The 56,278-nt window shown below is 33.9% G+C and overlaps 3 protein-coding genes and 3 long non-coding RNA genes across 12 annotated transcripts; 5 read left to right on the forward strand and 1 right to left on the reverse strand.

Annotated features, from left to right (window-relative positions):
- The first annotated feature begins 14,940 nt into the window (after positions 1-14,940).
- Positions 14,941-15,518, forward strand: LOC140013274 (uncharacterized). The gene is made up of 2 exons (XR_011820353.1): positions 14,941-15,241; positions 15,473-15,518. It is a non-coding gene; the product is annotated as an uncharacterized lncRNA (long non-coding RNA).
- A 3,146-nt stretch (positions 15,519-18,664) lies between these two features.
- On the forward strand, positions 18,665-20,116 carry LOC113705751 (uncharacterized). The gene has a single exon (XM_027227662.2). The coding sequence runs from the start codon at positions 18,665-18,667 to the stop codon at positions 20,114-20,116; it is 1,452 nt and encodes a 483-aa protein (XP_027083463.2).
- A 3,697-nt stretch (positions 20,117-23,813) lies between these two features.
- On the reverse strand, positions 23,814-26,141 carry LOC113705752 (replication protein A 70 kDa DNA-binding subunit B-like). Its single transcript, XM_027227663.1, has 6 exons — positions 25,995-26,141; positions 25,653-25,929; positions 25,470-25,566; positions 25,257-25,381; positions 25,070-25,174; positions 23,814-23,875 (listed from the first exon to the last, which is right to left on the reverse strand). The coding sequence occupies exons 1-6, from the start codon at positions 26,139-26,141 to the stop codon at positions 23,814-23,816; spliced, it is 813 nt and encodes a 270-aa protein (XP_027083464.1).
- Positions 26,142-26,965: 824 nt separating this feature from the next.
- LOC140013840 (uncharacterized) lies at positions 26,966-28,910 on the forward strand. Of its 3 annotated transcripts, none has more exons than XR_011820654.1 (5): positions 26,966-27,150; positions 27,756-27,829; positions 28,244-28,328; positions 28,444-28,506; positions 28,614-28,910. It is a non-coding gene; the product is annotated as an uncharacterized lncRNA (long non-coding RNA). The 3 variants fall into 3 exon arrangements; XR_011820655.1 differs by having other exon boundaries at positions 27,756-27,823; XR_011820656.1 differs by lacking the exons at positions 26,966-27,150; positions 27,756-27,829 and adding an exon at positions 27,904-28,052.
- A 3,075-nt stretch (positions 28,911-31,985) lies between these two features.
- LOC140013908 (uncharacterized) lies at positions 31,986-33,024 on the forward strand. 5 transcript variants are annotated; one of them, XR_011820755.1, is made up of 3 exons: positions 31,986-32,250; positions 32,415-32,457; positions 32,612-33,024. It is a non-coding gene; the product is annotated as an uncharacterized lncRNA (long non-coding RNA). The 5 variants fall into 5 exon arrangements; XR_011820757.1 differs by having other exon boundaries at positions 32,415-32,430; XR_011820756.1 differs by lacking the exon at positions 32,415-32,457.
- A 916-nt stretch (positions 33,025-33,940) lies between these two features.
- On the forward strand, positions 33,941-36,231 carry LOC113706569 (upstream activation factor subunit UAF30-like). Its single transcript, XM_027228494.2, has 2 exons — positions 33,941-34,331; positions 35,827-36,231. Exons 1-2 carry the CDS (start codon positions 34,092-34,094, stop codon positions 35,950-35,952), a joined length of 366 nt encoding a protein of 121 aa, XP_027084295.1. The 5' UTR covers positions 33,941-34,091; the 3' UTR covers positions 35,953-36,231.
- The last annotated feature ends 20,047 nt before the right edge of the window (positions 36,232-56,278 follow it).

Genomic DNA, 56,278 nt, shown 5'->3' on the forward strand with positions numbered 1-56,278 from the left:
GATTCATTTCTCCACAAAGTCCATGCATCATGTGTTGTGCCACTAGGAAATGTAAGTGCTGTTGAGTTGTTGGATCTGGCAGCTCTACACTAACAATTGGATCATATGCATCGGGATTATATAGCTTCGAACATTGCTTCAAAATGATCAAAAAGTATGCATGTGGAAGGCGGCGTCACATATCTCTTGGTCCACCAATGAAACTGGGGCAAAATTATTCGTTTGCCTATATTTGAGGTTGAAGCTTCTCCTCGTGACAAGTTATCCAATAATCCTTCATAGATTTTAGTTCGAAGTCGATTTTGATTCTCATCATTTCGGAAGAAATCTAATCTAGATGTTTCGATTTTGATGTACATGTCGACTACATACTGCTGAAGCAATCTGCCAATATGTAGTACATTGATTTGTCCTCTGGCCTTATCTGTAATTTGTAACAATAATATTCGCAGCAAGAGACATTCTTCCTCTTCTTTTTGTTCTGGCTAGCTACTGTTTAAAGGAATCAAGTTTGACAAAAAGTTAAAAGGAATTATATATATGTCTTATTTCGTAAACATATACTCTGGAAGAAATGGAAATTAAATAAATGAATAGTAGGATACCTGCATTTTCTGCTTCAATGATCTCTTCTACAGTCATAAACATGTGAGCAGATGTAATTCTTTCTCCATGGCAAGTTTGGCCGGCTGAACTTAAAAAATATGGTCGTTCTAATCTTTCGATACCAGGGTGCCATCCTGGCTCACCATTTGGAAATATTAATGGATATTGCATGGGATCATAACATCCATAATAATGCTTCACAATCTGAGATGCTCCATTAATTGAGTATACCTGCATATGTCTTGAGGTAGTCTCTTGAGGCATTGTCGATTCAGTCCAAATGCCACCTACTTGTGATATAGTAGGCTTATTATAAAGTTTTTGATCAACAACAGGATTTGACTCAGGGAAAATGTTATATTCATCTAGATTAGGGATGTCTTGCAAGCCACGGAAAAAGGAAGAATATGGATTGATTCTCAACATGTCAGATAGTTTTGAGATCAAAGTTTCTTGAAACTTACTTGATTGACAATTCTCAATCTCATGTTCCATATCATAAAAATATAGTTTGACATTTGTTGGCTTTTGTCCTTCTCGGGGAGTTAGAGGATCAATGAAGTGATACATTTGATCTTGCACTCTGAAAGTATAGATGCTATTATAGTTCTTGCCTAACTGTTTATCAGTATGCATTCCAATTGATATGAAGGCAAACATGTTATTGTAACTGCGGACACAATTTTTGAATTCAGTAGTTTCTTCTGGATCATCAAGATATAAAAGCATCAATTCTCATGGCATTTCAGTCTCTAGAAGCCGTATTTCACCTGATGCGTAACAGAAATTAAGAGGTTCTTGGTGAAACCTTTTTGCTCCACAGTAGGCATAGGAAGGTGATGCTGGCAATACTACTAGCTCTTTAGCAATATCTTGTAGTACATCAGGCACAATTTTAATTCGCAATGCCCGGGAACCACTTCTTATCCGAGATGTACCAGCAACGGAAACATTAGTACTCAAAATTGGTAGTTGAATATGACAACCATAAACATTCTCATAAGTTGGTGTTGTATTCTGCAAAGAAGCAGTACAACTTGTACACTATAGTAGGATAGCAGAAGAAGTGGAAGCTTCATCTGTACTTCCAATTTGAGCATTATGAATGCCAATAGAGACATTATTAGCTGAATATGGTGCTTGAATATTACCATCAGAAACATTAATCTCTTCTTCAGATTGAATGATATTAGATGATAAAATAGTATTTTTCGATTCATCACAACTTAAATCAGTAGCTGATGTTGTACTTTGATGCTCCAGTAGTACACTTTCATATTTCGATTCTACAACTTCAGGTGGGATTTGAATTGCATTAACTGCAATAATGCATAGGCCATTGTTGGAATTACCAAGCTGCTCAGCTTTAGCAGCAGCATAACTTTCACGTCGCCGTCTATTTCTTTCACGATATCGTTCTTCTAAGGTATTATATTTTTTTCTTGGTGGTATTATTAATGAGTTACTCAATTATTATAATAGTATATATATAAATATATATGAGGACACAAATGAAGCAAAAAGAAACAATCAAATGATATACAGATGGCTAAAGTAAATGATATGCATTATGAGCATCAGACCATCATAATCAACAGAAGAAATTAAGAACACAAATTAATAGTGCACATAAGTAAATTAAACTAACCTTTGAACGACTGCCATTTCTGAATAGTTGTAGCCACAGAACTGTTACAATGACAGTAAATACTGATTATATTAGCACAATGTTGAATACTTGCAATATTAGAAAAGTTGACGATATATTACATACACATTTAAAGAATAAATAAATGAGAGCATAAAAAAATTAGAAATAAAAATATAGCCAAAAAACCTATCAATATTTGGTAACAGATGCTAACTATCTGATGCATGATAAGAATATGCTAGACATAAGTACCATCATCTTTTACTCATATTTAAGACAAGTTGCAGTGCAAACAATAAGGAAACTAAACATAAACAAAATCGTTAAAAAGACCCAAAGTAAGAAAGAAGACAACACTTTCATTAGCAAAAGAAAACAAAACAGAGGAATTTGTCAATAAAAACCAGGAGTTCGAATACTAACCAAAACAAACCAGCTTTTGTCGCAAAGCAGAGGTGAATGCAGTTTCAATCACTGAAAGTACAGCAACAACAGTAAAGCCAAGCAACAAATGTCCAACACCGATCTATTTTATACTAGCATTATCGGTGCTACCCATCGACAACATAGCACTACCGCTTGGTGCAAAGTGCAATGCAAGAATCCAACTTAAGATTAGAATAGACAGAACTAGTCTAATAACAGAGCACCACCGCACCGCATCATTAATAGATGCATACTTTTGAATCATCTTGTCCTGGACCAGCCTAGAATGACCAAATGATTCTATGCAATTCCACAGATGACCATACACGGAAGCTGCCAATTGTCCAGATACAATGATCATTTAGCAAAACAAAAATAATTTAACCTTATAGATACCTCTATGGAAAAGATTCATATATCTTGGAAGCAGAAATTGTGCAGAAATAATCTATCCATCGTAGTAGGAACACAAAGAGATGTGCTAAGTGGTTTAAACTCACTCATTTGAAGACAGGCTCCACTGCACGTCTAAATTGGATATCGAACCATGTCATAAATGATAATACAGCAGGGGTGTCTAAAAGAGTTGGACCGACCATAAAGCCAACTCTATTTCTTTTGGCTAATTACTCCATCGAGGGTAAAAGCGAAATTCAATGGTAGCATGGTCAGGAAAAAAGCATCAACGAATTGCAGCAAAAAATACGTGCAACCCATTAGCATAAAATTCACGTGAAATGACCAAACAATCCACACACTAACGGAGTTGATAGGGGACGAAAGTCACTATTCCTAACTCCATTCCCGCTTTTATTCTTTTAGGATATAAATATTCAACCTTATTAAAAAAAAGGTAATTTTGTACCTCTTTTTCTTATTTATGCCTCGATATTGGTAGATGTCTCACAATCGAGCCCTAAAATAGTGAACGAGACAAAAGTCATTTGACTAAAAATCGATAGCAAATAAATAATAGAATAAGAATATTTATAAATACTTACTCATTTTTTTCTTTGATTCAATCCAATTATCAATAGTCACTAATGTTTCAACCACATCTGGAAGTAATTTGGCATGAGTCTCATCAATCACTCTACCACCAGCACTACATGTAGATTCTAATGTAACTGTAGTGGCCAGAACAACCAATATATCACGTGCCATTTTTGCCAAAATAGGGAATTTCAGACAATTAGCTTTCCACCATTCTAAAATATCAAAATTGTCCTTTCTTGGAAACTTTTGCTCTTCCAAGTATTGATCCAATTTTGATTTTTGATTTGCATGAAGGCTAGAAGAGCGAGACTCGAACTACCATTTATCAAAGTCACCCAATGCATCATTACTTGAACTACTTTTCTCAACACTTTCACTGTTCCAAAGATCTAATGATGGTAAAAGTTCACCTCCATAATCCATATACAAATCAACAAAAGTACTACGAAGCCGTTGGATATATTTTTCAGTAATATGTCAATGAATTTGTCTATAATAATAATCCACCAAATCCATCTTAAACCTTGGATCAAGCACTACAGCTATTGCCAACACCAAACTACACTCTTCCTAATATTTTCGAACTTCTCTTTCATTGGGCCAGCCATATGTCTAAGAAAGTCATGTTCACTTTGTTCCCATTTCATCAATTGAAGTTGAATGCTACAAATATCAGGAAAAAACACATTTGCTGTTGGAAATTTGGTACTACTAAAATGATGAGTTGCATTATAAAGGTGTTTTAGACAACCATGAACAACCGCATCAACTTCCCACTTCTTTTGAGATGGATTATACTTATAGTTCTTATCCATTTGGTCTAAACGATCAAAAGCTTCCCTTAGTAGTAATGCTGTATCAAGCATTGTGAAGGTAGAATTCCACCTATTTTGAACATCCAAAGGTTTCCTTTTACCTTTCAACTTATATTGGTTAATTGCATTTTCAAATTTTTGATTTGCATAAGCAAACTTTTTCAAATATTTTACTGTTCCTCGAATCTTGCTAAGTAGTCCTCCAATTTCAGCCAATCCATCCTAGACAATCAAATTTAATATACATGCACTACATCGAACATGCAGTAGTTCCTCTCCCAAAGGTAGCAGAGACTTGTCAACAAGCCAAGATTTCAAGTATTTGACCATAGAGTCATTTGAAGTTGCATTGTCAACTACTACTGAAAAAATTTTCTTGTCCAAATTCCACTCCATTATCAAATCAGAGATGAATTTAAACAATGTTTTCACCATCATTGGGATATGCAATGGATTTATATGCAATAATTTTCTTCTTCAATTCCCAATCCTCAATTATATAACTACAGTCAAGCAACAATACCCAATATTTGAGTGGTCTGATGTCCAAATATCAGTAGTACAAGTAACTTTAGAAGAGATGTCATCCAAGTGGTTGTACAACCTTTTCTTTTCTTCTTTATGAAAATTAATCATATCTGCCCTTAAATTATTTCGACTGACAACCTAGAAATTTGGGTTTAAACCATTGCAAAATATCTCAAAAAATTGATGGTCACACATATTAAATGGATAATTATGCTTAATTATCATCATGGCCATGTCTCTTCTAGTAGTTTCTTGATCAAATCTGTAAGGCTCAAGTTTTACAGTCTCATCATTAACATTCTTTGTTGCAAAAAGTAACGATTGGTTTTTTCTCTTCCTAGCAAAACAGTTTCAATATGCATTTTTAAGTGGCTAGTACCAGAAGTAGATTTTGCTGCAAATTTTTTCTTACAATGCCTGGATGTTGCAACTTGATTACTTCTATCGAAATCATCCCATACCTTTGAAATTAATTTTTTCTTCCATTCAACAGGCGTGTGTTTTTCTCCATCTCCCAAGATGACCACTCTGTTTTCATCTCCAATATTAAGAGTGGGATCCATTGCCATTTTCTAGAAAACAAAAATAGATTGGTTATTAACATGATTCAATGCCTATAAAAGTAATATACTTTAATTTGCAAGTACTATGAATAAAGTAAATAGTAGATGACTATTATTTCATAAAGCAAAATGAACCAATGCTTTATAATATCATGAATTTATTATTACTTTAACATATCATGCACAAACTATTTAATGTGTACATAGACAAATTGAGAACATTACAATAGATTTGTTACTACCAAATTACATCATATATTCATATGAAATATTTTTTGAACTTACCAATCTTTGAACTTAGTAGAGTAAAACAATAAAGACAAACTGAGGTATGGTAGGGCAAAAGAAATAGTTTGCAAGATTTCTAAAGAAACGAAATAGAGAGGTAGAGAAAGACAATAGAGGCACAGGTGGAACTAATTAGTGTTTTATTAGGTTAAGAGCGAATCATTTAATCTAACGGTCATGAAGTCTTACATCCAATAGCCATAGAATATTAGATTATTTTATAAATTTACTAATATATATTTTTTAATTAAGTATACATGGATCTGGATAGGGTCTGATATGGGTCTGTGTTTGAATATGGATTCTAAAAAACAAGATCCTATCCAAACTTATGACTTTCTCACAGGGTCTGGGTCTGGATTTGAAAATTAAATCCAAACCCTACCCAAATGTATTGGATCTGGGTAAGACCTAACTCATTGACATGCCTATAGTTAACTTTGAGGAAAGCAGATAAATCTATACCTTCTACCAAAGTTTCTTCACAATGCATACAACCATAAATTAAATTTGATCTTGTCATGCAGGGTGCACATTTTGCAAAGATAATACAAAACACCTTCAATCAAATCAAGAATTTGCATATTTGAGAAAAGAGAATGCAAAACACCTTCAATCAAGTCAAGAATTTGTATATTTGAGCAAAAATATAAGTTCGACAACTCTTTTATTTCCAATCATGATTCTTATCTTTTTTTTGAAGGTTTTTTTTCCCTCTCATTTTTGTACATTTGGGATCAAATTTTTTGCCAAATTATTCCCTTCATTGAGGACACATATGCATCCATGTAAAATATGCATATTAAGATGCTAAAGTTGGATTCTATTTGAGAGTTTGCTGGGTTCACCATATAACTGTGGCAAAACTTAAAAGGTCTAACGTGCAAAATTATCCAATTGGACACTGCATGGAGGTAAAGTAAAATTTATGTCATTGTTAAGGGTGTGTTTTGTAATTAACCCTATTCTTTTCTTGAAGGCAAGTAAATTGCCAAGGTTTGAGCAGAAAGATTGACAATAGATTACTTGGTTCATTCCACTAAACTCTATTAAAAAAAATGTTGTTTTTTGCATATTGCCCCGATGGATATTTGATTGAACCAATTTATTCTTATGCTATAACAACCGTTTCAATTTGATATATTTGGTGGAGCCCAAATTTTGACTAAATTAATCATGTGCAAGGCATAAGATACATTTGAACTGCTAAAAGTATAAAGCATAATGCATCGTGCCACACCTCATTTTTTGAAATAAAAGGAAAGGTATTAAAAAAATGAGTTTTAGATTTTAGAAAATAAAAAAGGGTCTAAAATAAGATTTAGAAAATCCAAACATTTGGCCCCAAAATAATAGTCTAAAAAAAATTTTTAGAAAAGGAGAGTCGCCACTTGGTATCAAATTTAGGTGTATCAAGTCACCCAAAAAAATAGTAAACAAATGAAAATAAATAAAAAAATTTTTAGACGACTTCAGATTTTTGAAAATGAGAGAAAAGGGTTTGGGAGTCATGGTTGATGGTTAAAAAAAGGAAAGACAAAGATTTAATCGACTCAAATTTAAGGTACCCTTTCAATCTAAACAAAGTTAGTTACGAGATTTAGTCAAAAATTTTTCTAATCTAATATCTAAACTTATCACATTTGAATACTTCTATATGGATGCAAACCTATACCTATAGATATCAGGAGGAATGAGATGTCTTTCCAAAGTTTAATTGGTATCAATCACATTAATTGTGAAGCTCGAGAATGGTCCCTTGAAAAGGTCACAAAAATGCAAAACATAAAATTTGAAGAAAAGAAAATTATGATATATAGATAAATATACATTATCTAAAAGAGAAGAATGCAATATAATGGGTACGGGAGACTAAAATTTATGACACAATTTTCCTTCTTATAAAGAAGGTAATAGCATGTTAAAACTAAGAAGCTATACTCGCCCATTTTTCATATTTGAAGGGTGACTTTTCTAATCTAGACAAACAAATGAATTAACTTATTTTCTAATTAGCTAAATGAAATGCAAGTTTAAATGATATGGTTTGCGCATATAGGGATAAGGGAATATAAGAGGACATATCGCGCAAATGAAAATAACGTAAAAATGAAAAAAAAATGCATGAAATGCAATAAATGTCACACCAAAGTATGAATTTAATGCGTATATGGCTTAAGGATCTAGCATTGTATTAGCCTATTTCTACAAGTTCGCACTAGTGTTGGACTAGTGAAAAATCGAGAAGAAAAACCACAACTAGCATTGAACTAGTGTGGTAACATCATGCACTCATTATAAATAAATAAAGCATATGGACTATAATTAAAACAAATAAATATATAGAGCATGTAGAACATATAACACATAGACATAATATCTAAATGCAAAATCATAGGAAAAGCAAATAAAACACTTAAGCACATAAACATATAAGCACACAAACACATAAGATCTAACTATTACATTGGGAGTGCTAACTACAATCTAAAAGGGGAAATATAAGATAATAAACCTATCTAACCTACCTATTAGATTGCCTATCTTGTTACATTTGCACAAGAGGATACAACCTATCAATTACAATTTGGGCATTTAAATACCCTCCAAATAATCATAAGACTTAAATTTAACAAACATAAAAATGAATAAAAGCTTAAAATAAATAAATAAAAGAAAAACACATAAAATATATAAAAGAAATTTAAAGGATATTAGTGGTACCTTCCTTTTAAAGTAGTAGCTAAGTGAGGGAAAGGTAGAGTTGCTTATTTTTTTCAAAATCAACAAACAAGTCAATAGACCAATTTAATTGACAATTAATTATTAAAAATAAAAAACCTAATCTAATAAATTAACACTCCAAGCAATGCATGAAGAATGAAAGAGCCAAGGGAATCTTAATAATAAAAGCAACAAATATTCTTACGGACTAAAATGAAAAAATTAAAAGTTTTTGGGGTAAGTATGAATTTATTAAAAATTAGGGGCTATAATGCAAATTTTGCAAAATTTTTTTTTAACTATGCTATTATTTATAATATAATAAGATTTGAGCTAATTAACCACCAAAAATTATTTTGGAGCCATCAAACCAAAACTATTTACATTAATTTCTAAAGTTGCCAAATTGAAAATCTAAATTTAACAAATTTTATTTAAACCCTAATTATACTTAAAAACAGAATTAATTCTCCCAAAATATGCATAAAATATATAAAAGAGATTGAGACTTTAAAAGGAAGAAATTTATTCATTTTCACAATTTTTTGGGCTTTAGTATAATTATTCAAAAGTTAGGAGGCCAAAATGCAAATCTCTTGTGACCGATTCAAAATAAAAACAACTAAAATTTTACAACAACATGAATGAACAGTATCCTCTTCCTTTGCTTTTCTTTTTTTTTTTTTGAAAGAAAATCCTAGAAAATGGTTTAATGAGAAAAGGCCAACAATAAAATAAGCCAACTTCCAAACCATCACATATTAACTAGACCAGACCTCTAGGCTTTAGTGTCTTATTATTATTTTTTTTTTAACCCAGGCAAAAATTCAATGGAGAGCCTAGTTCAAAGATGAAAGTAAACCCAAACTAAAGAACCACACTTTGGCTCCCCAGAAAAGAATTCAAACCCAATGATATATTATCTACAAGCCTAATTTAAAATGGTATAAAGCTTGGCCCCTTTTTTAACATTGGCCCATTTCTTTACTTCAAACAAGATCCATAAGCAACTAAGTAATTTTAGAAGATCAAAACAAGAAAGACAAAATGGAAAAAATTTAAAAGGACAGGCAATAACTAAATGAAAAAAAAAAAAAAGAAACGTTCTATCGAAAACTGGAAATTTTCTGATCACTTGGCTGGAATTCTCACCGAAAAATTTGTCAAAGACTTCTAAGGTTAAATTTTGATATGAACATGATCCTTACAACTTCATGAAAGCATGTGAAACATCAAACAAGATCTAGAGATAACATAAAACATGCAAAACAACATCTAAATTTCAAAACCACAACATTGATTCCAACCCCATGTTATTTCTTAAAACCAAACAAAGGTCAATGGAAACTACATGATTGGGTTACTGAGATGGTAAGGAGCAAAACTTGTCAATACTTAGATCCAAAATAGTCATATAAGAGGAACATAAAACATGAAATCAGCCCCAAATTCGTAAAACAAAGAAAATCCCTAGTTTATGATTTGAAAAGCCAATTTCCTAGTTTTGGCATTTTCCTAGTTTAAACGAAATGCATCAGATGACTAAAGAGGCCATTATAAGCTTTGGTAATCATGAAGTGGGCATCAACAAGAGAATAACATAGATCATCTAGCCTAGTCAAAAGCAAGAACTTAGAACTCCTATATAATGGACTTAGATTTTCATACCAATTTGAATCAAAGGAGAAGAGAAGTAAGAGTTACCACTGATGCTTATGGAATCAGATCGAGCGTGGAAACTCCTGGGAAAAACATACAAGTTTTGAAGTGGAGCAAATCCAAGTGACTAATATTGATGTCAAGAGTTATGAGGAGGGTGACTTCAAGCCGCAATTTGAAGGCCTTAGAGCTGCTTTCCCTAAAACCTCTCAACACAAAAATCATTCTACCATGATCTTAGAAAATGTAGAAAAAGAAATCTCATTCCAAAGACCTCAAACGAAGTAGAAAAATGGGGATGAGCAGGGTTGGTTCATTAGCCCTATGTCTTCTTTTTTCCAGAAAAAATTCTTCTCTTTCTTGCTCTTTTTCTTTTGCTCCCCATCACAAATCTTGTGTGCCTGCTTATTTCACTAAAATCCCCTCTCTAGAAACCCAAACTTCTGTTATTACGTATTTATGTGAAACAAAAACCCTAAAACCTAGAAATGAGGATTAGGATGATGTGGGATGATGTGTCCCTTTTTTTACCCTTTGATCAAATTTTGTTAGGTGTTAAAAGATAGGATTTGGATATGAAGATCTGTATTTGTACCAACAAACTTGGGAAAAAAGAAAGGGACAAAGAAAGGAAAAAATTCTTGCCAAGAAAGCAAATTCCCGCACCAAGCTGGTACTGGTCTCTCGTTTGCAACATGAAGAAGAAGTGGCGCTCGTGCACATGAAGAGTTGCACTCTTTTTATTTATTTATTGAGGGAAGGAAAAAAAATGGGCCAATGGGCATTTTTTTTTCTTTCCAGGTTTTTGCTAGGTTTCGGGTGGGCTTTTGTTGTGTTTCGAGTGAGTTCATTTAGGAATTTAGGAATTGGGTTTTGAGTGGATTTAGTGTTGGTTTATTGTTGGGGTTTCTATTGGGTTAGAAGCAAAAGAAAAGAAAAGAAAACAAACCTCTACTATTTCTTAAATTTGAACTTTCATTCTTTTTCTTTTTCCTTTTTTTTTTCTGCACAAACCTAAAAACAAAGTTAATATGATTAATTAAGAAATTTATAAGTAAAAACAAAAAAATAATAGTAGACTTGAGATTAAGAAAAATCTGGTGTCTACATATCGTACCTAAAAGTTATATTATGGAAAAAGTTAATCGCACTAGTCATTTATTTTAGGGTAAAATACCAAAATCCCTGTGGTTTGTCAAATGTACACTTTATCTCCCTATGGTTTGGAAACCTACAATTTAACTCCCTGTCATTTCAACTCAAGTGAAAGTCTAATGGAAAACATCTAAACTAACGTTTGAACGGAAAATGTCAAAATTGCCCCCTAGAAGTCAATCCCTCGGAAGAATATTTCGTGCATTTGAGAATGGATAAAATATCAAAAACCTCATTGTGGTTTGCCAAATATACACTTTACCTCCCTATGGTTTGGAAACACACAGGGGTATCTTTGGCAAGTGAAAATATTATCGCAACCACAACTCTTAGTAGAAGTACGTGGCACTCAAATACCGTTATTATAGATGTTTTCTGTCAGACTTTCACTTTAGTTGAAATGATAGGGAGTTAAATTGTAGGTTTCCAAATCATAGGGAGGTAAAGTGTACATTTGACAAACCACCGAGGGGGGGGGTTTTGGTATTTTATCCTTTATTTTACTATACAATAATCTAGTACATGAAAATTATATAATAAAAATGATAGTAGGAATACGATTAATAAAAGGGATAATATCAGTAACCTCCTATGAGATTTCTCTTAATTGCACTAGGTACTCGTAAGATTTTAAAAATGTTACTTACCTCTCTTACTTTTGTTATTTGTGCCACAAAATTTTTAAAAACCTTAAACTACCCTTTCACTTGCTAAATAAAAATATTCCTAAATCATTTTATTCACTTCAAGAAAACCACCACCCCAAAAACAATCTCTTATAGTATTATCACACTATAATGCTATAACCCATAAAAAGATAAATTTGAAAAAAATATATATTTGAAAAGAAATGCACTTACATCGATTTAACTTTATATGCTCAAAATCCATTCTTATGAATTTATTTTTTTTCAACATCTTCTCAACTCTTGCTCAAATCATTAAACTGTACCATTCATTATAGAAATTAACTCAAAATTAGCAAATAAATCATACCTCATTTTATCACAATAACAAAAAATAAAAGATAAATAAAATTCAATTTATTATAATTTACAAATAAAATATTGCATAGTTATCCAAAAGAATGAGTAAGAGAGAATGAGGGAGAAAAGGGAAAAATAAGAAACTGACTTTTGTTTTTTTTAAAAAAATTTTTGAGTTCCATATATTTGATATGTTGTGAATTATGTGTCAAATGAGGGTTAATATAGTCTTTTTACATTTAGTAGGGGTGGTAAGTGATATTTCTAAAATTTCAGGGGTGCCAAGTGATATTAAGAGAAACCTCAAGGGAGGTTTCTGATATTAAGAGAAACCTCAAGTAGAGTGTGATTAACATTTTTCGTATATTTTTTAATACGCTTGTAGTTGTAACAAATGTACAAAAAATGATAAAGTCATATGATAATACATATTAAAATAAATCTCAATAATGATAATAACCAAAAACTGTACAAAATTTGTATTTTTGGTGATATGGGGAATAACTAGATTATTTTAGAATTTTTTTTATATCAAGCATAAGTGATCAAAACTTTGGTAACTAAGAACTTGTGGGAATAAATTAGTCACTGTACGAAAATCATGTGTATTGCACACGGTCCATTAGAATACCCAACCCAATTGTAGCTCATTGGAAAATTGTAATAATATGAATTGGTTCAATTTATGTATAGGGAGTAATGTGTGGAAAATGCATTTTTCAAGGGCTTTATTGAAATTAACCCTAAAATAAATATGATATGATCAACATACTCTACTGACATTGTAAAATACTTTTCATCTCTAGCCTAAAAGGGTCAACCCAACTCAAAATTCTCAACCTTTGAATGCCCGAATCATAACTATATGTAAATCGCCAATGCCTGTTGTGAACAGTACTTTTTAGGCAGGTTTAATTGTAAATATGGGATTTGTGAAGGGTAAAGACTTTGTCCGGTTTCTTTGTTAATTTTGCTTATTAGAGGGGTGATTTGGGAACTTGGCTTTTTTGAATTCCCTGATACATGATTTGAAGCAGTGGCTTTTTTTGAAGCGGTTAGTCAACATTAATTTTACCATGGGAAACGGTGGCTTTTTTTAAGCAGCTAATGGACATTAATTTTACCCTCGGGAAAACATTTGGCTAGGTGTCCTTTGCTTGTTTTGCATTGCAAGAGATAATGGGTTGCTTTTGCCTTTGTAATTACAAGTTCCTCTCGTTCATTGTTCCGAACAACAACGGCTAGGCTTTGACTTGCAAGTTCCTCTGGTTCTTTGTTCCCAACAACGGGTAAGCTTTGATGCTTCTCCGATTTTGGCTTTGTTCAATCCTTTGGTTAGTCGCGATTGTTATTCTTTCTTACTTACAATTCACTGGTATTTATCTGCATGTTAAGAATTGAAGTTTATTAGTTTTTCTTCTTTCCAATGAGTGTCAACTCAAGTTTTATAGCACCTGTGATTTAGTTGTTCCAGAGGTCTTGCGTTTTGGAGGCAGCTAGGTAGTTGCTTAATATGAGACCCATTATCATTGTTTTTTTTTTTATTGATTTGGTAATGTATTTATCTTCATACATTGTAGTTCGTTGCTTACTTTTTATGCATATCACGTATTTGTTTGATTGACAATTGTTAATTCGTGTCTGATATATTATCCTATACTATGCATGGCTGAAATTAGTGCATGTTTAATAGCAGGTATTTGTTTGGAGTCCTGTAAACTTTTTTCCTTGCTCTGCATTTTCTAATATCATGTAAGTTTCTTTCCATCTGTCTGCGTTCTCTTTACCTGTATAAAATTCTTTTCTTTTTGGTTTTGCATGAAAGTTAATCTTGTTTGCTTCTTATTCATTCAAGTACATTGTGCTATATTTTACTTCCATAAAATCTGTTGATTTTTCTCCCCTGTGTTTATTGGCATGAAAATTAATTTTCTTTTGTCCTCGTTACTTGAACTATAGTATATAAGTATCACTGAAAATGGGTCGAAAGAGAAAATATGCTACACTGGAGGAACTTTACAGTGAAAAAAATCGTCGTTGTCGTGAATGATATGCTGCAGCTAAGAAACAAAAGGAGAATGGTCCATTTAATACAACTTGCACTATTGCTGTGAAAGCATTGCGAATGATGGATAATTTAGCCGAGACGAGTACTTCCTCTATGAAGCATATGCGTATCAATAAACATAATGATGACACTTCTTTTACGAATATGAGCACAAATGAAACAATTGAGAATCCATTGTCCTCTTCACCTCTTATGAATAAATATGGTTCCCTTGGTTCTACTATTCAAAGCGATGAAGCATTGACTTCTATTAATATCCATGGAAAAAGCATTGCTAATGTTAACAACATTCCAATAGGTAATTCTCCTATTCCAATTCAAAATTTAGCTTTGTTTTATCATTGTAAAATTATCTTTTGATTATATAATATATACTTATATAATTACTAATGTAAAATTATGTACAGTGCCAAAGGACAATGCAAGTGATTGTAATACATTATCAACTAAAAAGGCTGCTCCATGGCCTAGGACTTAAAGTTCAATCAATAGTTCTTCATCTAAGGATAATGATGTGAAAGTCTCATTCGATGGTCAATGACGAAGAAAGTACGCGACACCTGAGGAAGTTCAAAGGGAACGAAATCTTTATCGTCGTGAACATTATGCTATAGCGAAGAAAACAAAGCAAAAATCCTCAGTTGATAATATTTTTACTTTTCCTTTGATCACACCTGAACTACAAGAAGACATTAGAACTAATGCAAATTTTGAAAACAACAATCACATGCCTTTCAATGATGAATCGGTATCTCATGTCCGCAGTTGTTTCCAAGGTACACTTACTTTTTTCTCTCCTGAACTAGCAATTATCTGTTTGGTTATTTACATGTCATTTTATAATATCCAGTGCATCTTCTTGTATAATTTCTTGCATATCTAATTTCAAGTAAAAGGAAATTTATTTACTCAAATCTTTGTGTGAAGTATTGTTTATATTTTCTTTGCCATTACAATCACTTGTAACTTTGTAGTTTCATTTGTTAATAATTGAAAATAATATACAGGACCTGAGCTTTCTGAAGGCAATACAAATGATTCCAGGATCGAAAATACTATTTCAATGATCAGAACTTATGATTCCACCAAAAATTCTACAACCAATGAACATGATCAATTAAAGTTTCCTGCACCAGAGAGTTTTCTTGGTCCAAATTTTCGAGATGCCTCGTCTTCAACAAGAAACACACCATGTACTAATCTTTATATGATCGTTCGTTTTGTTCTCTCTTTAAAGTGCATTTGTTTAGATAATTGAATTACAATTTTTTTTTGTCTTTTGTTGATTAAAACTATCACTAAGTATTTATCTTAAACTTTATATTCATTATCCTAGATTATTACATCAAATTTATGTTTATTGACACTATTATTATAGGTAGACGTCGTTCTGCAAAGCCTGATCCATTGCAAAATATAGCTGTTGAACCTAATGTTTTACCTTCAGTTCCAAATTGTGAATATTGTGATGCTAAGAGATTTCACAAAGAATCACCTGGATTTTGTTGTTCTTCTGGAGAGATTCAATTGCTTTCAACTGAAATGCCTAGAGAATTAATGCTTTTATATCTTGAGGATTCGGATGAGGCTCCTGAATTTCGACGGTGCATTCGTCATTATAATAATATGTTTGCTTTTACTTCACTTGGCATGCACTGTGATCAATCATTAAGTAAAAATTATCATGGAATTTGTACATTTAGAGTTCAAGGGCAAATGTACCATTATATCAATCCATTGGTATCGCCAGAAGGCTAGAAAGCAAAAAACTTACAATTATACTTTTTTGACACTGATCATGAGAAAGTCAATCGATTATCTATCTCAAGTAGATTTCGAGAAAGCTTGATTACGAAGATTGAAGAGATCTTGAAATTGAATTCATACTATGCATTTTTCCGTGGTTTACAAAATCTTCCCAATATAGATGATTATAAGATTGTTCTTAACTCAAATCCAGATTTGGATTATCGAGTTTTCAATCGACCTACAACATCTCAAGTCGGAGCTGTATGGACAAAATCTGAAATTTCTGATCAGATTACCTCGCATCATATCCAAGTATATGGAAAAAATGGTGAAACACAAATTATCAAGCATTATTATGCTTGTTATGATTCATTCCAATATCCATTAATCTTTGCCAATGGTGAACCTGGATGGCATCTTTCTATTGAACGAGTGCATATTGATCGAATGAATCCTCATCAACCAACAACTTGTGCTGGAGAAAATTTATTGGACCCTCATCAATATACAAGTCCTGATCAGTTATTTGAAGCATAAAAAAAGGTAACTCAGTGTTATTTATTATATATATATATTTTAAATGTATAATGAATTATTTTATCTAGACATAAATTTATATTCTTTATCCTGAACATCTCACTTGAAAAATGCAGGTACTAATTCGAATAACCACAAAAGAACCACTGTTTCTTGTAGAGAGTATTATTGTTATAAACTTCAAATACGATCAAGTGATAAGTCAATGTTACTTCATATCGGCCGATTATTACAACAATTTGTGGTCGACATGTACATAAAGATTGAATCATCCAGACTTGCTTTTCATAGAAATGAGGAGTATCAACACAAATTTCAGACAGAATTATATCAAGGGTTACTCGATAGTATTTCTCGAGGTGAGGCATCTTCATCAAATGTTGGAAAAAGAATCATCCTTCCAGCTTCATTTATTGGCAGTCCTCGAGACATGCGCCGCCGATATATGGATGCAATGACATTGGTTCAAAGGTATCCAAAACTAGATATTTTTCTCACTATGACATGTAATCAAAATTGGCCTGAAATTAGAAAAGAGTTGGGGTCGACTGATACGATTGATAATAGACCTGATTTAGTTTCAAGAATTTGTCGAGCCAAACTTGAGTTATTGAAACACGAAGTCATCAAGAAACAAATCTTTGGTAAAGTTGCTGCATACACTTATGTTATCAAGTTTCAAAAAAGGGATTACCACATGCACACTTTCTCATCATTTTGAAACAAGGATCAAAAGTATATTCTCCCGATGCTTATGATCGGATCGTATCTGCTGAGTTACCTGATCCTCAACAACAAAAGCATTTACAGTTTAATTGTCAAGCATATGCTTCATGATCTATGTGGTATAATAAATCCTCAATGTCCTTGTATGCGAGAACACATTGGCTGTAAAGATCGATATCCAAAGGATTTCACTGAATTGACAATTCATGGACAAAATTCTTATCCTATCTATCGTCGAAGCAATAACGGTAGAAAAGTGTTCATCAGAGGTCATCAACTGGACAACCGATGGGTGGTACCTTATAATCCATATTTTTTGGCCAAATTTAATTGTCATATGAATGTGGAAATTTGCTCAACGATTCAGGCAATCAAATATATATACAAATACAAATACAAAGGACACAATAAGATTATGTATCAGTTGAGCTCAACAGAAAGAAGCCAAATTATTGATGAAATTAGCAATTATCAAGCAGCATGATGGGTTTCACCACCTCAAGCTATGTGGAGAATTTTGGCCTTCGATTTGAATGAGTTATATCCTTCGGTATTGAAACTTCAGGTACATTTAGAAAAACGTTCAACCTATATCATTTCCTGAAAACCAATCCCTGCGCAATGTAGTAAACAATCCAGCTATAGACCAAACAATGCTTACTCACTTCTTTGTGATGAACAGAACAGATACTCTTGCTAAAAAACTTGGTTGCCTTTATATTGAATTTCCCCAATATTTTGTATGGTCTCAAAAGTATAGAATATGGCAGCCACGAAAAAAATGTGAAATTGTCAGAAGGATTTTAACTGTTCATCCCAGTGAAGGTGATCGGTACTACCTCAGAATGTTATTGATGCATATTCGGAAGCCAACTTCCTTAAAAAATCTTCGAACTATAAATGGACGAGTATATGCTACTTTCAAGGAAGCCGCTGAAAAATTAGGCCTTCTCAGTGTTAATAATAATGCTGACACATGTATGGATGAGGCTATTCTCTATCAAATGCCAGCATCTTTGCGACAATTATTTGCGATTATTTTGGTCCACTGTCATCCTCAGAATCCAAGAGAGTTATGGTTGAAGTACAAAGATTACTTATCAGAAGATATTAAGCTTAACAAATCACTTTCCCAAGAAGCAGCTCAGTTCAAGGTTTCACAATAGATTGACAAATACTTGCGATTAATGGGCAAGAGCCTTGGTGACTTTCACTTAACTGACATATTCCTTCAAACTTTTACTCATGAATGGGAAACAATGGAGATTGAAGCTGAGAGAAATATTATTGTCTCCAAGGAAGATCTTTCTACTATTGACCAGCTCAATCAAGAACAAAAAATTGCATATCATAAGATATTAAGCTCTGTCTATGATACTACCTCGACAGCTTTCTTTGTTGATGGTCCTGGTGGAACTGGCAAGACTTTTTTATATAGAGCTTTGCTAGCTAAGATACGCTCTCAAAAACACATTGCTTTGGCAACGGTAACTTCAGGAGTAACTACGTCTATATTGCCTGGAGGAAAGACTGCTCATTCACACTTCAAAATTCCTCTTAATGATGATGAAGGAAAAACCTGCAACATTAGTAAGCAAAGTAGCATTGCACAGCTTATCAAGGATGCTAAATTGATCATTTGGGACGATGCAACGATGGCTGAAAGAAAGGCAATAGAAAGGTTTGATCAATTGCTACAAGATATAATGAGTAACAAAGAAGTATTTGGTGGCAAAACAGTCATTTTTGGAGGCGACTTCCGTCAAACACTATCTGTTATCGTCAAAGGGAAAAAAAATGATATGATTGATGTTAGCTTAGTAAAATCTCATATTTGGAATCATTTAGAAAAAATCCATCTGACAGAGAATATGCGTGCACGCCTTGATCCTGATTTTAGCTCATATCTGTTGAGAGTGGGAAATGGTACCGAAATTACAACAAATCAAGATGAGATTAAGATTCCACCTGGAATAAATGTTCCTTTTATTGATGATGCTTCATCTATCACTACTTTAACAGATATGGTATTTGAAGATCTTTACAATATGGCTGCAGATAATACTCTTCCAATCAATAAGGCTATTCTAATGACCCGAAATGATTTTGTTCATGAAATCAATGATATCTTAATTGACAAATTTCCAGGGGATGAAAAGTGTTATCTTAGTTTCGACCAACCTTTGGAATCATCAGGGCAGATTCAAAATGAAGATTTCCTACATACATTAATGCCGAAAGGTCTCCCGCCTCATCAGTTGAAACTGAAAAAGAATTGTCTCGTCATGCTTCTCAGAAATATAAATCCTACAGAGGGCCTTTCAAATGGAACTCGCTTAATTTGCAGGGAGTTTGGTAACAATGTTCAAGCAGAGATAACATTTGGTTCTTTTGCTAAAAAAATTGTTTTTATCCCTCTAATCCCTTTAGAATCTCCTACAGATGATTTTTCTTCAATTCCATTTAAAAGAACACAGTTTCCTTTAAGATTGTATTTTGCTATGACTATAAACAAAGCACAAGGACAAACATTAGATTATGTTGGTCTCTATTTAAAAGAACATGTTTTTTCACATGGACAGCTTTATGTGGCTTTATCTAGAGCAAAAACAGCAACAAATGTCAAAGTCTTGATTTGACCACTTCATTCTTTTTGCAAAACAACTGATAAAACAAGAAATATTGTATACAAAGAAATTTTGTCATTAGTTTCAAATAGCTAACTCTACATGAGCTAGAAATTTGATGCATGTGATTTATGTAACTGCTGACATTTATTTTGCAATTATTTTTCTCTCTATTCTCTACTTTTACATTCATAATTTCAATAACCATAAGGTAGTGTTTCATGTTTCGACTTTTCCTTCCCTATTTTGCTATGCTTCCATAGTTTTGTATGACTTATGCTATAAAATTTCATTCCCTTATTTTTTGTTCAACCACTTTTATGTTACTTTTTATTTTCCTCATGAAATAGTATTTATTGATTTGTCCATTGCAGTTCTATGGAAGAAGGTGTATTCCAATATCTGAACTCAAACCAAAAATGAGAAATTGGATTACAAAGCTTATAGCCATTGAAAAAAACTTAGTTCGCTACTCAAAAAAAACTGGTGCTCCATACCAAAGACTGGTCTTTGCAGATGTCATGGTAAGAATAGTTTCATTATAATCTTTACTCAAAAACAAATATCTTAGCAATGCATATATTTTCACTAATAAATTGTCTCCCTTAAATATGATAGGAAAATACTATTCAAGGAAGCATTTATAGACAAGATATCGATGCATTGGATCCAACTCTCACACTCTATTCAACATGCTATATTGGAGGAGCCGAGATCGATCCAGTGTCCAATGATGCTTTTTGCCTTGCTGTATCGCCTAATCAATTAACACTCAGCAAAAGGACATTTATCCAACTTGTTCCTCAACAAAACATCATCGCTACCCATAACTACTATAATTTCACACCTTTTATCGATATCCATAGACGCCTAAATGATGCCAATGCTACAATAAGTAATTTTATATATTCATTTTTCTGTACTTATCAAACCTTATTTTACTTATTTGTTACTGATTTGATCACTTCTGTGTCCTAGCTCTCTTATGTGCTGTTGTCCATGCATTACCACCACGACAGATTCAAAAAAGTGAAGGAAATGTCACCATTCAGGAATTTGTCATCGTGAATGAAGAGTAAGTCACTAAAACATAATCCTTACTTATATTTATGACATTATGCTTATTTTTCATGATTTCATGTTCAAACATTAAACAGGCAACGGCCAATCATTTTCACTATTTGGGATGAACTCTTACATCCGGAGGCCACACACTTGATGAGCATGATACATGAACAACCAATAATTCTCATTTCTAGAGCAAGAGCCAGTGCTAACAATAGTATTTATTCTATACTCTTAATTTACACTTAACTCTATTTTACCTTATAGACACTTTTTGCTAATTAACTTACAAAGTAATTTCTCTTGTAGCACTCTCTGTTGGAATGCAAACAATTTGTATTATCTTGCATAATCCTACCATCCCAGAAGCAAACCTACTGAGACAATGGTAATAAAATTTCCCTTACAATTCTTTTATACAGGCTTTAGACCCATTAAACGTACACTTATCTAACCCACTTATGATCTGAATTTGAGTAATTCTACCCATGCTTTACAGGACCAAAGCAAATAGAAATTACATAGAAAAAGTTATACATGAAAGACTTTTTGACAAAAATCATCAACCAGTTCAGTCTCCAGAAGAATCGCAGCTCCGTCGACTTGAATACATCGATGCTTCTGTCCAGATGGTATTATTAATATTTCACTCAAATATTTTTCTATTAAATCATATATTTTACTAATTTAAGTCATTATAAACAGCCCAATATGCAAACAAAACCTTTTTGGGTCAAGACAGAGATCAGAATACCTACCACTAATCAAAGCTTATATGTTATGACTTGTCCTACACCAAATTGTAATAAAGAAACAGAAGCTCCAGCAAATACTGAGTTTCAATGTCACAAATGCAAAGCCACAATTATAAAACCAGTGCCCAGGTAATTATAGTTTAGATTTACTCACAACTAGTTATATTTTATGATTTTTAATACATATTTTACATATTGATATAGGCTCAAATTCGAGATTCATCTTTTTGATGGAAGTACTATCATAACTGCCTTAATTAGTGATAAACATGCAAGTACTGTTCTAAACATGCCAGCTGATGAAGTCATCTTACTAAAACAATAGGTATATATATACCCTTTATTCTACTCCATGTGGATTTTTTTTATCTTGCATTGATGAATTTTAAAAAAATTAATGGAAAAATTATTGTCAACTAACATGTCAAATTTTACTTACATTTTTTAGTTTAACTTGTGAGTATTGAATTTCTTTGGTTTCTCATTGTTGCAAAAATTATTCAATGCTTTCATAAGACATAAGTAGATAGTTTACTGTTCAAAATTTGTTTCATTTTCATGATGCAAAATCTTACCATCATTACAAAATTAGATCTAGTTAATATCGATGGGCACGAATTGTATGAATCGAATACAGAGAAGTTTAGGATGTATGCAAATGAATCGTATGAATCTTAAACCTTGTTACATATACACACAAATTGTGAAGTTTAGGATGTATGCAAATGACAGGGTTATCAAGTTGACCATACAACTCGTTGCACGAGTCTTGATTACTGGAAAATATGCAAAGTAAGATAATTTTGGAATAGTGAAACTATCTATTGTGTAGTAAGGGAAAAATGTGCTGCTCACCTAGATTTGCTTAGAATGTTGTATGATGTTTTGTTATCCTTTCTTTGGATGAAAAGCAACTATTTAGTAACTTGATTCCACAATTTAGATTTCTTTTGTTGGTTGCCCCTAGCAGAATTATGATGTTTTCTACATGTAAGGAGTCTGAATAATTTTCTTGAACAACTGTAAAGACATAGTACTCAAAACCAAGTGAACCGCCGTGCTTATGTCCAATTCAAAGCTACAAGCAAGTCTACCACTTTTCATTGCTGAAATAAGTGACCATGATAAAGTACAGGAAAAGCACAAAAAGCGCAAAGCGAAGAACAAGCCTGGCGCTATTTTAGCTTTGCTTTTCTTAAAAGCCGTTAGATCTCTTTTTGTCTTATATTGACCCTTGGTCAGTGAGCAGTGGGATTAGTTCATTGGGCTCAGTGGATAAGTTATTATAATTAGACAAAAGCCTCGAATGACTTGATAAATGAAGTGTAGTAGATTAATAGTTGTACTCATTAATGCTGCTTTAGACTATTGATTCTTGAGGCATATATAATTTTTTTTGCTGCACTTGTATTATGGTGCATATGTTATCTGTTATGCTATTTCAGTTTATACATATAGTCTTTGATGAACTTATTTTCTCTGTTTATGCTAGAATCTGTTATTCAGCATGTATTGTTAATTAAATAGAGTCAAGACATATTATTACCTACAACAAGTCTAATCTTCTTTCATGCATATATGTATATTCATGTTGTTTAAGCGACAGTAAAATTGCAATAATTTTAAATTTATACTAACTAACTGACATCTATTGCTATCCCTAACATTTTTTTGTTTGACATTTTAATTTACTGAATATCAAACTTGAAGGCTTCAAATTAAAAGCAATCTTAAATGTTTGTTTTTTTTTTCTTATAATAGCATTTGCAGGAACATATAAATCAGATAAACACTACATTGGAGAATACTAAATTTTATGTCCATCTAAAAAGCTTCTCCTATCAATCAAGATCAGCTTGGATCACAAAATACTATGTACTTGCCTGCATTCAAGCTCCCAAAGATACATTACAACTCCCTTCACCTGTAGCAGAAACAAGTACTTCCACCACTGCAAGAACAGAAACATCAAGTTCAGCTCAAAACATTAAAGAATCCTTCCTTCCTTCCTGGAATTGACTCCTGATCAATATCCTTCCTCTACTACAAAAAAGAATATCAATCCAGATGCAGTGACAAAGGAAAGTGAACCAAACAAGCGTTCAAAAGTTTAAGTTATCATCATTAGCAATCTCATTCAGAACTCAGGTAAATATTTACTTTTTACAGTCTATTACCATACTAATTTTTGTCTATTAAAATCCAAAGGCATTTTCCATTTCCATAAAAATATAGCAACATAAAATTATAATAAAATTGTTAATCACTTTACAGTATGATTAACTCGCTGACTATTCATTGTGCCTTTTGAATCAGTGCAACTCTTTTGCTGTCCTTCTAATATATATATATATATATATCCCTAGCCCTTTCTAGTTCGAAGTTCTTGCAGCCACGCCATCTCCAATGTAAATATTCAGCTCTGCAGCAGTTTTTCCTACCTCTCAAGTATGCGTATAGATGACTGTCGATTTCTTCAAAGCAAATGATATGCAACATCTTGCTTACCTTTTGAAGTTAATTGTTTGTAGTCATAGTATCTATCATCTTAATATCTATTTTTCCAAATATTCCGCTCCATGTAAATATTCATCTTTCGAAATGCTTTTAGTCCAAGTATATATATGTTCCAAGGACTATTTTGACTAATGCTTCAATATAAACTTATTGTAAATATTTATCTTCAAATGTTAGATGCTCATAAAATATCTATTTCTCCAATCAAAACATCCTAACTTTTTTTCAAACATCTCTGGTTGTTTTGCATTGCAAGGATAGTGAGTTGTTTTTGCCTTTATTCAAATCAGTAATTGCATTTGGATAAAAGTAAAACAAAGTAACTAACGAATATATATCTAACTCTTTAACTCATACAAACCATAAATCAACACTTTATTTCAATACCAAACTATCTAGAACCTCACTTAGCAAACTAACACATTAAAACACGTACCATTCATAAATACACACTACAACTCCCTACCAGCTCTTCAGTTGCAAATCGAAACACTCATACTTCACATACAAACACTTAGAACAAAACTCGCAAACTTTATTAACTCAAACTAATAAGAAAAATATTTAATATATTTTCACTCAACAAACATATTTACATCAACTGAACCTCCAATAAATTATTAATTACCACCATCTTCCCCCAATATGTCGAACCATCGTCTCAATTCATGAGCCTGGGGAATTGCCACATTATACATAATAATGGTTTGACGCTGTGTTCCCAATGAAAGACCTATAAAAAAAATGTGAATAAAAAACATAAATTCAAAAACTCCAATTATAATTTAATATTATATATTCCAAAAGACCATTACCATGAAAATAACTGATCTTAGGCCTGCAAACCAATATAATGGGATATTCATGTGCAATTTGAGCAAGATATAATCCATCTGTATCGATAAAATCATCCCAAATTGCAAACACAATTGGCATCATTCTACAAAAAAAAAAAACAATGAATATAAATAAGATTTAATGTAATAATAAAAAATCATACCAAAAAAGTTAATTTAACAAAAACATACTCTTCATTAATTAAAAGAAACTCCTGAACTCGTATATATCTTCCTCCCAACATAAAAACTTGCATTGGAAGCACCTGAATGACAACACCGAGAATAGCTGTAACAACAAACAAAAAATTCTCACTATGATAACAAATATAAACCAATAATTACATTAAAAAGTATCAATAATATTTAGAATACTTATAATTGAGTCTCGTGAATGTCTCAGTGACTCCAAATCTCCAAACCGAGTCAAGTGGTAAACATTATGAATTGGTAGTGCAAGACCTTCATCAACAGTTTGAATAAAAGTATTCGGTCTTAACACCAATTCAAAAGGAACTAATCCAACCATTATTGACCCATTAAGGATTCGACGAACAGCAGCACCAGCAATGTAATACGTCGAGTACAATTGTAAAGTTTCATTCAAGACATGAATATCATTATAATATGCAACTGCTTGAACCCGATCACCCTACAAAATAAACATCATAAAAATTTTTTTTAAAAAAAGAGCAACAAATAAAATATAATACTTACTAAACTATCTACAAACATAAATCGTTGATACCTCCGACCCATATTACGACTGTCCCGAATAAGACTTTTTTCAACAAGTACTACTCGAAGAACCCATCCATAGATAACATCATTTAACCGATTAACAAACACAACATTCTGCTCCATATTACTAAATCTAAAAGACAATTTCACCTAAATAACAAAGTTACAAATTATGTTTCTTACAAATAAAACTCAACTACTACAATGAAATGATCCTAATACATAATAAAATTCACTTATATATATGGAAAAAAAATCAAGCATTCTTCATACTCGTCACAAATATTTTGAACACTATAATAGATGCCAGCCACATCAAAAAAACTTGGCACCCATGCACCCAATGTATTAAAAAATCCATGCCACCTAGCCAAACAATCACTCCATATTTTATTCTACCTTGCATCTAATATCATATTTCACTCAACCCAACAAATAGAACGTCTAACAACAATTCTCACACACACTACACATAGGCCCCTAAAATTCACAAATGCATCTGCTTAACACAACAAAACCAAAAAATAACTATAGGGCAAGGTCACGCTAGGCTTGGCCCCAAGCACTAGTCTTCTTACTTATCAACCTATATACTAAAAGCGCGAATGGATTTTCTAAAGATGATGGTTGTTGTGCTGACGTGGCTGCGTTTCATTGACTGAAGTTTGGTCGTCATTCACGTGAGGTTCGCGTGCTTTCGCTAGGAGGAGGAGATGAGGAATTCTTCCTTTGTCCGAGAGAAGAAGGTGAGGACCTTCGGTTTTGAGAAGAGACTGTTTCTCTATAGCGTGGGTACCATTCTCTGGTCAGCAGCTTGCTAGCTGAGTGAGCTTATGACGGTAGGTGATGGTTTGATTGCTGACAGGTGCTGGGTGATGGGCTCAATGTGGGTTGTATGATTTGACGATATTGCCCTTCTTTTAAAATCAAAGGCACCATTGTACCTTGCTGAGCTTGTTCCTTCTCCTTGCGATTTGGGAGTTTCAGCTCTTCTCTGCAGACCTCCCAAAGAATGCCTTTTTTCCTCTTTCCTTTGATTGACAAGACTGAAAGCTCTTTGTTTCTCCGATGTATACAGAGGTTTCTATGTTTCTGATGCCACCTTTTCCAGCTATCATCATCATGATCCACGGTAACTGTGCCTCATTTTCATTGTTCTTTTCTTCCTCTTCAGTTGCTTGCTTCTTGGTTCTGAGCTATAGCCTCGCTTCTTTTTCCTACTCTCTCTTTTCTTTGTAAGAATTGCTGTCTTGCTGTCTTCTTCCGTAAGGTTTAATTCCACTGTTATTCTTTGATTTTATCTCCTTTTTCAGCGTATTGCCTGCATTGTCATTCTTATTTGGTTTTTTTCCCCCTAAAATTTATGCCCTCCTAATCTGTTACTGTTGCATTGCCTATTTGCTTTGCTATTCGGCTCAATTTGCTTCTTCTCTTCTTTCTCATGCGGTTTATTTAAATTTAGTTTTCTACCGTGGCCTCCTGAGCTGTGTTTTTCACTTTCCTCTTGTCAACAGTTCTTGCATCACTGTTTTTGTCTTTTTTAGTAGCTCCCATTCGTGCTTTCTTGCTACGTACAGGTTATCTTGCCCCATCTTTTGTTTTATGCTCTTTTTCCTTTTAACCTTGACTTTGTTATACTTTTTCCCGCTTTGTTCTCTGCTACTTGTTGTGCCGCCTTTACTCTTTGTTATTGTATCTTCTTAACCTTTGCCCCTCTCGCTGTTTTATTGGATGCAGAAACAGGTGCTTTCCTCTTCTCTGTTGCTCTCCTGTTTGCTGATAAAGACTTGTTTTATATATCTAAGGTTAAGGTGACTGGATATGCATTCCCAGTAAAATGAAGTTATTTGATACCTAGCTTCTTTCTTTGACCTATCAGACATTTATTGATCAGGCGTTTCAAGTTCATCTGAATGTGACTCGATTCTCATTTTTTGCTTTTTTTTTGTTTTTCCCTTTTTTTCTTTTCTTCATCGGTTTTTTTCCTCCTTGGCCGCCATGTCATCTCCCTCTTCTCTATCGGCTCCCTTGAAGGTGAAGTTTCTTTCACTTTAATCTCTTTGTTTTAATTGATTGTTCATCATCCTTATGAGTCAGTCTTGATTGATCAGAAAATAACTGTTGTCAAATGGACCTAAGAAAGGAACGCCGAAACTCATGAGCATTTCTTTGTTTATCAACTTTTGGTGGCTTGCACCAGTAAATTGTCGTTTCTGCATTTTCAGGTCGTTTCTACATTGAGAGGTGTAAAGAAGATGCTTCCTATTGGGAAACCATCTCATCAGGACGCCTGAAACATATACAAGAGAAGTAAGCAGCAGCCTACTCATTCATTTGACTTTTAAGCTGCGAAAATATTATTAGTTCAGTTAAGCTTTTTTTTTTTTAACCCATATTCTGAAGCTTTTCATTCTTCATCTCCAAGCTTGATCGCCTTAAAATGCAGCGCTACCTTGAAATGTTTTATTTTCTCAACTACAGAAAGTTGGTGAGTTCACTTGCGCCTTTACTATTCAACAAATTACACACTTTCCAGCGTTGTTTTATGCTTATCTTTGGCTCTTATTTTGTTCTTTGAATTGTTATGTGTTTCAGGCTGAATCGGTTCCTTTGACCAATTGAATAGATGAAAGCAGGTGAGGCTCTGGTTTCTCTTCCTTGCCGTCATACACGAGCTTCAATAGGAGAATGTTGAAGAGGAGCTTGACCAAATAAACTTAGCCCAGAAGCTAATAACTAAATTATGGAGTTGATCTTAGGTCTATATTTTCCGTTTTAGTTTTCCTTTTCTTGGGGTAATTATTCTTCCATACTGGACGTATGTTCTCCTGAACTGCAGGGGAATGAGCTGTGAACATTTTGATATGTGAATGAAATTTTGTGTTTGTTGTCTGTTGGTTTTGTATAAAGCTGAAATATTTTGATATGTGAATGGAATTTGGATTATGAAAAATGATGTGAATTAGTGCTTGTTATGGTCTTCTGCACATATTGTGAGACATTTTTTTTAGGCAAAGTGATGCGGTTCCCTTTTTTTTTTTGGTGGATGGTGGAGGTCAGCAACTAAGTAATGCTGTATATAAGTAGTATTTGTTTCAAAAAATGGTGTAGTTTTTGAAAAATTTGTGAATAAGTAGTGTATACGTTTTGTGTCTATTGAAGAGATATTTCCTGGTTTAGGCTCTATGAATGTTAATAGCATCTGCCTAGGTGACTAAAGATGTTTGGTTAAGAATCTTCATGTCATTAAATGACTCTGCTAGTTCTTCCTTCTGACCATCTCATGTTGCTCGTCCTCGGTACTAACTCCACAGGGAAATCTTGACTGTACTAATTTTTGTAGAACCCTTCAAAGAGCATACATTTTTGCAAAAGCAGAGAATTAGTCAATAATAGCTTAAATTTTGTTGTCCACCTGAATGAATTTAATTTCTTTTGCCTTACAGCTCCAGGTTTTTCTTTTTAGTACTTCACCCAATTATTGCTACCAATGATGCATAATACTTTGTTATAGGTTGTTTTCCATATAAATATCCTGATTTGCAATATTTATTCATAAAGATGCTGCAACATTATCGTCAAATTTGCATTCTTGCAGTTTTGTGATAACTTTTTAAACTCCATTTTATTTATGTTGTATTTCAACTGTGCACAAATGCCTTCTGATTAATCATCTACCTTGTTAGCTAACCTCTCTGATTAATCATTTTACTTTTAACTCTACGCTATATTTGTAAGAAATGGTTTCCTGGGAGCAGTATTCCTGTATTATATACTACGTTAGCTCCATTTTTTTCACCAGAAATGGTTTTGTAAAAAATGAAAGTTGGCGGTTGCCGTTGACCAGAGGCTTTGTGAGAAACGTCCGAGAAATATGAACAAAATTTCAGACTTGTGGAATGCCTATACTAAAAAATATACTTTTTTACATAACTTGTTATTCTTTTATTACTTCAAAACTGGGCAGGACATTTTATAGTTCTATCGCGCGAAGCGCGTTTATGCCTCCTAGTCTTACATATATAAAGCGTCCAACGCCTTATGAACAGTGCAGGATGAGCCGGTTATGCCGTTATTTGTCTGGCTTTGAGGGGCTTTTTGGTCCTTTGATGATGGGTGGCAGTGGTTTCGTTGTACATTCTCACTTATGTCCAGATGGCTCTCTTCTAATTTATGTCCGTGATTCTTGTGACTTTGAGGGGCGTTTTGGTCTTTTGGTATTGGATGGCAATGGTTTTGCTGGAAATTCACTAGTGTCGGAGTGGGTTATCCAGTAATTTTCACCAACTTTGAGGGCATTTGGTATTATTAGTGGGGTAACAAATTTTTTGGAATGGTTGGTGTGCGTTTAATTTCCTTCTTCAGGTGTGCGTTTCCTTTTGCGAGCAAAATTCATGGATATCAGACTGGCTTGTGGTTACTGTCCAATTGTACGAAATATATTACATTAAAATTAGGACCATCAAATTAAAATTAACTCCTCTTACCAACAAAAAAAAAATTAAATTAACTCTGCTTGCGAAGTTTATTGCATGGAAATTAAGACCGCTTCACAAATTAAGATTAGTGGTGAGTGGGCGAATTAACCTTGCACTTTCTACAAGCTGTTGCCCGGTTGTTTCTTCAGTTAAAATGATTAGAGGGTCCACCTGTTTTGCAATATATATATATATATATATATATATATATATATATATATATAAGGATCCCCATGTAAACATTTTTTTTTTTTGCAAAAGGATAAACTTTCGTCATAAAAAAATGCAATTTAAGCAATGGATTATAGTTTTTGAACTTTTACAGTAGGCTCAACTTTTTTCTTTCGAGCATGAAAAAATGATTCAATAAATACATATTTTCTAACCCTAAGCATGAGTTTATCACCCCATTTGCTAGAATAGTTCCACCAGTTATTTTTTAGCATTTTATTCTAACAATCCTTAAACACAAGTTGATTTGGAATTCACTATTTAAAGTATCCAACTATCTCTTGATTTTGAATACCACTTTTATTAAAAAAGAAAAGAAAAAGTGAAACTCACCTATTTTAGCACATGATTTAAGAACACAAAATAACCTATAATTTTGCAGCTTATGATACAGATTACCAAAAAAAAAAATCATCAACCAAGTAAGAGAAAGAATCATTAAATAATTAAGAATTATAAATCCAAAGAACCTAGAAAGTAGAAAAGAAAATTTTTGAGCTCAAGAAATTATTAGATATTGTATATATCTAAGCCATTATCTTAGTGAAAATTCAAAGAGCTTCTTCCATACTCGTACTTACCACATAAAGTGTTGCCTCCCATACAAATTATCAAAATCTCCACAAAAAAAAAAAGAGATAGTCAGCCTAAAAAAGGGAAGAAAGAAAGAAAAATAAGAAAATATGTATATTCACCCTTGCAATTTAAAGTTGTTTAATATTGAGAGTCCAGGATCATTTTCAATAGATGATGTTCTATCCAAAGAAACCATTGGTGCTTCCTCAATTCTTGAACACTTTTAATCTATCAATCAAACAATCATCTGAATTGCAACAAAAAGAATAGGATCCAATATGAAATCTTGATTAGGAGACATGTATAGCCATATGCCTTTTAGTTCTACCTAATTGTAGGCATTAATTACTTATTAATGCTACATTAAGAATGTTAAATAATCATGCCTTTTAGTTCTGTCTAATTTTAGGCATTACTTACTAATTAATGCTATATTAAGAATGTAAGATAACCTGATTTCAAAGTCGTGTTTATTTGTGCAATTAGGAAAAAACACACACTCACACACATGACTACTATATCTAACAAAGAAAAAAAACACACAAACATAACAGCAAAATAATGAGTTTCAACTATGCGTAAGGGCTAAAAAACTAGTACATAAATAAAGCATCAATAGCTTGTGAACAGTGTTTGGTGGGCCGGTTATACTGTGATGTTTGTGAGCTTGAGGGGTGTTTTGGTCTTTTGCCATTGGATGGCAATGGTTTTGCTGGAAATTCACTTCTCTCCGCGTGGGGCTCTTGAATGGGAACATTTTGGCGGTCAGCAATTTCCTCTCATTCTGTTCTTGGTTCTGTTCGAGGTTTTCTTTACCTCAACTATCTAGGCAATTTAGGCGGCGAGTCCCCAGTGCGCACCGCTTCAGGGTTTTGGGAGCTGCTACTTTTTCTTATTCTTTTGTCGGTCTTGTTTCCTCTCGTTCTTTTCTTGGCCTTCTTTACCAGGTGTGTTTTTCCCATTTCTCATTCTTCTTCTTAGCTTTCTCTGGCCAGTGCTTTTTCCTTCCCTTGTTTTCCTATTGAATTTTCTGAGGACGGCGATGATTCCTGATAGATAGTCTTGCTGTAGTTATGCCTTATGTTACTGCTACTTCTTTGTTTTAATGCAGCTGCTGCTTGGCTTAGGTATAGCTGCGGTGGATATTACTCAGTGTAACCTTGCAATATGTTTATTTGTTCTTCTTTGGCTGGAATTGGGGAACAATTGCTCTTTTTCTTGTTAATGGAATGCGTCGATATAGCTGTAATAGTTATTATTCAATAAAATGTTAAGTTGTGTTTTTCGTTCCTTTTCTTTGTGCTGTAGATTAATGCTTTGAGAATGGGTCGGAATGGAGTATACGGAAGCTTGGAAGAGGCAGTTAAACCAGAATTAACTATAAAACAGGTCTTTGCATAATTAATGCTTTTACAAATATCTTGAAATAATATTTCTTACTCCATTAAAACTTTTCCTATCAGAAATTAGCAGTGAGAATCCGGGTTCTGATATGAGTTCAGTGTTGCATGGATTGGACAAGATGAGTTTGCGGTACGGGGCTAGAGAAGACGAGAAACAGGGGAATCTGTAAACCATTTGGCCTGACTCCTCAATGTGTTAATTCGTTTTTTTACTGAAGCTGTTTAGACTTCGCTAAGAGACATGAAAACTTACTGAGTGTTGTTTTGATCGGTTAAGTGAATTGTTATCGCAATACAAAGGTGAATCTTTTTTTTCCAGATTTATTTTCTTTAGAATTCATCAAATGCTAATTTCCATTTCAGATTTATTCTGTCTATGCTTTCCCACTACTTTCTTTATGAGACTGGGGATTGCCAAGTTTGTCGCATGAATCAGGAATATATTTTACACTAAAGGCAAAACGAAGGGCTCTAGGAAATGTCTGGTGTTTTGGATGAGCATCATCCAGCGCTAGCCAATGCGCTGATCGTATGATTGTTGGGTAACGTGTTCGATGGTGTGAGTGCAGCAAAGGGTGTGTGTTCTAGGAAGGGAAAAGGAGAAGCAAACTGTTGAGCTGGAGGTCTGCAATCAGGGAATGTTCAAAACTGAGTTGTGTAACAAATGGCAAGAGACCGGGGAATGTCCCTATGGAGAGAACTGCCTATTTGCTCATGGAATTAAGGAGCTGCGCACAAGACTGAGGTATGCCGTATGGTGTTGAACGGTGATCACTGCCCTTATGGACACCGATGCCACATCTGCCACACCCTCACTGATGAGGAGGAGCTTATCAAGTCCGTGAACATCAGGCCCCTAAAGCCACTCAATCGTTAGGTCCACGATTATAACTCCCTTAAATGAGAGTTCTTTCTTAAAATACCAAAAACAAAAGAGAGAAAATAAAAATCAAGCAAATTCGAAGGAAGAAATAAAACAACACAAAATACCAAAAGCGCATTTGGATTGTGAAATTCATAGAGCTTTTATAAAAATATATATATTAAAATGACTTGATATACATAAGATAAAAAAAGTAAATTATAACGACTTGATATATATGAATAAAAAGGTAAATAAAAAAAATTGTCGAGAAAAAATTTTTTTTTTGGGGCAAAAACTCTCAAAGGTTAAAATTAGCTAATAAGTACAAATTTGAGAGCTGAAAAACAGTTTAAAAAAAGCCCGAAAGACTCGCCCTTTTGTCTTTTCTCATATTTTCCCTCCACTCTGCCTGCCTTCTTCACTCTCAGACTCCTAGTACCCTCACTCTCTCATTCCACTCTCTTTCTTCTCTCTCTAGGGTTTTTCCGATTACCGAAGCGAGATAAATCGAGCAACCGCTATGGCGTCGACCGCCGGGGTTTTTGGAAACCGCTGCAGAGCACTCATGGCAGCCGCTAAGACCTCCGTCGCCTCCACCACTGCTGGATCCGCCGCTGCCAAAACTCCTGGCCGCAGAAATGGCATCCTGAAGAAGCAGCCTGTCTCCCCTGCTCTCCGCCAGTTCGTTGGCGCACCGGAAACTTCCCGCAATGACGCCGTCAGGAAAGTCTGGGATTACGTCAAATCCAAAAACCTTCAGGTCTAATGAAAAAATACGAGTAGCTTTTCCATTCCAGTGGATTTTTTTAATAAAAAATTTTAGATGATTGTTTGACTTATCTGCTCATTATCTTCTAATTTGTCACTAATTTTTTTTATATTTTCTTTTTTTGTTCGTTGGCTCAACTTCTGTTGGTTGTTGATTGTGTACGGAATCAGGCAATAATATGTCTCTGGACAAAGACGTGCAGAGATATCATGATTGTAGTCCTATTGAGACTGATTTTTTTAAATTTTCTTTTTGAATTTCTGTCTTTTAAGAATGTCAATGTAAAGGCAAATATACAACGATGTTGATGTCCTTGTGAAGCAATAGAGTATGGGTATCGGGGAACAGAAGAAGAAAAAGTATAATAAGAGAAGTGCCTGGGTAGTTTGCAACTATTTACTTTTTGTCTGTTTAAATGCATATGTGTATATTTAAGTACTGTAAATTCAAGGGCTCTAGGCATAATTGCTATCCATAAAACAGGAAGGGAAGTTTTAAGCTCTGTTTTCTGGGGAAGGGAGGGGGATGAGGAGTGAATGAAACCATTGCTGTTTTAGGATTTGAGTTATCCTATTGTCCAGTGTCCTACCCCTAATTTTTAGCCTCTTATGTCTGAGAATCCTAGTTTCTCTTTAAACTTTTGTGGTCTCTGTATTTGCTTTCCTATTCTTTTCTGGTATTCTTTGAATAGAAGACTAATAGAAAGGTGTGTGAACGGTTTTGAGTTATGGGCTTCTGTTCATTGTTGCTGTTATTGATGTGATAAATTTGCAAGGCTAATGCTGATAGAATGCGTGTTTATTGTGCATTTGATCTGGTGGAGTCTAAAGTGGTAGTGCCCAAATTTCTAACCAAACTGATGTTGTACAATGACTAGGTAATTAAAAGATTTCATTGACATTCTTCTGCAGGCTAATGAATAATTCTTACTTGTGTGAGTATTTCTCCTTCCCTGTTTCTTCTTTCTAATTTGGAATGGTTTGTTTTTCTTGGTTCATCTTTTCTTTTATTCATCTATTTTCTGTATTGGAGCCACTAGGGGAAATTGGATCCCTTGGTCTTGTGTCAATTTTTATCATATCTTATTTTGTATATGTGGAATTTTGCACTGCGACTTTGATATAGACATTCTGGTTTCTTTACTGCTTGCAAAATTAGTTTAATTTTGATAATTATTGTACTTCTGTGTCAAGAATACTGCTACACTGATGGATTGGCGTATAATTTCCCTTGAGATGACAGAAGGTGGAGTTCATTACCTATGCTTGTTGCAGAAATTCGTGGTCATGCTGCCTTTTATATTGTTTGTCTTGAGTAGTAGATTTTAAGAAGAATTTTGAAATCTGCATGGAGAATATCTGTGCAATTAGTTTGTGTTGCATATTCATAGTTAATCACGATTTCTTATTGCATGAGACTAGAAACTTTCCTCAAGGTTACTTCAAAATATGGTACATGACTTTGTTGTGGTCTCCTTGTATTACAGAATCCAAACAACAAGAAAGAGATCTGCTGTGATGAGAAGCTGAAGACCATATTCGAAGGCAAGGAGAAAGTTGGATTTACTGAGATTGCGAAGCTGCTTTCCAAGCATTTCCAGAAGGCTGCATAAACATTTCTTAGAAAAGATAGTCTCTCTAGTGGACGGGTAGATTTGTAATTCAGGAAGTAGAACATATCCTCTTTTGTTCTGTGTCTCTTTCTTTCCCTGCTGTTGTCTTTTTGGACGAGGGATAGTGAATCTGGTGCACAGATTAGATGTTCTCTTTATGTTATCTCGATGATGGCGTAAAAGTTGCGCAGGGTCTGTACGGCAAACATGTTCCACTGTTCTGATAGTTTTGGGGAATTTTTTTTTGGGCATCTGTTAATGGCTTCTCTTATTGATAAATTATGAGGTGTGCACTCTTTCGAAGTTTCTTTTTTTCTGACATTTAAAACACCAGTTAAAGGCTAACCGGTTAAAGCTTGCACTTGAATGGAACGTCTGTTTATTATTCTTTGGTAGGAAAAGGCAACGGTGTTGTCCACTAATTCCTTTCGTCCCCGTCCCTTGCCCCATGGGTGCCTTTACAGGACGGGGGTCAATAAAATTTTGTCATAATTTTATTATAATTAAATTTTAATAAATAATTAAGTATTAAAATATCAATACATGATCAAATTATTATCTATTGTAATTTTACAATAAAAATTCATAAAAATAATAAAAAAAATTATTTGAATATAATTCAATATAATGAAATAAATATAATTAAAATAGTCATGTTTTTACTTTTGACACATACAATTAATTATTCATTATTGTATTTTTTTTGAGAAAAAAGTGTAATTGTATTAAGTGTAATTAGGAATTTAGTATAAATGTACTAGTAAATTTAGTATAACTAATTAATAATTTCTATTAGTAGTTATGCATAATTATTAGTATAATTGATAATATTAATTATATTACATATACTAATATCTATTATATAATACATATAACTAATAATATCATTATTATAAATTTGTAAATAATTAAATTAAATATTATATATATATATAATTATATACATACATACATATATATTTATTTATTAATTAATTTTTTTAACAAGTGGCGGGGGGAGCCACGTTTCTAGTCGAAGGGAAAAAATTCCCCCCAACCCCTGCCCCATTAGTCTCTCATAGGGTGGGTGCCCGCCATCCCTATTCTTTGGCTGGAATCACCACTTTTGTTGTGAGATTGCGAGGCAAAGTACCTATGTGCTGGGTAAGGGTTGGAAATACATCGAGTTGAATTTTTAAACTGTCAGACTTGATTGGAAATTTTGAGTTTGAATCCTATACAAGTTTGTAATTGGCTTAACTTAATTACATATTGCTCTCTTGTGATTAGGTGTTAGTAGCAAATTGCTTCCTATATTTCTGAAATTGACAAATTGCTTTTTTTTTTTGTTGGGGAAGCGATAGAAAGTATTATTGATGGTAAGATTAAAATTACACTGTGTGAGCAAGGGCTCATATTGAGCTATACAAAAGTGAACTAAGACGCTGAGGATATAAGAATTCCTCATCAAAAGTTTTATCTTGAGCAAGTATATTCAATCTTGTACTTAGTCTATTAAGTTCACAAGACGGACTATCAAATGAGTATTTCCTAAACATTGAGCTAAAGTCCTTGATATCCTCCTGATGTGTAGCAATTCTGGTATCATTTGAGGATTGTTTCTGTATCAGGTTTAGAACTCAGGTACAGGATGTATGGACCTTGATCATCTCCCAAACTTGTTCCTTGACCTTGCTCAAGGCCAATATAATGGCCTGCAGGTAGTCTTGTACCATTGATCCAGTGCTTCGTTCCCTCATTTTCCAGGTTGCAAGCAGCTAGTTCAAGTTGTTTTTTTACAAAGATCCCTATCCCCATATTTTGGCCTTCCTTATGATGTCCTACATCCGCACATTATTAGCATGTTCTCTCCTTGTGCCACATTTTGCTCTTGTTCTAAAGCTGTTTTTATTTCTAAGATGCTCATCTGAGTTGTTGTTTGTTGAAATTGGCTATATTCCTCCCAATCCTTGATTGTTTTCGAATTCTTCCATAGGATGCCTTTCTTTGTCTTCAAACTCCTCTTCATTTCTAATTTTTTAAATTTGCCATAATATGTTCACTGTCAAGGCTATGTGGTCTATGCCATCCTTTCCGTTGCTTGCTTCCATCAGCTTTAGCCACTAGCTTTTGAAATTTCCTGTGTGTTCATTGAGTCCATCCCATTGAAGGGGGGCCATTTTTCATATAATTCTTGCTTTTCTGCATTGAAAAGAGATATGTTCCACTGCCTCAACATCCTCCCCACAGTTTTTGCAAATCAAATCTCCTTTTCTTGTTCTTCTCAAGATTATTCTAAAGATTATTTCTCTTGCTGGCAAAGCATGATTCAGACACTTCCATATGAACAACTTTTGTTTATGCTTGATCTTTATTTTCCATAGCTGTTTCCAAGCTCTTTCTTTCTCACTTGCACTGCTTGTCTCTCCCTTATTGCTATCTCTTTTTTTCCATCTGTCTATCCTCCTTGGTCATTGCTTCATATGCTGATTTGACAGTGTGTTGTCTAGTATTACTATGGCTCCAAAAGTAGCTATCAGGTCTACCAGCTAAGCTTACAGCCATTCTGAGGATTTTCCTAGCTTCATCTGAACTAAAGGTCTTGAAGATTAGTGTTGTATTCCATTTGAAATTTGAGATCAATTCAGTCACCTTGCTAATTTGACAACCTTGAGGCTTAGGAGAGTTTAATTTTCCTCCCTTGCAGTTCTGTATCCATGCATCTTCCCAGATTTTTGTACCTTTTTCCATTTCCAATTTTCTTTCTAGTCCCCCTATTTACTTCATCTCTGGCTCCTATCAGACTTTGCCATATCCAGGATGAATTGCACTTAACTTTGCAGCTTAGAGGTGAACCCTTTGGATAGTACTTAGCTTTCATCACTTTGCTCACCAGGAGGTTTGGACATGTTAAAAGTCTACATACCTATTTGCCCAACAAAGCTTTATTGAATTTTTAGAGATCCTTAAAACCTAGTCCACTAGCATCTTTCTCAGTTGTTAGTTTTTTCTAGGAGCACAGTGGATTTTTCCTTTTCCTTCTCCCTCTCCCCTCCAGAAATTTTTCATCATTGCATTTATCTCTATGTATAGTTTGACTAGAAGTTTAAAATATGACATTGCATACGTTGGGATTGCCATGGTTATTGGTTTCAGTAAAACCTCTTTCCCTGCTTGGCTTAGCATTTTGTTTCTTCAGTTGGTTACAGTTTTTTGGCACTTTTCTCTGATAAATCCAAACACTTGATCTTTGGTTCTTGTGATAACCATAGGCAACCCCAAGTATTTCCCCTGATTTACTACTTGTATATTCCCCAATCTTCTGCATATCTCTCTTTGCTTTTCCTGATCCATGTTCTTGTTGAAGATTACTAATGACTTGTCTATATTGATCATCTATCCTGATCCTTGTTCATATGTCTTCAAGATTCCCACTACTTCTTCAGTTTGAGTGGTTTTTGTGTGGATCCGAAAATTATTTTATATTTTATTTTATTTCTTTGAATACATTTTCTTTCCTTTACTTATTGCCTTAATTTCCTAAATATTTTTATAAGTGAGTCAAGTTTTAAAACCTTTTTCTTCTATATGTTAGTACATGTTAAGTTCGTAGTGCATTTTGGAAGTAGGACCCACTAGTGAGGTGTGTGCGATAAATTTTTGAAGATTAAGAGGAGTTTTGTGCAAAGAGATATTATTTTATAAAGTGTTAAGGGATAATTAGAGGTTGGTTAGATAATTTAGCATTTGGAAGACAAATAGATGAGAATTAACCTTGGAGTGCCACTTGTCAACCAAGCCTTGGAGCTTTGACTTGGACCAAGACCATTTTTAGCTTTTAATTAACAAAAAAATTGACCAAAAAACTTATCATCTTTCCCTTCTCTTGGCCGACTTCTTGAGGGAGAAAAGGAGAGGAAGAAACTTCATCTTTAACCTTGAATCTTGCTTGGATCCTTGGAATTTCATCCTGAGCTTGCAAGTCCATCCATAGAAAGTGATATCAAGGTAGGAAGAAAGGCTTTTGTGGAGAGATTTGTGGAGGAAGAAGCTTTTGGTTGCATTTCTTCATAGGGTTTGGAGGTAACTATATCAAGAAACCAAGTTTTCTTTTATTACTTGCATATGAGTGGATTTAAGGTTTGATTTTGGTAGATTTCATGGAAAATTTCATGGTTTGTGTGGTGGTTGGAAAATTCCAGCTTTGAGTGAGAAATTTGGCTCATAGTTGAGTCTAACATGTGAATTTCGTTCAGCTAAGTTTTGGATGGTTGGTCCATAATATTTTATCTTGGTTGCTCTTAGGGTTTGATAGTGAATACGCAAATAACCCGGAGACGAACGTTTAACGTTGCTCTGTTTGAACTAGTAAGTGTTCTAACTGCATGTTCCATGCTCATTGTTGTTAGAAATTGCTAGGCACTTCATTTGTCATTTCATGGGCGAGTGTGTACATTATCGCACTTAACCTAACTTGACTAAATACTTCATATCTCATTTATGTATGTACAAATAACTTGATTTACACATGACTCGTATCTTGACTTGAAATACTTGAAATGCTTGAAAATGTGACACGCTGAGCTTACTTGTGACTTGATCATAGCTAGGCGAGTGTGTCCTCATATGCACTCGACCTCCATGAACCTGAAATATTTGATCTTGCGTGCGGACTTGCATGTACATGTGCATGATTGTAGACCGGTTGTATATCTTCTTGTAGCGGTTGAACAGGGCCTTTGGACCCTTATTCGAGACGTCGGTTAAGTGGAAACTTAGATTACTCATGCGTATGTATGAATATAGGTCGGTAACAGCTGAACTGAGCCCTCGTTGGATCTCTTGCTTGAGACCAGCCTTAGAGTGGTCGAGTAAGCGGGGCAACCTTAGGTAAACGACAAAGTTCCTAACCTGTTTACTCGTGACTTGAATTCATGACTTGAACTAATGACATGCTTGAATATGGAGTGTTAGGTGATAGCTAATGTCTCCAATCATTTCCTGCGTAAGCGTTGGATGATAGCCAACGACTCCACTACTAAATACTTGAATACTTGGGGCTTTAAACCCAAATCTTGAATACTTGAATATGTGGAGCTATAAGCCAAATCCAGGGATAGTTGGTCGAATCGAGTCGGCAAGGGTTTGGTCGAGAAGATTGACGAACCCTGGGTACTTGATTGGCGTTCTGGCCCAGTAGGGGGATGATTGGTGGACGGAGATTGACGTTTAGTGGTGATCTACGGACATTATAATGCCATGGTTGACAGAGAGTCAACGGACCCTGGACAAGCTGCCGTGGTACCTGCTCCTGAGAATAGAGTATATCTTTTGACATGAACGTGTTTCTTATCGTACACTATTGCATGATCTATTTGGTCACGTACATTGCTATACATTATATCATGCCTGCTAGTTTGCTTGCATGTTTTCTTGGAACCTCACTAGGTTTCTCACTCATTCCATGAATTTGTTTTCCTTACAGGAGTAAGAACGTGAGAGTGGAAATTAGAGAAGACATAGTTTTTGTTTAAGTTTTGTTAGTTACTCGCGTAGGCACTCCTTAGCTCTCTAGCAGGTTTGTTTGGTTTTATTTTGTAAACTTGACTCCTTGACTGTATTTAGAGATTGTATAGACATTTGATGTCCATGATTGTATATATCTAAGGTTGTAATTGTTATTACTCTCATTGTTGAGGTTAATATTTGGTAAATTTCGATTACGTAAGTAAGTTCTGACGAGAGTTGGACAGGCGGTCCGCCAAACCCTTGAAATGCCTTAGGGGGAGGTGGGGTCGTCACAGTTTTAGCCTTGCAAAAGATCAAAGAATCATCCGCAACGAAAAGATGAGTTAATGCAGAACCAATTCTGCTGATCTTCATTCCAGTCAAGTGATGGTTCCTCTCTGCTTGAGCTAGTAAGATGCTAAAGGATCACCATGTCTGATCCCCCCTTGTAGGAATCACATGTCCTTTGGATTCCCCATTTATGTTGAAAGAAAAGAAACCGTTGAGATGCACTCCATTATCCAATTGATCCATTTGTCATAGAACCCTATTTTTGCCATAATTTCTTTCAAGTAACTCCATTCCACCCTGTCATAAGCTTTTGATATATCTAATTTCAAAGCCATAAAACCTTGTGATCCCTGCCTTTTGTTTTTGAGGTAATGCATATACTCATGAGAAATTATCATATGTCCAAAATCTATCTACCAGGCACAAAAGCTGCTTGGTTTTTACTGATGCAGTTTTTCAAAACTTCTTTTTAGCCTGTTTGCAAGGATTTTGGAGATGATCTTGTAAATAACATTGCATAGGCTTGTTGGTCTAAATTGCTTAACCTCAGTGGGATTCTCAACCTTAGGGATTAGAGAAATTATGGTATGGTTCACTTCTCTTAGCATGTGGCTAGAGTGGAAGAAATTTTTATAGCTTTAATAATATCACACTTAATAATGTGCCAAAATTTCTGAAAAAAATAGTGGTGTCATTCCATTAGGGCTAGGTGATTTATTTGGATTCATGGAAAACAAAGCTTCTTTTATTTCTTTCTCATCTTTTTCTCACCGACAGGCTTAGTAAGGTTTGTGTTCATTTAGTTTGTGATGGTCTGTGATATTCCTTCAAGAATCATGTCCAACAGTTCCACTCCCTTACTGCAAAAAAGATTCTTAAAATAATTGCCCACTTCCTCTCCTATTTCCTCTTCTGTGTTGGCCCAAGACTTGTCATCTCTTTAAGTATTTTGAAGCATATTTCTCCTTCTTCTACCTTTAACACAAGAGTGGAAGAAATGGGTGTTCCTGTCACCTTCCTTTAACCATTTGACTCTAGATTTCTAGTTCTAGAAGAGTTCTTCCTCACTGTAGGCTTCTTTTAACTGAATTTTCAACTTCTTTGTCCTTTCTTTTCTGTCTTGGCGGTCAAATATTTTGAGTTCCTCCAGTAGCTTTTTGGTGTTCTCTATCATTTGCCTTGCATATCCTTGGAAATTGTTCCGCCACATCAGAATAGCCACTTTGCAGTTTGCAATTTTCCTATTCACTCTGTACATACTTGAACCATTCTGATCCTCTTCCCAAGCCTTTCTGATGACTTGCTCAATGCCTTCTTTTGTTAGCCATCTTCTATCAAATAGGAATCTTTTTTTCCTTTTCTCATTTTGGGGGTTGGAGTCTAGGAAAATCATGTTATAATCTGAGCCAAAGTTTTTGATGTGCTTAACTATAGTTCTATCAAACATTTGGCTCCAAGAACTACTTCCCAAAGCTCTATCCAATGTTTGTTTGATGTCCCTTTCCTATGACCAATGATTACCCCATGTCGAAGGATTGCCTTCAAAGTCTAGGTCTGTCAATTCATTCTGATCTATGAAATTACTAGTCTCTAAAGCTTCCTTTTTTGTTTCTCCTTCCATCCTATTTCTTCCCGTTCGAAGTAATATCATTGAAATCTCCTGCAATAATCCACCTAGTACCCCATAGGTCCTTTCTTCTTTCCACAACTTGCCATTGATTTCTCCTGATTTGGTCATCATCATTGGCATTAATGCTAATGAACCACCTGTCCATGTTGTTGTTTGTATCTAAAATGTGGACTTCTATAGTAAAAGCAGTAGTAAGCACCTCCATCACTTTAACATCAGTGTTCCACGTTACAATCATACCTCCAACTTTATTCATGGACTTACCTACTACACTTTCCTCATACCTCAACTATCTTCTCACTTCTTCCATGAAAGGTTTCATATGAAAACTAGTTTTGGAGAGAGGAGGTTGTAAGCCTCCTTCAACTAGGGAATTGTCAAGGGGCTCCCTGTATTTGAATAATTCCATACCAAAATTCTCATTTATCCTTTAGAGACCCAGGCTGGTCTCCTCCCCGTGTCCTAATTCTGCATAGTTTTCTTGAACTAACTCCCTTTTGCTCTTTTTATCTATTCTCTCAGCCACCTCAACATCCATCATTACTTCATCCACTAAATGAAATTTCCTTTTCCCTGAGATTTTCATGGTGCTCACACTATTCTGAATCTCTTTAGTGGTTTCCTGATGATGTTCGGTGACTTTAATTATTTTCTGGTCCTTTTGGAAGTTTTCTGGTTACTTTTTCCACTAGGACCTCCAAATTCCCTTCCACATGCATATTTTCCCCTTCCATATCCTTAATGCTTTGGTCAACAGTCCTTTTTGGCTCTATTTCCTTATTCCCTTCCAAGTTTACAGCCTCTCAGTCCTTCTCTTCTTGATTTTCTCTTCCTTTTTAATGGTTTCTACTGTCAATACCTTCATCCTCATTTGACTTTTCTTTACTTGTTTTGCTTTTTCCTACTAGTATGTTTGAAGTATTTTGTCCAAATAACCCGTTAGCTGGCTCATTTATGCTTTGATGCCTTGTTTCCATCAACTATCTCCCACATGTTCTTGGGATTAGTTCCCCATCTTTGAATCCCCATCTCTGTTTATTTGGGGACACTTGAGCAAAATATTGACCTCTCATTTCTTTTTGTGGTGACCCTTTTCCACTTCCTGCTCTAAGCTATGGTCCAAATTGATTTTCCAACTGATCTTTTCTTACTAGTACAATTTCAAAACAATTTCTTTCACTATGTCCTATTCTACAACAATTGTAGCAGAAATTTAGACATCTTTCATCCCTGAGGCTTATCCATGTCACCTTTCCTTCCATTTTGACAGTAGTACCTGAGGGTTAAGAAATATATACCATTACTAGAATTTTAATATGCCTACTTTCCTTTCCCTCTCCTTGAGGTATGATCACATCTTTGGCTTCCTGAAAAACTGAAGTTGTCTTCGTCACCACTTCCTTAGATATCCAATGTATGGGAAGGTTCGATATCTGGATCTGTAACGGATCTCACCACTAGAATTTGGTTATCAATAATCCATGGGCCTCCTTTGGAGATCCTATCTCTATCTCTCTCACTTGGGATGAAAAACTAGAAAATATTAACACCTAATTCTGGTACCCTTAGTCCCTTTGGGTATCCCCAAGCAAGGGTGACAAAGTTATTAACTCCAACAAAATTGATAATCTTCTCTCTTTTTATTCTTTCCACCAGACTCTTCCCACATTCTTTTACACTTGGTCCAACATCCCTTAGGTCAATTTCTATGCCACCCATCTCCTTGCTAGATAGAGCAAAATTTTGCAAGATTTCAGTGATTTCATCTACCATGGCATACCTATAAGTGATTCTTAGAGGAATATCCCACACCAGCTTTAACCAAGTGGGATCAAGGGGTTCAAGTTTTTTGTGCAGGGATATCCAGATGTTCTCTAATCTACTTAAGTTTGAAGCAAGAATAATAGAGAAAGAGGTCTAGGTTACTAAAGAAACCATAGCTAGCAAGAATACAAAGATCTAGGAGCTACAGAGCTTATCTTAAAATTTTTTATTTTCTACTTTTTTTTTTTGGAAAATCAAAAAAGCTTTAAATGAAGTACATGCACAAACAAGCTAGATCTTTTAGGTAACAGTATATAAATTACCTATTTAACCTGAAGTCAGGGTAGAAGTCAAGGAAAAGTGGGATTCCTTGTTGTTTTGCTCCTTACGGTTTTAGCCAATCAGCATTGAAGGTGGTAGATCTTTGGCTTTGCTTTAATACAGCCATTTAATTTTTTAGTACCAGAGCACTTAGCTGAAACTTAAACAGATTTATTGTTGGCTTCAATGTAATCATTTAGTCTTTTGGAAGCTTGCAATGTTTCAGACAAGGATTTCAAACTCCAAAGGAAGGAGATAGGCACGATTCCCAAGAGAGAGAAAATTTTGATTTCTTACGCGAGAGACGACAAATTGCTCCCTGAACACGAAGATAATGCATTTGGGTTGCAAAAAGATAATTACTTGTTAGAATATTGCAAATGATCATTTGTCCTTTTTTTTCAATCTTCTTGTTGTTTTCTTTATTATTAATTAAATTTCTTTTTCTTCCTCAATTGTTAGTAAGAAATACAAAATTTGATAAAAATATGCTAAAGAATTTCTTATGAAAATTTTAATTATTAAAAGGTATATATATTTATTCTAAGTAATTTCTATTTTATTAACAAATTAAACATTTTGGCATAAATATTTTACTTATTTTTCTCTTTTTCTTCGTTCTTTTCTTTTTCTTTATGCTTATTAACAATCTATTTGACACTCAACATAAATAGTTATTTTTCTTTATAATAGTTAACTATCATAAATTACTATAAGAAACTAAAATATATGTATTTAGTAATAGTATTTTAGGCAATTTTTAATTTTGCAACAATTAGTGTATCATAAACACCTTACTAGTGCATTGTCAACATTTATCAACAATTAATGCACAAAAAGAAAATTTTAAAGGACAATAGAAACTATTTAAGTTACTTTTAATAAATACACATTTTCTCTTTTTTATATTAATTTATGATAGTTAAATATTTTACATAACTACACAATGTTAAAGATAACAATAGTATCTGTTGAACCACAAAAAGAAATTCTTTAGTACACTATTCTCAAAATTATCTTAGTCAATATGGAGGAAGAGGAAAAATAAATCTACACATAATAGGAAAAAAAGAGGAAGGAAAAATAAAAAAAAATGAATCATCTGATAATGTTTCATAATGAGTGCATCTTTATCTTGTTGCTAGAAACATAAATTTGAGTCAACGGGGGCAATTTATAAGTTTTGTAAATACGGGGAGTAATTTGCTACTAGACCCTAATTATAGGGAGCAATATAATATGTGATTGTTATAATTTGAGTTCAAGTTTGATTCAATTTATATTCGATATATTCAAGTCTGATTCAAAAGTTTGATTTTTATTCTTTAATTTTAAGTATTATTTTAATTAGAAATGCGTATAAATTCTACATAATAAAATAACAAATATACATATTTTTAAAAAAAAGTAATACACATTATTAAAACATAAATAAATATTTGAGACTTTAGTCTTTTGATAATTTGATCAAATTTTATTCTTCTCTGAACTCATACTCATTAAATCGAACTTGAATTAAGTCCTTACTGTCCGTTTGGAATTGTAGTAACGTATTGAAATGTATTTTCCCATAGAAATTTTAATAAAAATGCTGATTAAGCGTTTAATAGCTTTTAAATATATTGTTTGGAGACATAGTTTAATAAATACTTATTGTATTAGATAATGTGTAATTTGTAAATTTGTGAATATATTTATCTCTTTATTTAGTTCATAATATAGGATAAAATGATTAAGTTTAATGTTTAATTTTGTAAATTACAAAAGCTACTGTAAAAGCACCAAATTTGAATTTTTGTTAAAAATGATTTTAACACCAAGAGTTCCATTCCTAATTTTATAGGATGATATTCACCAAACATTTTAAAAGTACTTTAACATTTAAAAGTGCTTTTCTACCAAAAGTATCACAACTCCAAATGAGGCCTTAGTCTGTGGCCCTAGTTGAGTTTTGTTTTCAAGGTTGGACCAGTGATTGAATCAAATGAGCGCCGGTTTTTTTGTTTTACCATTTTAACCAGTCCAACCAACCGGGTCACCGATTCTTTGAATTAGTTAATGGAATATTTTCAGAAAGCTCCCTTGAGCTTTCTTATAAATTTACTCTGCACCCTCGATGTTTCTGAAATCTCACATAATCTGCTCTAACTCCTAACCTAATTATGAAAATTTTAACCTTCCAGTGCCTCAAGTGACAAATAACAATCAACCAATTCTTTGGGCAATTCCCACCATAATTAGAGATGTGCGCTCTCATGCCTTGAAATTGAAACATACTAGTGAATCTCGTGTAAGATTCAAGGTTTACGAAAATTGAAAGAAAAAGTGAATAATTACTCTGGGATCTTATGTTGGCAGCCTTTGGTTGCAAGTACCTATACAAGTAAGTCGATTTTTGTTTTGTAAATTAAGCATAATTCTAAGATATTATGATGATTTTTGTGATAAAATACATGAATGAACTTAAGAGAATGAGTTCCGATGTACTTTTGTGAATTCTGGGCAGTGTTGTGTTCTCTCAATGTAATGCTGTGAATTTGGATTAAAAAAAAGGAAAAAAAGAATTCAGATAAATTTGCTATGATCGGGTAATATAACATTATTAATTCATAGTAAAATGGGAAGGATTGTAAGATAATACAAATGAAACGTGATCTAATAAAAAAAAATACATTATGAATTCTATGCATTATTTTTTTTTTGAGTGTCAAATTGCTAATTTTCAAGCCTAAATTAATTTCACCAATTATGCTATTCAATTGAATTGTTGGTTAATTGTTAAATTTGTAATTTCTTGACCCCAAAAGGGACTTTTAGGTATGTCATTTGTTTTATCATTTCCAACTTTCACGTTCCATTTGGTTTACCATTAGAGCAATAATATCTATAGAAATTGATCGTAATTGATCATCATCATATCCTGGTGTGTTCATGAGTATCGAAATTAAATAAACTCTGTTTTGTGGTGCCACTTGAAGATGTTAAATGCAATACATTGATGTTCATTCAACTTAGAACCAAGCACTAATTTCAAATTGTCAAGCACGATTTGAAATCCGTTAATGAAATTTGCTTTTATATAAAAAAAACAACCACATTGGCGTATCCTTGCCTAACCAGCACCAATCTAAACATGCAAAAATAGACACAATTGGGCTCCACATTTTTCATCTATTTGTGATAATCAACTGATCGCCAACAAAAATAATATTATCAAGAAGCTATTAATATCACTTTTCTTTGCTTCAATTTAAGCCTTTCAATGGTGAGATCATTCATATTCATGCTTTCCAACAAACGCGAATAAGAGCCCAATACCTTTAGGTACATTTCTAGATCATGTCATGCAAAATTATTACATCATTCACCACCCTTTACATACATAAAAGCAAGTTCATTTAGAATCGTAAAAAAAATGACAACAATTTGCTTATTTACACAATCCATATCTTCTATCCAGCACAAGAAAAATAACTTTCCAAGGGTTGGGTTGTCATTTGTATATCAAGTAATTAACAACCTTTGCTTTCCTACTATATCTATCTATCCATCCACACTTTAAATAAAAGTACCATAAGTAATGACAAAGCTAGGGCCCAAGGTCAACGAAGCCAAAATATAAAAAGAGTAAAAGAAAAAGTGATGTCGGTAATGCACTAAAATCATAGTTATATGAAAATGTTATTTGCAATTACATTTTTTACAATGAAAAATATGATAATGAAGTGACACCAAAAAATTGATATTCGATTTAAAAATTGATACATTTTACTCGAAATCTTGTATTATGATTTGGATTGCAAAGTACAAGATAAAAAACATTTAAACTTGTTTTAGACCTTTTAGGGGGATAATTTGTAGGAAGAGAGTAATGTTGAAAAAATATAAGGGGGGTAATTCTAAAAAATTAAAATTTTGGAAGTTTTCTCTACAATTTTGTAATTTTTTAGTTGAGAGGGTTAATTGTCCAACTCAAAGTAGCTCCGCCACTGACCATAAGTGTCAATAAGTTAAGAGTACATGTAGGAATTGTTCTTTGTTTTTTGTGATGTCCAAAATATCCTTTTGCTGTTATAGTTACATTTAGGAAAAATGATCGGTTTCATCCTTCACATTTCACAAAAATATTCTTTTCATCCCTCACTTTTAAAATGAAGCAATTTCGTCCTTGACATTTAAAAACTGAAATTATTACATCCCTGAACCCAAATTTCAATTTGAATCAAACCACCAATCAACCTGATTACAAATTTTGGAGTGTAATTGATAGATCATTTGGTTAACTCAACTTGATATTCATGTGAAATTTAATGAACCTAAAAATTAAAATTAAAAAATTACAATATAAAAAAGAAAGATTAATCTTTCCTACATTATCATTGTATACATTGACGGTTTTATGTATCGCCATATCATTTTAATTTAAATTTGAACACCAAATTTTATATTTATGATACACATCTAGATTCGCAAGCGGATATACTAACGGTGCATGAAAAGATTTACCAAAAAAAAAACTCTACTATTCCAAGACAAAGAATGGCCTTTTATTTTATAATTTTTATTTATTTGATTTAATAAATGTCATGTCAATATGATGAAATTGACCAAATGATCTATCAATTCTATTTCCGAAATTTATTACTGGGTTATTGGATGGTTTGATTCAGATTGAAAATTAAGTTCAGGGATGTAATAGCTTTAATTTTTAAATATCAGGGACGAATTTGCTTCATTTTAAAAGTGAGGGACAAAAAGAATATTTTTGCAAAATGTGAGGGATGAAACATGTCATTTTCCCTTACATTTATTGTGTTACAATAATTTTAGGAGTTATAAGAATGAAATTTTCCTATCCAAAAATCCATTAAATTTGCATTATTCTGGTAATAAAAATAAAATACCCCAACCTAAAATTCTCTACCAAACCGTATTGCCTACAAATGCACCATTAATGGTTAGCTACTATTCGGTCTTGCTTTGAGCACTGTATAAAGATATTTCTAGGCCTGGGGTTTCTCATCATCATATCCGCCCATCCTTCTGTATTCAAGGACCTTTTTATGAATGGAATTTGGAACTTGTAGGATGTCGAAGTTGCTCTAACTGAATCTGAAAATTTTCAAATTTCTCAATCTCAACTTCACCTTGCATAAGGGAAGGATTTTACGGTTTGGAAACACTTGATGAATGGTTGTTTCAAAGTTTCTTTGCCTTTGAATCTGGTAAGGCATCCAAGGATTCCACCAAATCTCTTCGAAGTTGATTTGGAATAAAAGGCTCCCCTTAAAATTTCAGTGTCTATGTGGAGACTACTTAACTGCTTACTTCCTTTTCCAGATGTATAGTTTGATCTTCAACTTCCTTCTAAGTGTTTATATTATAGAAAAGAAGAAGTCTTAACTGTGTTTACTGAGTTTAATGTTGCTTCATCGATTTGGTGAAGCTTTGCTTCTTTATTGGGATTTGATGGTTTTATAGCTAATCATATAGTGCTCGAACTTCAAGGTTAGTGGTCACATTCATCGAGTGCTTTTATCTTTGGTAAGTTTGTCCAGTTAGTTCCTTTATTTATTTTTTGGGAGCCATGGAAAGCTCGAAATAAAGTTTTTTCTGATGTATATTGCTCTCGGCTGATCAAATTGTTCATCAAATTTGTTAGTTGTTACTGTTCACAACTGACGAACCAATACTGATATCATACACGTCCACTTCGACAGTTGATAATTTGATGGCATGCCACTTGTGTTTAACAAGAAGAAGGGAAAGAAAATTTGTGCTGATAAGAACCTAACTCCTTGACTAATTGCTATTCATCCGCTCCGAGAAGTCTCAAGGAATTAAATTCTTGCCAAACACAATCGATAAAAGAAGAAATGGGGACAATTGACTAACAAAGAAGAGGTGACTAATGTAGGTTAACAACTTGATGAACACTTGCCAAAAATTAACATGAAAGTTCAAAAGTGAAATGAAACTAACTTGGAAATTTGTTAGCAATTCTAAGAGCATATACAGAATCTAGCTTAAGTGTGATGACTCCACCTCCCCTTAGGGCTTATCCTAGGGTTTAGCGGACCGCATGTCCAACTCTCACCAGGACTCACTCACTCATTTCAAGAAAATAAGTTACAACTTCAAGAGTAAATGAAATAACAGTTCCCAAGTTTGGAACGTACAAATACATTCATTTCTATTTCAATCATTCATGCAATTCCAAATATATCAAAAGATATGAGTTCCAGATACATTCAACCCTAATCGAGCACTAGCGCGAGTACAATCGCAAAATTTCAAAAACTAGACTATGCTAGCCTGTACCAGTCTCACACCTCGCTCGTACCCCCTGTAAGGAAAACGAATCTAATAGAGTGAGGTAAAACTCAGTGAGATTCCAAATAGCAAGTTGACCATTATTCAAAGTGCAAGTATCAAAGTAGCAAAGTTGCGAGTATAACAAGTCAAAGTAGCGAGCATAAGAGTTCATAAAAGTGAGTAATAACACTTCAAATAACAAATATCAAAATGAACGAGTGGAAAGTTTTTGAAAAGAAACAATAACACTCAAGTAATAATCATTTCAAAGTATAAAGATACAGATGGCTCTCAAGAGCTAAATTCCCGTTACTTCACCATAACTTGATCAAGTAGTAGTTGACACTCTATCAACTTTCAAGTAAAGTAACCTGTCCAGTAGTGCCCCACTTAACGCCAATCTCCGTCCACCATTCAACCCCCTTATCGGGCCCGAACGTTCAAATAAGCACGTGTAGTAATACTCGAGTATACCAATTAGTCGAGAAGGTATCACTCCACTCGACAAAACAAGAGACCTATGGTTCATTATCTAATCGACCAAGTCCTTGCTGACTAGACTCGATTAACTAGCTCGATTAACTAACCAGTAAGGTTTGGGTTCCCAAGTAATCAACATAGTCGATGACCAATCGACTTAGTCAAGAGAAAAAGTATGGAGACGGGAATGAGAGGCACATCTAACTCGAATCGAGTGTGGTACATGCTGCCGCTCAATACTTACAAGTCAAGCACAAGTACAGGTCAATGCAAATCAAATTACTTGTACAAGCATGAACGAGATATTAAGTGTTTAGTTGAGTTAGGTCAAGCGCGATAAAGTATACACTTGCCCGACCAAACCAAACAAATCTTATCCGATCGCGTTGGTAAAGGATTTAAATCAAGTATCAAATTCAATCATATATTTGGAAGCACTCGCCAAAGGTCTAGTGCTTTTCAAAAATCATGTTCAGGTCCAACTCCTTGGTTGGAGTCCAAATTTGCGATAAAATATCATTTAAGAATGTAAAACTCTCTAGAGTTCAAAACATAAGAGTTTTGCTTTAAGAAAATCAAATAAATGAAACTTGTTTAAATAGTGGTCATGTGGCTTATCACTCTAGAAAACTCATGTTCGCTCTTTTAGTTTCGATAGAGAAGTGATTTATACTCTTGAAGTCACACTCAGTATAAAAACTCAAGAAAATCGTCTTTTTAAGCGTCGCTACTTTTACCTTTAAAAGGGTACGAGGTTCGACAAAAATTTCAGCTTATGTACTTCTTACTAAAGAAAACTCGAATACCGTAAACAATCGAAATTCGCTTCAACCTCGAGTCGTCGCTCAAGTCTCAAGTTCACTCGTCTAACCCTCGAGCGAAAATTTGGGCAGCATGCCCTTTGTATTTAGCTATTTTCCAGCCATTTATGCCTTCATTTTTTCCTCAACTTAGCCCAAATTTAACACATAAGCAAGCTTAACAAAATAGCTCTTCAACTAGGGTTAATATCATCCAAATACCAGTCAATTCTAGCAATGAAACCATAAAAATCAAAGCTCGAAACCAATTTATAGAAGAACTTATAAATGACAAATTTGTCATCTTTCGGTGTTTTGGTCATAATTGAAGCTAAGTCTATTGGATCGAGGTAACTTTTATGGCGTTTCGAAACTAAAACATAGACCTACATTTCCTATAAAGACATCGACACCCAGTTCTTGCATTTGAAATGTCAAAATTTGAAATCTCAGAGAAAACAGAAAGTTGTTGGTTAAACGGGACATTTGAGCAGTTAGAGGTATTTTAGTCATTTAACAAGTTACAATGCTCCAATTGAGTTGATATTTTTCAGGTAGAAAACTAAGTCAAATCCCTACAACTTTCATGTTTTGAGGAAGAACTGATTTGGCCTTTATCATGGACGAATATACAGGTCAGATTAGTTTCAAAAACAAGACAGAATCACTACCAAATGCTGGAATTCAACTTTAACTCTAACAAAGTTACACTCAAGCCCAAAATCACTTCACAAGTTCCATTTCCAACCTTAATAACATCATTTAGTAGTTAAACAATACTAATCAAAATTGAAAAGATGCAAACCGTAACTAAACATGCCACTACTCCATCAAAACTAAGCAATCAACCATCATATGCCAAGATTACAAGCTTCTATACCGTTTTTAGCTAGATTAAGTTGAAGACAAGAGGTGGATGAACTTAAACCTTCCCAAAACCTTCTTGTAATTCCAAAATTTCACTACACCAAGTTTTCCAAACACCAAAAAGTAAGTTTAATCGGTTTAGTCTGTGTGATTTCAACTCAACAATGAAGAATCAAGGTTGGAGTTGAAGTTGTTTTTCTCTCTTTTTCTCTCTCTTAGTTTTGGCCAACATAAAGAAGAATGAAGGAGAAATGAAGTCAATTTGGTGATAAGAAGGAAGGAAATTGGTTTAGTCAAAGTTGGTTGGATTTTCGCCAAGTGTCACTACAAGATTAAATCTCAAAATTTTCTTTTCTCTCTCTTCTTTTAGTCCAAATTTTCAGCTGTCTTAAGGAGATATTTAGGGCTGATTTTGCTCAATTAATATGAAGGAGATTAAGGTAATAAAGTAGTGTTCAAGTGGTGTATTCAATCGGTAGTAAACGGTGCACGGCAGTTCAAGCCGTTTTTTCCTAACTCGTGCGTACTAGTGTTTTAACTTATGATTCACTAACTTATTATTAGCACTTCTAATCACACACTTTCTCTTATTTAATACTTGTTCTTATCCACCAAATTTAGTACACACATCTCCACAATTAATCGCACTACCAAAATATGTGAAAATCCTAATTTATGCTAACTATAAAACTAAGGGCAAAACTCTTAATTCTATTATTTCTTACAACTATTGAGGGAGTAAATGAGTAGTAAAGATATTATAAAGTAATTTAATCAAAATAAGAGGGAATTTTAAGAAAATATGAGCGAATTTTCCATTCGTCACATTCTCTCCCTCTTAAAAGAATTTCGACTTCAAAATTCATACATTTATTCATAAATAACTCAAGGTATTTTTTCTTACATGTCTGTTTCTAGTTTCTAAGTCTCATCATAACCAAAATTTAGCCAAACAATAGAAAATACGAATCGTACCTTCTACTACCTCCAATGGCTCAGGTACTGCCGTTGGTCCAAGGCGTACACTCTAACTGGTACCCTTAGCCTAGTCCCTCCTACATTGGTCGGTTTAGCGTTTGATCGGTCAGTTGGTTGGGCATCACTAACAAGTGAACAATTAGTGATCTGGTGTTCAGTACTTCTGCACCGTAGGCACTTTCGACCTTTTCGCCAGCAAGTATCTTCTGTGTGGTTGGATTTTCCACAGTACCCACAAGATACTCGAGGGCTGAGGTCTGACCTCCCTGCGAGGCACCTCTTGCTTGTCCCTTTCCACCTGGAGCTTCTCTTGAACTAACTTCCTTAAGTGTCCCCAAAATTTTCTTTCCACCATCTCCTCGACCCACCTTAGAGGGTGGCATACCTAGATCAGCTTGTTCTTGCCCTTAACTTCTATTAGGCGCACCTCTCCTATTTGCATGAAAAACCATTACTTGTGTCCTGGCAATTTCTATTCTCTGAGCCTTCTCCAAAACCTCCGTAAAAGTATTAATTTATGCCGCCACTAGGGCCTCATGTATTTTCATATTAAGTTCTTGTACAAATCTTCTTACTCTTCTTTGCTCGGTAACTATCAATTCGGGAGTAAATTTTGATAGTTTAATGAACTGAGTGTCATGCTTAGATACACTGAGCGTTCCCTGACGGAGTTTAATAAAATCATCCTCCCTCTTTTCCTGAACTATCGGTGGAAGATACTTCTCATTAAACTCCCGTACAAAATTCAACCATGTCTATGCTATACCTTCTCTCTCTCACTTAACCCTTATCACGTTCCACCAGGTTCTAACTGGTCCCTCAAACTGAAATACAGCAAAATTCACATGCCTATCCTCAGTGTAGTTTAAAGTAGCGAAAATATTGATCATCGTCTCTAACTACCTCTCATCTACTTCGGAGTCCGGCCTTCCAAGAAACTTAGGAGGAGAAAACTTTTGGAATCTCTCTAGGGTCCTATCTTGCCTCATATTAGGATTCCTAGATTGATTGACAGAGGTTTGACCCTGCTGCTCTATCAGTCGAGCAAGAATATTGGTCATTTGCTGAATTGCCGTTGCCACCTGATCCTTCCTTCAACTCGGGATCCAGGTTGCGGCTCAACCATTGCACCTCTCTCCTCTCTCGATTCTTGTACCGGTTCCTGTGCTTGTCGAGTCCCATGGCCACGGATAGAACCACGTCCTCGGCTAGTTTCACGATCCCGACTTCTCCTACCCTCCATATCTCTTGTGAAAAATAGATGACATAGATATGAGTAAAATAAAGTAGCTATAAAACTCAATAAAAGCATTTTTAAATTATAAATTAAAAAATAATAGAACACATTGAAAATAATATACTTTCTTTATATACATATCACAGCAATTCACAT

The sequence above is a fragment of the Coffea arabica genome, chromosome 8c (genome assembly GCF_036785885.1).
Source record: "Coffea arabica cultivar ET-39 chromosome 8c, Coffea Arabica ET-39 HiFi, whole genome shotgun sequence".
NCBI lineage: Eukaryota > Viridiplantae > Streptophyta > Magnoliopsida > Gentianales > Rubiaceae > Coffea > Coffea arabica.

What these genes read in the sequence shown, in the direction of transcription:
- LOC113705751 (XM_027227662.2), top strand. Translation starts at nt 18,665, where the DNA reads ATGGGCAAGAGCCTTGGTGACTTTCACTTAACTGACATATTCCTTCAA.
- LOC113705752 (XM_027227663.1), bottom strand. Translation starts at nt 26,141, where the DNA reads ATGGAGCAGAATGTTGTGTTTGTTAATCGGTTAAATGATGTTATCTAT. An exon ending in TTCACGAGACTCAATTATAA is followed by an intron (nt 25,567 to 25,652) that starts GTATTCTAAATA and finishes TTGTTGTTACAG; the next exon opens with CTATTCTCGGTGTTGTCATT. An exon ending in TAAGATCAGTTATTTTCATG is followed by an intron (nt 25,175 to 25,256) that starts GTAATGGTCTTT and finishes TTTTTTTTATAG; the next exon opens with GTCTTTCATTGGGAACACAG.
- LOC113706569 (XM_027228494.2), top strand. Translation starts at nt 34,092, where the DNA reads ATGGCGTCGACCGCCGGGGTTTTTGGAAACCGCTGCAGAGCACTCATG. An exon ending in TCAAATCCAAAAACCTTCAG is followed by an intron (nt 34,332 to 35,826) that starts GTCTAATGAAAA and finishes CTTGTATTACAG; the next exon opens with AATCCAAACAACAAGAAAGA.